General features: G+C 34.7%; 2 protein-coding genes across 2 annotated transcripts; one reads left to right on the top strand and one right to left on the bottom strand.

Moving 5' to 3' along the window:
* Nucleotides 1-13138: 13138 nt before the first annotated feature.
* Nucleotides 13139-39493, bottom strand: LOC145329523 (SET and MYND domain-containing protein DDB_G0273589-like). The gene is made up of 21 exons (XM_080173744.1): nt 39416-39493; nt 37268-37320; nt 37131-37182; nt 36631-36700; nt 35802-35878; nt 34465-34577; nt 33065-33182; nt 32669-32742; nt 31211-31283; nt 30322-30378; nt 29423-29486; nt 28955-29030; nt 27869-27931; nt 19422-19468; nt 19178-19237; nt 16991-17058; nt 16588-16659; nt 14403-14486; nt 14011-14112; nt 13823-13904; nt 13139-13283 (listed from the first exon to the last, which is right to left on the bottom strand). The coding sequence occupies exons 1-21, from the start codon at nt 39478-39480 to the stop codon at nt 13158-13160; spliced, it is 1596 nt and encodes a 531-aa protein (XP_080029870.1). The 5' UTR covers nt 39481-39493; the 3' UTR covers nt 13139-13157.
* A 23424-nt stretch (nt 39494-62917) lies between these two features.
* On the top strand, nt 62918-65980 carry LOC145329521 (uncharacterized). The gene is made up of 5 exons (XM_080173729.1): nt 62918-63074; nt 63547-63684; nt 64595-64888; nt 65193-65387; nt 65543-65980. The coding sequence occupies exons 1-5, from the start codon at nt 63072-63074 to the stop codon at nt 65930-65932; spliced, it is 1020 nt and encodes a 339-aa protein (XP_080029855.1). The 5' UTR covers nt 62918-63071; the 3' UTR covers nt 65933-65980.
* Nucleotides 65981-72089: the final 6109 nt, after the last annotated feature.

Below are 72089 nucleotides of genomic sequence, written 5' to 3'. Positions count from 1 at the left end.
GGACGGATTTACCCCGTCCCCTCACGCGCTTCCCCCCTCCTACCCACACTTGACTAAGTCCGCCCATGGTGTGGAGCTAGTGACCGGGATCACAGAGCGCCATTTACGGGTAGCGCAACGGAGTGCGAAATATCATAAAATTCAACGGACAAAGCGGACCAACGAGAGAGCGAGTTGAGGGATAAGTGCGCGTTTTACCTGTGTGCGCGGATTGACGGTGCGTAAGCGCGCTGCACGGAAAGGAGATTTCACGCACACACACACACACACACACACAGGAGAGGGGCCACTCTATAGCATACAACAGAGATATTTTTTTAGGAGAAAAACTTGCAAGCTCCTCCCTCCCTATCTACAGTGTGATAAGGAAAATTAAACCAGTTCCTTAAACCCGCTCAGACCCTCAACATCTTCCTAGCCCTGCCAACCCTACTTCAAAGCTGAGTGGTTAGTGAAACAAATATATGTATATATAAACACCCAAGTGATAAATAGTGTTGTTTTTTTTTTGTATCATGGGTGCAAGTAAGTGAATACTAACCTCACCAAACAACACTGGAAACTGATATGGTAACTGAACGAAAGTACGCCCACCCTGTGGACATAGCCTGACTTGATGCCCCACACTGGGCAGTGGTGGTGTGTACCTGGACCATCGACCCTCATAGTTGTGAACTATATACAGAGGAAGCGTGATTTTTTGGAGCAAGGAGGAAAGCTAGCTAGCTCTGGGGATATTCCTATACACGTATATATATATATATGGGCGTGTAGCCATATATATATATAGATAGCCTACCTATCCATATATCTACTAGCGGATACGCTCCTAGAGACATCTGTGGATACCTACCATATTACCTTTACCTTTAAGCTAAGATCCGCTGGTTATCACAGAAATCAAGAGCTATACTGGAAAGGAGAACAACTCAGGCTCAACAGTTAAACAAGACGCTGGCCCCAACAGACCAACCCCCTGCTACTTATCATGGGGACGCGCCAGCCACAGAAACTCTTGAGCCAGGAGGACCGAGCCTACAGCTACGTGGACTACCACCCTAATCACACAGCTATAGTATTTATACTAGGGGTGAGCCGGCTCGAACCTCCTTGCGGCGCGGCTACTCTACTCTGCTCCTATATCTACAAGATAAGAACTTGTCAGCCCCTGGCCCGACGTGCGGCAATAGAAGACATTCCTGATTGGGCATTAACTGTGTGCCTAGGCCTGCTGCTGGCACTGTGGTGGACAGAAGTCTTCATTTGGACCAGAACCACCAACATCTGTACCCCACCACTCTCTGCTTCTTCATACAAGATACTGCTTCTGTTATTACTTTGGCCTACTGTGTTGAGTACAGTGAACATCAAACACATGCCAGGTCACAGACCCCTGGTCCCTGAGATGCCCTTGTCTGGAAGGGTGACTGAATGTCCGCTGCACAGCTCCTGTTCAGTTGGTGCTCAACGCACGAGAAATAGCAATACTGGACTGGGGATTGCTGAACCTGTAGGTGTCCTCCTGGGGGTGTTGAACGATGCAACTGAGCCTAATGAGAAGGTGACAAGCTTCAGAGACTTAGTGGCCAGCCCCAAGATGGACACTACCACCAGAACTGAGACTCCAAAGGGGCCCAGCCCTAGGGCCAGTACCACCTGTTTCTGGGGTGGAAAGGTCCTACCTGGCGCTGGCCTCACCAAGCTGGAGGATGGGGAGCTGTCCCAGGGGAATAGGCTCTTCACCCAGATGCCCGACGCGTACCTGGGGGTGGGGGAGCCGCCACCCAAGCCTCCCTGGGAGCCCCCAGGCATGGAACGACTGGGGACCGGCCTAAGGATGGGAACTGGTGACCTGCTGCAGTGGAAGGCTTTACCCAGCACGGAGGGAGCAGGGTTGACCAGCAGCAGTGAGGCTGTTCCCCCACACTCCAAGACCAGATGCCTCTACTCTGTTGAACCACTGCACATGTCCCAGCCAAGTTCCCCCATGCTGCTGAAGATGGAGGCCCACCAGGATGCAGAGCTCCAACTAGGGAAGTCAACAAGAAGGCCACCCCCTGCCAAAACCAGAACCACCGCAGGGGCTCCCCACCAGCAGCTGACGGAGCCTGGCCGGGACGCAATACCAGCTGGCAACTCTGGCCCAACTCAGGTGGCTACCAACAGCCTGCTGGCAGTCCAGAATACAGTTCAGGCTACCATCAGTATGGCATCTTCTGGGCCTTGCTGGTTCAACTGTGGGTACCTGCCCACACACTGGCCACAGGTACCCCCCAGAGATCATAGCCCCCTTTCCGACTGGCACCATCAACGGCCTTTGCTACCAACTATCTGGCGTACCCAGAGGCAGGATCCCTCATGTGGAGAAGCACCTGCAGAAGCTAAGGCCGCGGCTGGCCTCGCCACCCAGGAGAGGAGAGCCGCTGTTGGATGGAAGGGACCTGTGTGTATGGGGAGGAGGCTGAATGTAACCAAGGAGCCACCACAAGCAGCCCAGCACCGCCTGACCCCTAGTAGGGGAGACCCTGTTTGTCAGCTGGTGCCCCAACTGGAGGAGGAGAGACCTGGCAGGTTGATACACCCTGGGGAAGCCGGCCTGATGGGACCCAGCTGGACGAAGGGGCGCTGCCGCTTCAACGGCCACACAGCCGCCAAGTGTAGAACCGGTTGGGACCAGGCAATGAAGAAACACCAGGCCGCCCAACAACCTGCATGCAACCAGTCTGACACCCAGGTCCACCTGGAGGGAGATGCCCAGCCGTCACCCCAACCAGCTGCCGCCGCTGGGGCCGCGGCTACCCAGGAGTCTGTGTCTCAGATTGGGACCATAGTGGCCAGGATCAACGTGCTGGGAGAAGCGGCTGAACCCAACCGGGTTGGCCTGGACCTCAGCCTCAACCACAGGGGACCGGTGTCCGTAACCCCTGTCACCCCCAGCAAGAGCCGAGGGGCGCTACCCAGCGCCACCGGGACGGTGTACGGGGAGGCCCTGGCGGCCGCCAAGTGGGAGAGGCCAGAGGCGCTAGCCAGCGAGTCTGAGTCAATGTACGGGACGCCAACCGGCGTCGCCACCCGGAAGGAACGAGAGGTGCTTCCCTGCACCACCAAGCTGATGTCTGGGGCGACAACCGTCGCCGCCACCTGTGAAGACTGGGGGGTGCTATCCAGCGCCCCACGCTGGTGCCTGGGGCGACAACCGTCGCCGCCACCGAGAGACCTGGACCCCTGTGAAGACTGGGGGGTGCTATCCAGCGCCCCCACGCTGGTGCCTGGGGCGACAACCGTCGCCGCCACCGAGATACCTGGACCCCGGAATGAGCCCGCAGCCCCAGAGGAAGGGGTGACACCCGTCACCCCCAGCCAGCCAGAGCCCCCAGCCAGCAGGGAGAGTCCAGCTGTCCCTCACCCCCAACTGCATCCAGCTGTCTACCTCCCTCAACCAAGCCAGGGTAATTGTATTGCACTGGTGTACCAGGAAGTTTGGGCTGGGCCAAACTTGCCTGCGCCCCCTGCATCTGCCCCAGGAACCAGGATATCAGCCATTACCAGCCAAACTGAAGAAGTTTTGACCGCTGCCTGGGGAGTAACTCAACTGGACGCGCCAAGTGCCGAGCCTAACCATAGAAGTAGAGGATCCCCAACAATTATGTCTACCCAAGATGGAGACGATGTGCCTGGACCCCTTCAGGCTAGGGGAGGAAATCCGGAGCCTTGTGCCTCCAGTCCACCAGCAGCAGTGGCCGTGGATGGGCCTGTCTCCCAGCCAACCAGAGCGGAGCCACCCTTGCAGATCCAAGACAGCCTCCGGCATAAGGGATGGACTGTTACCTTCCCCTACCCCGCAGGTCTGACTGCCAGGCACCACCCTGCCAATGTCCAGGATGAGCCTGAGGGAGGCAACGCTCTTACAGTATGGCAACCACCACCTGCCCGCGTTGACAGAGACCCTGGAAGCCGAATGAACCTGACCAGCCCCGAGGGCGAAGAAGCTGCGCCTGCATCCAGTAGCCAGCCTGCCAGCAGCAAGGTGACCAACACGATGGAGACCACCAGCCCAGTGGAGAAACCTGAAGAGGTGTATACCAGGCGGCTGTTGGTCCAAGCCCCCTCATGTGCTGTGCCACCCCTGGAGGTTGCCAGGGTGGCCTCAGAGGTACACATCCAACGGCCAGAACATCCAACAGGACCAGCTACTCCAGCAGATATAGCAGATTCCGTTCGACCTGGGGAGGGCTGGAGTCCACCACCGTTCAGCAGCTGGTATCCTGGCGGACCCATTCCACAAGGACAACAAACTGAAGGCCGCAACCACTGTCGGAAGTCTGGCGGTGCAGACAACCCCTCCCAGCCTTCCGAGGGGAGAGTTGTGGTATGCGGCACCTCTGGACCATGCAGAAACCAAGACATTATAGTTCCAAGATTTACCCATGGTGTTTGTAGATTTTGTGGGGGTGCAGTAGTGCATGATATCATATGACACGCTAACCATTCTAACTGGGTGGAGTTGTCTCTGGTAAAGGAAAGGTGGGGGTGGTGATGGATATGGGGGTAGGGAGAACAAATAATTCCCCTATCTTCTTTAAAGGATTTGGAAAACATATACAATATACACAAAAAAAATTGTATATAAATTAAAGCTAGCTTTCACTGAAAGGTTTTAATATGTGGAAATTTCATCTTGATGGTATTGATTGTTTTCACTACTCGTTCAATGGGTTCTTACACTCTCTTAAAAAATTCAGAAAAAATTAGCCAATGAGAGTCCACTATAAATTTTACCATTGGCCAATAACGGCCTCTCATTGGCTAATTTTTTTTGTTACGTCATATTTTTTGCACCAATACTCACAGCATCAAAAAATTTTACACAACTAACTATGGTAAACGGACATACAATTACACAACGCAAAGAATATGAAGAGTTATTAAATAATTATTGAAAATGCCATGGAATATTCGGGTTTAGATAAAAAATTATAATTCAAAGTTTTTATTAAATTAGGCTGCTGTAGAATCATCACACAACTTTTATAGAATTTCTTTGGTTAAAAAAAAAGAATTGAAATTCAATATCAATATCCTCTCCCCACTTCCCAATTATTATTGCTGAAAATTTGCAGCAAAATCAGGGATATAGAGATGGAACAATGCATCTCAAATACATTTTCATTCTTATATTTGATTCTTTAAATTAGATAAAAATTTCAGTTGATTCCATTTTTGCTTATCCTTTAATTCCAGATCAAATTTTAAATAGATGATCATTTTCCCCCCAACGATATTTGCCAAAAGGAAGTGTAACAGATAGTTTCAAAATACAAGTTTTAAGAATATTTTTTTTAAATTTTAAAACAAAAAAAAGGTCAATTGTTCGCTTTGAATGTGTTTGGGATTTGCCCCCAATAATAAGAACAGCAAAGAAAGTCGCGTTGAATTCTTTTTATGTTTGTGTCTGTCTGTCTGTGCTAGCTTAGCAACTTGCTAACCGCTGAACTGTTATGGTTCTCCTTTGCAGAAGGATTTATAACTACTATCGTCCTCCCGAGATAAATAGCCAAAAAAATCACACTCCCCAAAAATGTTTTGCTTCTTTTTCTTTTTAAAACTAAAATCAGTCTAATAGCCATTTTAAATAACTAAGGGTTTGCTGACTTCTTTTAAAGTTAAAACAATAACGTATTAGCCTAATAATGAACCAACGAATTTTCCCAACATATCAGCAGTTGATATAAATTGTATCGTCTTTAATATAACGCAATGTGGTCAGGACTTGAACTTGCACAAAATTTTCTACTGAACTATTTTAAAAAAGCATTTAAGTACAGATAACTTAGAAGAAAGGTCAACATTTAAATAAACATAAAGTATACTACCAACTTAATGTATGTTATTTGTTTTATCCTAAACATTTTAGTTTAACTAATAATTTTCAAGTGATTGATTATAGATTGACAAAATTAAATCAAGAACGGGAAAAAGTGAAGTATGGTATCAGGGCTCACTAGGGTATTTTGTGTGGAAGCCCAGGAATTCTTCAATACTTATCCTATTATTATTTTGGAATGGTGATATAAAGAATGACATCCTAACTAAATGATAGTATTAAAGCTTTGTCAAACCTACCAACTCATACAAAATTGATTGTTTTCATTACCAACATAAATTGTGAGCAATGCTAACTTTTATAGAATAAACATTTGGTATTCATAAAAGGTAAATAAAATTATGTCTTTATATGTATTTAAAGTACAGTGCAGTATACGGAGGCGATATTGTGAAGAACACGCTTTTAGTGTCGAAAAAATCCATGAAAAATGAAAATATGTGTTTGAATGTTTAATTACTAATTCCATGCATAAAATATGAAGTGGAATAGCTAGAAAACCAATAAACCAATTATCATTCATTAATACTCAATTTTATTTAGGATAATCGGATTAGTAAATAGAGCATACATTTTTTTTAAAATATCCACTCTTTTCTTTGTAGACGTACTAAATATGAGTTTTGATTTGGGCTGAAAATCATCGTTTTATTCATAACCTAACCCTAAATCCATGTTTTTTAGTTCTTTAGTTTTAGAAAATAAAAGTTTTACATAAAAGTGTGCAATCCTGACGTAATAGCAAAGGCCTTACTTTATAATCTTACGTATGTTATATTCTAAGTTAGGACTTCATAGTCGTTTTTAGTTAATATTGAAATATGATAAATATATAAGGAGGCAATTAGATCAGAGTTTTAGAGTAGCTGACATAACTAAAACTATTTTTCAAATATTTCGTCTAATATAAAATAAATTGTATTTCTATAATTTGAAATGGTTTTATTGACAGTGTCTTTTATTTTCAGTTTTTCCGCATTATAATTACCAAAACAATAGGTTTCAATGTTTTACAATATAATATTTAATACCACGAGGCATATAAGTCTTTTTTTACATTTCCACCAATTTAAAGTTTTAGTAATATTTTACAGCTTGTTTGTGTGTATTTAAAAAAATAACTTATATATTTAGATATATAATTGGTAAACTCACAAACAAAGTATGAATTTTAAATATTTATTCAGACATATACAATATAATAGGTATGTATATATGGATTAACTTTAAATGTTAAATGAAATGTGTTAATAATATGCATATAAACTTAATAATGTTTTCTTTGTATCATATAAACTTCTTAGCAAGAAACTGTTCGTTCTGCTTTAGCTTTTGTATAATTATATATTTGTTAAAATATTAAATTGTTTAGAACATATTACAAACAAGGATGACAACATCCATAAAAGCGAAGCACTGAAACGGTAGGACAAACGGACATTAACACTTGTATAGTGTCTAAACTGAATCATCATAATATAAAAGTATAAGAGTCGAAGCAAAATTGTAAGTAAATTTGTTGAAAAACTGCTTGATACAGGATAATGTTTATGGACATACTTACATTTTTAGGACTTGATTATAGAGTTGCTTCGCTTATAATATTGATCTTTGTTTTCCCAGGAATCAATATACCAAAAATCAGATCAAACGGACAATTAGATCACATAAAAATTTGTTGTTAAAAAAGTAGAAAAATCAACATGTTTAAAATGGACATACGGACATTCTGGTTATGATTATAGAGTTGCTACGCTTTCTAAATCGTACCTAACTACAACAGGAATCATCATGCAAAGTTTGAAATCGTTAGGACAATTCTAACATGCCTAAATTAACGAATAAAAGCTATCTATCTCGGACGGACGGACGGACGGACGGACGGACAGACGGACGGACGGACGGACAGACGGACCGACCCTAATTATAGAAAAGCTTCGCTTTTAAAAAGGCTGAAGTCCGAAAATATTTTTGTTCTCAATGAATTTAAAATGATTGGGAATAGTCCCTTTTGTAACATCGCCTCATAAGGGGCGAATTTTCGTATTTTTAAAATGGCTTTTTATAGGTTATTTTAGGTTAGGTTAGGTAATATTGGGTTAGGTGATTGCCCCACAGGGTTAGGTTATTGGCCCCGCAGGGTTAGAGCCCCCCGCATGGGCTAGAAATAGGAGAAAAATTACTGTGAAAAATACGAAGAATCGCCCCATAAGGTGCGATGTTACTAAAGGGACTATACTCAAATGATTTAGTTATAATTTCAATTTGGTACGTACAAATGTATTGAACCATAAAATATTATCAAAATGCTTTTATGAATATTTTTCAAAACAAGGAAGTACTTATTGGAGATCTTGTTAAAGTTTTACATTGTTATTTCAAATAGTTCCTGGTCAGCACTGACAACCCCCTTGTTTTACATTGTTATTTCAAATAGTTCCTGGTCAGCACTGACAACCCCCTTGTTTTACATTGTTATTTTAAATAGTTCCTGGTCAGCACTGACAACCCCCTTGTTTTACATTGTTATTTCAAATAGTTCCTGGTCAGCACTGACAACCCCCTTGTTTTACATTGTTATTTCAAATAGTTCCTGGTCAGCACTGACAACCCCCTTGTTTTACATTGTTATTTCAAATAGTTCCTGGTCAGCACTGACAACCCCCTTGTTTTACATTGTTATTTCAAATAGTTCCTGGTCAGCACTGACAACCCTCTTGTTTTACATTGTTATTTCAAATAGTTCCTGGTCAGCACTGACAACCCCCTTGTTTTACATTGTTATTTCAAATAGTTCCTGGTCAGCACTGACAACCCTCTTGTTTTACATTGTTATTTCAAATAGTTCCTGGTCAGCACTGACAACCCCCTTGTTTTACATTGTTATTTCAAATAGTTCCTGGTCAGCACTGACAACCCCCTTGTTTTACATTGTTATTTCAAATAGTTCCTGGTCAGCACTGACAACCCCCTTGTTTTAGAAACTAATTGAAATTAATGGGAGGTATTTTTATATGCCTCGGCCCTGCTGGGGGCATTAAACATGCAGGGCCTTTACATCCTTCCCTACCACAGTTTATTACTAAAAATTAAAAAAATTTAGTTTGAATTTCCTAATCTTAACCAGGCCACTGCCATCTAGCCATACAAGATGCGTAGATTTCATTTCTTGCAACCAGAAAATCAAATGAAATCTAATTTTTGAGAAAATTAGATTTAAAAAGTTCAATTTTCATCCCCTAGGAGTTACTGCACAATCATGACAAGAAAAGCAAACATTATCAATTCAGAATTTTGAACAAGTTTGCTTTTATAAAGTTCTTCATAAAACTACTCCTGAAGGGAGTTAATCAATGGCCATTTTTATCAGTTGATTTGCTAATGTCACGGAAATTAAGCCTGAAATAAATCATAAATAGAGTGGTTTTATTAAAGACTTTTTACAAGCAAAGTTGTAAAGAAATGAAAAATATGAATATTTTTTTATCATGGATGAGTGTAAGCTCCTAAGGGATGTAATTTGAACTTGAAATTTTCAAACTTAAATTTTTCAAAAATTGGATTTCGTTGGATTTTCTATTTGCCAGATATGAAATCTACGCATCTTGTATGGATAGATGGTAGTGATCTAGTTGATATTGGGAATTTCAAACTAAATTTTTATAGTAATGAACTGTGCTACCTAGTACCCGTATAATTTTAAAATTCCAAGTGCAGTTTAAAAATAGATTGCTGGCGGCTGCACACATAGCATCAAGGGACTTGAAGCTATGATTTGTGAAGTTTCTCTGGAATGGATACATCGGTTTAATAGTGAATATATTCCAAGAGACAAACTAGAAAACCTTTATATACCTTTATATATTATACTTTATCATATCTATAATACAAAGTAGGACGGTGTCTGTCTGTCCGTCTGTCCGTCTGACCGTCTGTCCGTCCGTCTGTCTGTCTGTCCCTTAAGATCTCGGTAACCACTGAACCGATCGGATTCTACTCTTCAGGGTATATACCTATTGGTCCTGTGGTGGTTTTAAGCTATTTTCTTGGGGGGTGGGACACCCCCAACCCCCCCAAAAACAAAAAAATCCCCCCCCATTTTTTTTTTTTTTTTTTTTTTTTTTTATTTGCTGAAGATTTCCTAGGTCCTTTGTTAAAAAATATTTTTTATTCCAGCATTTATTTTGAATGAAAGAATAGCAACATTCTCTCACTAAAAACAATAAATATTAATTTTTTTTTATCACCTCTTGGGGCAAAGCCCCTAGAGGCTAGGGGCGAAGCCGCTAGTACATCATAAAGTAAACAGCATCATTTAAGAATGCATATTTAATATGAAATCCAAACAAAACTTTTAATTTATTAGGTATGTCATAAGTATAATATTACCTTCATATAAAATTAATAGTATCTTTACTTCTAGAATATGTTTACAAAATCTTTTTTCTTTCCAATATTATTAGCATAAAAACCATATGAGAAATGTTACAACAGTTTCCTACATAAATTTTTATTATATTTGTTCTACATTCAGGATTCAATCATGAATAGATATGTTTTTGCAATTTTTAGGAGGTTTCAAAGAAGTTTTAAAATGACAGAAAATTTCAACCGCCACGCTGTATGGTATACTAGTCCGCTTTAACTATTAAAGGTTTGCTTTGTTGTGGAATTTGTTTTTCTGTCCACCCTAGATGATATGTATGCTGTATAAGAAGTAGAATATTTTGCGGATACACTACAAATAGAATAAAATTTTCATTTGTTCTTGTGTTGGTCTACTGGTGGTTGCCTCTGGTTGGTCCACAGCGCTCCCATATTGTTGCATAACAGCTAACATACATTTATAAAGGCTTAGATAATCTACAGTATTGAAAATATAAATTTGAAAGATAGAAAGATAAAATTATTCATGGTATAGTTAATACAAAATACATAATTTTAGCTTCTTGGAACGTTTATAGATTATCTCGCTGGTATGGTTTACTTAACCACTCCCCACTTCCCTTGAAATAACTTTAAACCTGCTCGGAGCATTAGAACATAGAAATAGAATATTAAATAAAATAAACAATTAAAATTTGCTGGTTTAAACGTACGCTTTGGTCTACCACGTCCCTGGAAAAACAATAAATTTTCCATCAAAATATTGTCTCAAGAAAGAAAATGAATTTAAAATTTATTTCTATTTTCTATTGGAGACATGAAGTATATACATTGAGCCTTTTTTCATACTTTAAAATTTATTTCAGAGAAAAATGCAATATTTTCATTTTCAATCTAATTTAAAGTAATATTTATTATTAATTAATCGTATTAAAATATTACACAAAAATAGTGTATTTGTCTTTCCTACCTGTAAAATATTTTTTTTTTAAGTTAAACTGTATTCAATTTTTATCATTGGATATAAAGATAGAGACAATATTTGTTGACTTTTAGCATCTAGGGGCACTACATTCAATACCTAAAACCGGCATAAGACTTAGTTAGTTCAGTAGTTATCTAAATCTTAAATCACAGACAAAAAAACCTTACTACTTTATATAATTGGACTTGGGCACTTTATGCCTTTGCCTCTAGGACCAATTTATGGGGGTGGAAAGTCGACGCTCCATCCACTTTAAATTTTAGTTCTAAAAAGAAAAAGTAAACAAAAATTGGTAAGGATCATTTTTCTTGGGAGGGTGGTAATACTCTTTCCAGGATCTATGAGAAGCTTCACTGTAAAGGAGAACCATATCGGTTGAGTGGTTAGCGAGATCCTTCGGTACAGACAGACACACTGACACAAAACCTGTTACTTTTTTCGAAGGATAATCTATGCTCTTAAGATATGTAAGATGGTCAATAGAAATAAGTAAATCAAAGTTTCTTTTAGGAAAATGTAATAAAATATAAAATAGGTAATGTTTACAATTTACATATTTACTTCAAATTTTATTCATATTCTGCTGCTTCCCTTTTTTTTACAGCGAAGCTACTTTGCATTAAAATATTTGTCAGTCTGTCTGTCCAATGACCATAAACTCTCATGACTTACTTTGACCACTTTACTAACTGGCAAATTAGTTGAATTAAGATATGGCGGGAAATATTGTTTTTTTTTCCAGCTGTATAGAGAAGCCTTCTGGGATAATATAGCTTCTAATCAATAATTTACTATAGCCGTTTGGCAGACAAAGTGAGTTGTAATATAGATTCAATACTAAAGAGAAATAAAATAAAACAATAATAATTAACTTTTTTACTTTTAGAAATAATTCAGGCACTTCCTACAAGTTATAGGAGAACAATAAACCTTCCCCACTCTCGTTGATGCTGCACTACTCATGTAGTATATCATACTTGATTTTATATATTTCCTCCAGTATTAAGACAGGGGAGGGTACAAATCTCAGCTTTCCTAAACTTTGGTCCATTAAAACTAGATAAATCATTTTAATGATGAAAGTAAAGTTTTTTTCTCTAAAGTTTCCTTGGTCAATTAGGCTCCAGCCATAGAAAACTATAGATGAAAAGTTCGGTAGCTTATTAAGCAATTACAATCAATGACCGCCCAAAATTTATTATTTTTGGTAGGGTAATTATGTCACATGTAACATATATTGTATAAATCATTTGATCTCAGCTCTGTTGTTGTATAGCACTTTGTTATTTTCTATATCATGCGATAAATGTAACACTATGACGTTGTCAATTTTACATTATATCACAATCTCAAAGGGAATGAAATTATAATATAACCAATAAAAAAAATGTATAAGAAATTAGGTAACTTTAAAACATCTAGTCGTTAAATTTAATGGCTTTTAATAATATAAGTAACTAGTAAGCTTGAATCCTTGTTATATTATATTATAACGAGGAAAGTGTGCGTTGAGATTTTGTTTTAGATTTTAATAGTTTCTATGTATAAACTTTGTTAGGAAGAGCACGTAAAGTAAAAAATAAGTAGTTTACTTAAATTTAAGTAACCTGCGCAGTTATGATCAAATTCTGCATTTTTAAAGTTTTAAAGCTATCATATGATTTTAAAGAGTTTCTTCGTAGATATTGAGAAAGGAAAAAATATGCATATTTTTGTTTAACAGCCCAATATTGGGACATTACGCAGTCAAATTGTAAAAGCACAAACTGCAACCTAGATTCACCTGTAAACCAACATTTTTGGAGAGACAACTTTTCTTACATCTTAGTTTTTCTATTTACAGGTGTCATTCTTGTTATTAGTATTAAAATTAAGTAAAACAATTTCATTTTATATTTTTATTTAATATTGTACATTATTTTGTTTAGCCCATGCCATAAAACGGATTGACTTGTTGTTGGTTTGTATAAGGTTAGCCAGGGTCAGATACATCTCTGGAACAACTAGCACCTCGTGTGGACTTGACACCTGTAAATATAATACTTAGGTAAATTAAGATGATGTTTGTCTGGCTGTGTCATGCAAAGGATCACGCTTACCAAGGTTATCTTTTATAGTGATTTTTTTAGGAACAGAGATTGTTTATTGCTTTTTAGAGAAAGTATACCCTATTTTTTTTTTAATAAAAAAAAATAACGAAATTCAATTGAAGCCTTTAACACTACGCAATGTATTAGTCGTAATTAGTAGTCATAGAAACTTATTTTGTGTATTTTGTAATATTTAAAATTCTATTAATCGGGGAGGAAATGGACAATGACGGTATAATCATTTCACAACTAATTCCATCCTACAATATTTATCTCATATTAGCTAAAGGCAAAGTTAAAACTATAGAATTGGGTGGAATATTGACTATATCCCTTAGTATTATATGAACTCGTAAATGAAGAAAAATCTTGTATTTATCCTAGGTTAGCAAAAAAAATATATATTTACGATCAAAAAACCGAATTTAATCAATTCTTAAGACTTAAAAATCCAATCCGTGAATATTAATATTTTACCTGAACACAATCACCCATTTGTAGGCAAGTATTTTCAACATTATTAATTTCTAGGTTGGATGCCTGCTTTTCTAATTCAATCCTATATACAATATTATTTACATGTTTATCTTTAAAATTTCTTTTTTGTGTTATAAAAAGACAATTAGATATGGATAAAATAAGTTTTTTTTAAAAAAATAGTTTACCTATGTACCGCCCAACGAGTGTTTGATTCATAATCTTTTTCTGAGAAATCTGGTAGATCGTCGCGAAGTGGATAATTTTCTAAACAAGCTTTACAGCAACAGCTAAAAAATAAAATATTAGTAAGTAAATCATGAAAAGATAACTTTTTATATTTAAAAAAATTGTTTATCACATCAAACAGAAATTTGACACATATTATTCCAAATTTTATTTGGATTATTTCAAAAGGTTCAGCATAATAAACACCTAATTTTTGGCGTTACAAAATATCATCAAAGAAAAGCAAACAGGCAGTAAATCAATTTAGATTTTTTAAAGCAACTCACGAAGCAAAATCATCAATTGACCTTTTGTTTGTGTAGTATAGTTACCAAGGTCGAAGGTATCTTACCTAAATCCTAGATTTTTCCTTCTTGTAAATTTGTCAGTTAAGAAATAATGTTCTCCATAGAAATCAGAGATCTCCTCACCGGCTCTAAAATTGTTGAGTTTTTTTTTAAAATCTATCTCTGTTTTTTAATACAGGGGGGGTATTCTTTTTCTAGTGGCGATTAGGATGGTAGAGATACCCTCCCACTAAAATAATTATAAACCTTCCCTGGACCAAAAAGAAACTTGACTGTACCCTTTCGGTTCGCTATACACAAACACAGACAGGCGCACATAAGACAGACATACATCATGTTACTTTGATATAATGATTAGTAGCAATCAACTATCGTGTCCTTACTTTTGTCAATTATGTTAAGGTGGCCCGATTTCTATTACAATAAATAAGTGTTTTGTTTACAAAAAATAATAACAAAAAATAGGGAGAATTATTTTTTGGGGGTAGGGGTTTCTCAACCCCACGGAATAAGGGTTAAAATCACTGCAGTAAAAGCAGGCATATTCACTGAAAAATAGAGTCCAATCGGTTATTACTTTTGTTTACAAAAAAGGGATAAAATTTTTTCTCTTTTGGATGGTTGGGGGTGTCCCATCTCCTAAGAAAATAGTTTAAAACAACCACAGGACCAGTAGGTATACTCCTAGAAGAGTAGAGCCCATTTGGTTAAGCGGTTACCAGGATCTTAAGCTTTAGACGGACAGAAAGACAGACATCGTTCTACTTTGCATTTTAGATAGAGCAGCGACGCTTATAGCAAGGACAGCCATATCCCTATATTAACAGCAAGGGTGTACTGCCAGACCCTGATTATAGAGTAGATATACAAAACTAAAAAGTGCACTGAGTAAAGGGAATTGTTTTAGTAAACATATCTTCTTCCTCAAATATCTCAATACAAACAGTTTATACAACTCTACAAAAATGGGAACAAAACATAAAACCTTGAAATTTTTAATATAAAGTTAAAGCCTATATGTCCTTTTAAACCCATTATTTCAATGTAACATTGCCTGTTTCAGAAAAGAATTCAATATGTAGTTAATATTAAATTCCTAACCTTAATGAATTATCTAAACTTTTGTTATGTTGTATGAAAACTGATTTCAATACACACAACAATGTAAATAGAGCGTTACACTCGATATAATGTTTACTTAAAACAGAAATCTATCCTATATTTAAAAGTGGTAGGATGTCTACTAAATCTTGAATATAGTACTTAGTTTCTTTTTTGGTTTGTCTGTTAAGATCTCGCTAAACACTAAACTAATAAATTTCTATATTTTAGATAGTCCTAGAATGATTTTTTTCTATGCTTCACTCCCCCTTTCAAAAATAAGCCCTGAACAAATTACCCCTTTTTCTCCTTCCAAATGTTTTTAACAATTCATGAAAAAAAAAAGATTGTCATAAAACTTTTTCAAATATATAGAAAAGATTAGCAACATACTTTATAATTACTTTACTTATTAAAACTTATTTAGCTGTTGTAGGGAAACAGCTTTACACAGCAAATTCTACATATACTTAGTACACAAAATACATTTAGTAGTTTTGAGCAAAAGGAAAATAAAGTTAAGAGTTCAATTTCAAAGGAATCAATAGAAAGTTGGTTGGATAAAAGATACATTCAACTGACAAATAGATGAACAAGGATGAAAACAATCTTAAGTAGCGAAGCACAAACAATTTTGAATGGACCAACGCATTAAGTTATAGAGCAGATTTTTAGTGTTATAAAAATAAACATTAAACATATATCTAGATGGTACGAAATCACAAAACCTTTGCTAAGAAAATATACATAGGTCTTTTGTAGTATGACCGACAGATTGGCGGACCAAGTAAATATACTGTATGCTCAACTCATTATAGTATAAGGAATCTTCACTAAAAATTTTCATGCCGAGAAATTGACGTTTCTCCAAATATAACTGCGTCTTACATGCGGACAGGCAGACGGATATTTCGACTTAATTTGAATTAATATTATTTAATAAAATATGTGTGTTGGTTTTGATTGACTGTGTTCTATAAAATATCTTAAACGGTTCATCCATTAAAATATTTTAGAATAGCTATAGTTTTAAAAAGTTACAGCGTTAAAGAGTTGAAATAAGAAACAAGGATTTCAATATTAAATGAGATTTGTTTTCCAAAATAAATTATATAACACAGCACTTACTTTATTTTTCTTTTTGCTGTGATAATTTCTGTTGTTCCCCTCTTGTGAGCTTTCATTGTATTTACATCACAACTAAAACAATTAAATGATATTTTGTTCATATATTTTATTTTATTTTCAATAATTTAAAAGAACAATTTTTAATTATAGGCAGTCTGACTTTATGATAATGTAATGTTTAAAAAGAAAACAGGGATCGTAAGGGAAAAGACAATGGACGACAAACTATTGTAACTCTCCGCTCCCAACTATTTCGGCCGGCTCTAGCCGGTAAGAGGCTGGTACTAATAATTGGGGAAAAATGGTTATTGGTTATGGTATATTAATAGACAGATAAAATTTCAAACAATCGTACAGACAAAAAATAATCTGACAGACATCTTGCTTCTTGAAAACCAATTACCTGTTGTTAAAAAGAGATATATTTGGGTATATTCCTGCTCCAATCACCTTTACTATATCTACAGATCCCTAAAAACAAGTAAGCATTTATCACAAGTAAGTTATGTAAATTTAGAATACAAAATAAGGTATCTTATAATGAATTTCTGAACCAAATTTAAATTTCATAGATATTATAAATTTTTAGGGAAAAAACCTAATTTTATTGGGAGTGGATACAAAACGGCGAAAAACATAACGGCGAATGTTACAAAACTGCGAAATTACAAAAAGTCGAATGTTACAAAACGGCGAAATTACAAAACAGCGAATGTTACAAAAAGGCGAAATTACAAAACAGCTAATGTTACAACTTTTTCACTTTGTATTTTTGTTTTAGTACCTTAAAACCGACTTAATTATTTTTTTTTTAAACTTAAATTACTTTAAAAATAAGAGGTCTACAAAAAAAACCGATTGCATATCTGAATTCTATGAAAAATGTTACATCTACTACTTACTAAAAGAACCGGCTAGCTATCTTAAATAAAAAGTGAAAAAGTTGATACGCCTTCTTTTAAAAGAAAAACTTCCAATTTTTGTAATTTTATATATAAAGAATAACGAACCACTTTATCTACTCAGTGATCCGTGGGTTGATGAATAAGGAGGATGCCCTGGCTCGCTCCAAGTTTCCAGAGCTATAAGCCAGAAAACATAAGGAGTTCCTATTTGGAAACCGTGACACTGTTTAAAATTCACTTGGTTTTTTTTGTTTTTGGATACATAATTTGTTCATTGATTTAATGTATAATTTGTTTTCTCTTTGTTTGAATAATAAATTAAAGAAATACCTACTTAGTTATATTTTTGTAACAGTCGCTGTTTTGTAATTTCGCCGTTTTGTAACATTCGCTGTTTTGTAATTTTGCTGTTTTGTAATTTCGCTGTTTTGTAACATTCGCTGTTTTGTAACATTCGCTGTTTTGTAATTTCGCTGTTTTGTAACATTCGCTGTTTTGTAATTTCGCCGTTTTGTAACATTTGCCTTTTAGTAATTTCGCTGTTCTGTTTTTCGCCGTTTTGTATCAACTCCTTTTATTGGCCTATGATTACAAGCAGTTGCCCCGAGCTGCTGACTCAGCCATGCATCGCTAATTAATTATTATCATACAAAATATTTAAGACGGTCGTCTGCCTTTTTGAGCCACAGCTGCTTTTCGGAACATAAAGTCCCAAAATTTGTAATTCATCAGACAGAGATTAGAGCACTTTTTAAAACTAATCTGCAGCCGCAGTCAAGACAAAATAAACATACGTGACATTCAAGCTCTAAAGATTTCCATACGCTTATTCAACTCTAATAGTTTTATGTACTTTAGAACTGTTTAAGTCTCTTTATACAATATAGGTTTAAGTTTAATGTCAAGAGACACTTGAAGATTATCCCATATTGAATTACATAGAACTATGTATTTCACTTCAAGTTTAATTTTAAAATAAAAGAATTGTTAAAAAAAGTCTTATGTTGTGTCCTTTTACAAGAAATCATGTTCGGTCATTTTTGTCTTTGTTGGTCTACCATTCTTTTGTGCTAAATATAAGCTTAAACAATAAAAATTCGAAGTAAGTTGTTGAGCACTGATAAAATATTACCCCCCCCCCCCAAGCACAAATTACCCCTTCCCCCCTTAAAAAATTTTACCCCCCCCCCCCAAAAAAAAAAGCGGACACCCCTGGGTGGGGGGATAGTTTTTCCATTTATTTTTAAAATTAGGTTAAATGAGGTACCGGGTAACCCCTCAGGGTTAGGCCTAGGAAAATAATTACACTTTTCGTCTCATTTTCAATTTATTTAAAAATAAAGGGACTTAATATACTTAACAGGCACTTTGTGAAAAGTCATCAAAAATCCAAAATTGTGTTTTTAAAAGCAACCTTTTTTCAAAAAAAATATGAGAGTATAAATATTAACTAGTCTGTTAATTTGTTTATGCATGTATTGGTTGATATTTCTGGAATTTTCGTTGCAGTTATTATTTTTTAGCTTATTTCTAGCCGCCAAACTAAGTAATCAGCCACAGCCACAAAACAATTTTAATGATCAGCTGTGAGAAAATTAAAGACCAGCCTCAAAATTAGCAACTGCTAATATCTGCAACCAAAGCTTAGAATGAGAAGTACAAAAAAGAATGATGAATAACCTAACCTGACAAATATCTTGTAAGTAAAACATCAGATCTTTATCAGGCACGTCTAATTCACAAATCTAAAATAAAACAAGGATCACAACAACTCTACAAGTGAAGATATAAACTAGACAGATAACGAACATACTTGTGAAGAAGAAGCATGTAACCCAAACATCAGAGCTTGATCTTTAAATCACCACTAAAATGATTTAAAGATCAAGCTCAGATTGTAGAGTATCATTACAACTTAAAAAATTTTACCTCATGACAATTATCATCTGCTATTCTCAGGAGTCTGTCAGCCAGTTCTGTACAAAATTATAATAAATTACTTTTAGTATATTTCTGGTAAGCCGAGCGTTCTCGGCCCACGGGGTAACGAGTTCGGATTCAACGAGCCCTAGCCTTTAAGTATTCTACCAAACAAACAAGCAGGATTCAATCATACAGAAATTATATATTTAAACTGAATAATATTTACAAGTTATGTTTACTATATATATACAACAGATTATAACAATGGTCAGGTTTGAAGGGGGTGTGGGGCGCTAGGGCTTAGCTCCCGACGGTAGACAGGCTGTGGGGGCAGCGGTGGTAAAAGGGGAGGCAACGCCTCCCGGTTATATAAGCGCGTGAGGGACTCGTGATAGTTGCATGTTTGAGTCCCCTCCCCACATTTAGGCAGGCTAGTTTGACCGCTAAGTGCGGGGTCAACAGCGGTCATGAGATAGATGGTGATATAATAGGATTAGTGCAGGGGGTTTGTTATCATAAGTCACAGCGAAGCAACTCTGTAAACGGCCTGTCCGTCTGGGTGTCGTATTACCACAACCTCCCCTTCAAGGGTTGCGTGGCTCCTGAGCCACCAGGCCTTGAACCTGGGGATACGACAGCCTATGCCTGCGCAGGACAGGCAGTTCTTGGGGCACAGCTCGATGGAGGACAGCTCGGGCTACACAGGCTCCCTGGGACACTCGTTGCTCGGTCTGACTGTGGTTGGTGATCAGCATTGTCAGCTCCTGGTTGGCTTCTAGGCGAGGGTTGGCGACGGCCAAGCCCCGCCGCTGGAAATTTTGCCTCGTCTGCAGGATTAGTTCTGTCTCGGCTGGTAGCTGGACACGGAGGCCTAGGCAGACTCTGATGGTTCCTAAGGGTGGAATGGCGATGGCAAGGGGTGCATAGAACTCCATGGGGGCGCCTGCTTGATTCAGGTTGCTTGGTCTCCTAGCTCCTACCCGGATGGGGATGGCTGTCATCAGCAGGGGGCACATGGGTTCTTCTTCTTCTTCTGGGGCGGCCTCTTCCATCGCAGTGGCTGGCTCTTCTCCTACAGGCTCGCTGCTGGCTGGCAGGTTCTCCATGTCCGCGTCAGGGTTCCAGATGGCATCTCTGAGTGGCTCTGGAGCGGGCGGCGGCGGCGGTGGTTCGTTGGGTCCTGCAGGTTCTCCTCTACTGGGTCACGATCTTGGCCGCTAAGCTGTGGGGCGGCTGCGGCTGGCTGGTGCACTGGGAGCTGTCCTGGGTTGCTAGCTGCGGGCGCCGCCGCTCCAACTGGCAGCTCAGTGGCATCCTCGTCGCCGTCCATGTCAACTTGGATGTCTGCTGGGATCTGGTGGGCAGTCACATCTCCAGTGTATTTGCGCAGTCGGCCTACATGCGCGGTAACTTCTGAGATCCTGGCTACTGGAGAGGCAGGTTTAATGACATAATGGACTTCTGTAGCTTTCCTCACTACTTTCCAGGGGCCAGTCCATCTCTTGGTAATCTTGGCTGCCTTCCCTGGCACCAGGCGGGGGGCCAGGTACCAGACCAAGTCTCCAACCTCATACTTGGCCGTGCCTTCGTAAGCTGCCGCGCTCCTCCTGATGGCTCCCTCCTCCTTCTGCTGGATGGCATCATACACTGCATAGTAGCGCTGCAAGAGAGCTTGGACGTTGGCTGGAACTGAAGCATATTCGGTCTCTGGCAGCCGTAGTACCATGTCCACCGGAAGTTTGGCCTCTCTCCCAAAGAAGGCCAAGAACGGGGTCACGCCAGTAGATCTGCAGGCCTTGGTGTTGTATGCGAAGGCGATGGCAGGCAGGTGTGGCTCCCAGTTGTTATCGTCTCTGTCTAGGAACAGGCGCATGCCTGTGTTGAGCGTCCTATGAAACCTCTCCACTCGGTTGGACTGCGGGTTGTAGGGTGGTGGATGTGTCAGGCCAATCTCAAGCCTGGAGGCCAGTTCCTGGAATACCTGGCCGGTAAATTCCATTCCATTGTCGGAATGGATCTTCAGGGGGCATCCGAACGTGGCCAGGTGGCGGTGCAACAGGGCTTCAGCCACCGTGAGGGTGCGCTTGTTGGGGATGGCGTAGAGGCTGACAAACCGGCTGAATCCATCTTGGCAGGTGAGGATGTAGCGGTTCCCAGCTGGGGTCTCTGGCAGTGGCCCCACCAGGTCGATGAATAGGACTTGCTGTGGATACCCCTGGCGGGAGGGCACGTGGATCCCCTGCTTCAGCCTCTCCTTGGTAACTTTCTGGACACACTCAGGGCAGGTTTGTACCATCAGGCGGACGTCACGGGCCAGGTTGGGCCACCAGAAGTGCATGGCAACGCGGGCGATAGTTGCGTCCATCCCAAAGTGCCCAGCCATGGGGGTCCCATGGGCTAGGAAGAACGCGTCCTGCTGGAGGGCCGAAGGCAGCAGGTATCTTGTCCTCTCTCCTGTCAGAGTCTGGTCAGTGGTGGTGAGGCAGCCATGCTCGTCAAGCCCCAGGGCTGGGAAGCGGCTGGCGTACTGCTGCTCGTCTCGTTCCTTGCCACGCAGCTCAGCCTTGGTTGGGGCTTTGCCATCAGCCACCCATTGGCGGACACGGAGCAGGAGGGGGTCCTGTGTCTGGGCCTCCAATACTCTAGCTGGATCCAGTCGGGCGGCAGGAGGCCGGCTAGCTGCGGACTCCCCTAGCTGGCAAAGGTTGTGGATATACTCAGCCTGCTCTGCTAATTCTTCGGCGCTAGCCGTTTGCATGTTGGCATCTTCCCGGCGGCTGAGGGCGTCGGCGTTGGTATTCTGGGTGCCAGGCCTGTGGCAGACGGTAAAGTCTAAGGCCGCTAGCTCCTCCTGCCAGCGGGCCACCATCCCTGTGGATGTGTTCAGTGATTTCATCTGTAGCAAGGCAGAGGAATCAGTGTTGATCTGGAAGCTGCGGTAGGACAAGATGCTGTGGAATTTTCGGATCCCATACATAATGGCGGCCATCTCTCCCTTCCAGGACGGGTAGCGCGTCTCAGGGTCGGTTGTCTTGCGCCCCACGGCGGCAATCAGCCTCTCCTTGCCATCCTGACATTGACTCAGTATGGCAGAGATGGCGCGGCTGCTGAAATCTGTGGTGAGCTGGAACACCGCTGGCAAATCAAACCTGGGCGGCGCTCGGATGGGGGTCTTGCGGAACTTGTCCTTGAGTTGCAGCAGCTGGGCTTCCATCTCAGGCGTCCAGGTTAGGGCCTTGGCCGTCTTCTGTCGATTCATCTCGTAGGTGAGGTCTGCATACTCTGGGATGAACAGGCGGTAGTATCCAAAGAACCCCAGCAGCGCCAGCAAATCCTTGGGGGTGCTAGGGGCTGGCCAGTCCAAGATACGGTCAATATAGTCCTCTTGCATGGCTATCCCCTCACGGCTGAGGGTGTGGCCCAGATAATCCACCTTGGATCGGAACAGCTTGGTCTTGGCTGGCTTGAGGCGGATCCCTCCCCTGCGGTGGGCTTCCAAGACCTCTCGGAGCCTGGCCAGGTGGGCCCAGGTATCCTGGTGGAAGGTCAGGACGTCGTCAAGGTATGACTGGAGGTTGGCTGTGCCTAGTGGGTTTAGGACCCCTGCAATAAACCTGGAATAGACAGACGGTGCCGTAGCCAGGCCAAAGGGCATCCTTTTCCATTGATACAAGCCCCTGGGGGTGGTGAAGGCGGTGCAGGGCCGGCTGTCCTCGGACACACGGATGGTGTAGTATGCGGCCACCGCGTCTAAAGCACTGTAGACACGGTGCCCGCCAGCTCGTTCCACCAACTGCTGGATCCTAGGCAGGGGGTAGCTGTCCAGTTCCAGACACTTGTTGAGGGCTCTGTAGTCGACGGCCCAGCGGGTGCTCCCGTCCTTCTTCTTGATGGGCACCAGGGGGCTGCTCCAGGCGGAGTCTGACGGCTCTATAACTCCCTCCTGTAGCCAGGTGTCCAGTTGTTTCTCCAGTTCAGCCTCTTGCCGCGGGTTCAGATCCCTAAATCTCTGGCGGATCGGCTGGGTCCCTGGCTTGAGGCGCAGCTGCAACTCAACCACATCTGTGCAGCCGGGGGTAGAATTGGAGAAGACGTCCCTGTATTCTGACAACATAGTCCAGACCTCCTTCTTGAGCAAGGGGTCCTTGCGTAGGAACTCATTGTCTTCCATCTCCAGGGCCTCCCACAACTCCTGCATGTCTATAGGCTCAGCAGGTTCTTGGAACGAGTGGAGACGCGGGGGAGGCGTATCAGAGACCTCTAGAATGTCAGGTTTGACCAGCTCCCCTGCCACTGGGAGGCCAGCATCCAGCAAGAGGGGCACCTCCCCTTCATTGACCACCAGTACTCTAAACACAGTGGCAGAGCCAGGCCTGTGGGCATACAGGCCCTCTGGAATAACAAGATCCTCCCCAAACCTCTGTTCTGGGGCAGCTAGTTGGATGGCATCCTTGGTGCGATGGCCTACTAGCTCAACAGGGACCGCCATAACCCCGCGGCCAGGCAGGACCACCCGCTTGGCTGTGCGGAGCTGGGGTGGCTGGCCATCAGTTGGAGTGACAGCGCTTAGCCTATACGTGGCTGGTGCGGGGTCAGCTTTGGCTCCGGGACCCACCGGCCGCGACTTGACGGGCTCGGCTTCTGGAGGGGCTGACGTGTCGGAGCCAGGTGTGGCTCCGAGGGCGTCCGGCCACGATTTGACGGGCTCGGCGCTGGGAGAGGCCAAAGTGCTGGGTCCAGCTTTGGCTCCGTGGACGTCCGGCCGCGACTTGACGGGCACGGCGCCGGGAGAGGCTGGGGCCTGAGAGTTGAGTGTGGCTCCGGGTACATCAGACCGCGACTTGACGGGTCTGGACTCGGGCTTGGCTGGTGGACTGGCTGGAGGTCCCAGGTAGAGGGGGCCAGGTGGACACGGCTGGCCGTTGATAAAGGTGTCGGCGGAGAAGATTGGTTCTGGAGGGTTGGCAATCTCAGGAAACGTTGTTGGCAGGCTCTCCCTCGGCACCTTGGGCACTGGGGGCAACCCCATGGCTAGCAGGTTAGCTCCCTTGTGTGCGTTGAGCTCAGCGTCCACCCAGTGTGTGCCTTTCTCAACCACACGCGGCTGCTCAGGCAGGGGGCCTGGCAGGGGCCCCTCATAACTTAGCTCTCTCTCGGCTGTCTCCCGGTCAATGGGGACGCCACGGAGTGGGATAAACTCCCCACGCACCCACAAGCAAGGTGGTTGCATGTCGAAACAGAGCCTAGTTCCGAACTCCTTGAGAAAATACCCTCCTAGGTTCAGAGGGTGTGAGAGGTTCCGGACCACAGTCACGTGGTATAGATGGAGTATAAGAGTGTGTGAGACTGCCATATATAACTCTTTTAACTTTCCTATTACCTGGAGGGGCTGGCCTTCCTCATTAGCAGTCAGGATCTGGGTGTTGTCCGGAATCAACATGCGTTGCACGCCCATTGCGTGCATGAGGTGCTCAGAAATTACAGCAGACCCTGGTACACGGTTGCCAGAATCAATCATGGCATCAACCTGTACATGCTGGGCAGGGTCAGGGGTAGGAAACCTCACCCTGACATGGCAGGGGAAGTGGAGGTCCTGCCCTTGGGACAAGGGGGCCTCTCGTTCGGCTGGGGTTGGCAGAAACTTTGGTGGTGGCCGAACCGCAGCTATGGTGGTATCGCTTACCATGGTGGCTTAGACTGTAGCTTCGAATCACTAGAGCTTATTAATTATCACTTGGTCAACAATTTTATATTTATTTTTATCACTTGGTTGACATTTATACACACTTATGTGTTGTTATCACTAGGAGCTCTAGGTGTGATTCTGGAAGCACTGGCAGCAGGGAATGTCCGTCCTGCAAGGTTCAGAGGGGTGACGGCGGTAGGGAATGACCCGTCCTACAGCGCCGCTGGTTCGAATCCCGAAAATGGCGGCAGGGAATGGCCCGTCCTGCAGCGCCTCCGGTTCGAATCCTGGGAGGCAGCGGCAGGGAATGTCCCGTCCTGCCGTGCCTGTGGCTCAAAATCTGCTATCCGTCGCAGTGGTAGGGCTTACTTGTGTGCTGAAGCTTCGCAGCCACACATTGCCTTCTTAGGGAGACCAGCACCCAGCTGTCTGTCTCGTAGATTTGGCCTGGGTGTCCTGGGGCTTGTCCCAGCTACACTTGCCAATTTAGACTCAGTTCTGTAGCCGTCTGAGCTAAATTATCCGATTGCCGTGGCTGCGCACCTAGCGCTACTCCTACACGACACGGAAAAAGCGTCTTAACTGGCGCTTTTAGCAGGCTAAATCTGCTTGCCGTAGGCCAGAGGCCCACATATTGCGTTCAAAATGATGGAAATTCGACCTAAAAAGGCCGTCTCACGGGTCAGTTGGCGGCTGATTGTCCCCTTACTTGCCAAAGGGTCCAATCAGAGGTAGAATAGGCTAGTTTCTGTAAGGCTCGATTGAAACACGCTGACACCAAGTTCTGGTAAGCCGAGCGTTCTCGGCCCACGGGGTAACGAGTTCGGATTCAACGAGCCCTAGCCTTTAAGTATTCTACCAAACAAACAAGCAGGATTCAATCATACAGAAATTATATATTTAAACTGAATAATATTTACAAGTTATGTTTACTATATATATACAACAGATTATAACAATGGTTAGGTTTGAAGGGGGTGTGGGGCGCTAGGGCTTAGCTCCCGACGGTAGACAGGCTGTGGGGGCAGCGGTGGTAAAAGGGGAGGCAACGCCTCCCGGTTATATAAGCGCGTGAGGGACTCGTGATAGTTGCATGTTTGAGTCCCCTCCCCACATTTAGGCAGGCTAGTTTGACCGCTAAGTGCGGGGTCAACAGCGGTCATGAGATAGATGGTGATATAATAGGATTAGTGCAGGGGGTTTGTTATCATAAGTCACAGCGAAGCAACTCTGTAAACGGCCTGTCCGTCTGGGTGTCGTATTACCACATATTATCTACTATAGAGAGAATAAGATATCTATAATACAAAGTAGCTTGATGTCTGTCCGTCTGACCGTCTGTCCCTTAAGATCTCGATAACCACTGAACCGATCGGATTCTACTCTTCAGGGAATAAACCTACTGGTCCTGTGGTGGTTTTAGGCTATTTTCTTGGGGGGTGGGACACCCCCAACCCCCCCAAAAATAAAAAAAATCCAAACCCCAAAATTTTTTTTTTTTACATTTTTTGTAAAATCTCAGTAACTGCTGATCAAATTGGGCTCTACCCTTCTAGGAATATACCTACTGGTCCTCTGGTGGTTTTAAGATATTTTCTTGGGGGGTGGGACACCCAAACCCCCCCAAAAATAAAAAATCCCCACTTCCAAAATTTTTTTTTTTAAATTTTTTTTTAACAAAAACCAGTAATTGGGGTGGGGGAACCCCACTGCAACATGGGGCGAAGCCCCAATGAATCCCACCCCCCCGAAAAAAAAAATAAAAATATTTTTTTTTAAATTTTAATTTTTGTGTATGCGAACAACCTAGGTCTAATTTTTACGAATTGAAATTTTTGTGTATACGGCAAACAACCTGGGTTTAATTTGTACAAATTAAAATTTTTGTGCATAAAGCGCACAACCTGGGTTTAATTTTACCACAGAGTAATTGAACAAAGAATATTTTTTTGAATATTTCTATTAAGGAGGGTTGACTTCCCAAAACTATATAGGGCGAAGCCCCTAGAGGCTAGGGGCGAAGCCGCTAGTAATTAATAAAATATACATATATATGTATATATCCTAAAAGTAACAAGATTTCGCTAATCTCTAAACGGAAATGATTCTGTTTTGTAGTGTATCTGGTTATTGGTCCAGGTAAGGTAAATCCTCATTTGGAGAAAGGTACTTCTACCTTACTAAGAGGAATCGTTGCTAGAAAGAAAAAAACAAAAATGAGCCGATAGACGCCTTTTTAAATAAATAAAAAGTTACACAAAAAATTTTGATTTTTTTATACATTTTCTTAAAAACACAAAACTTAATCTATCTTAAGAAATTTATCAATTAAGATATGATTTAAAATTGTTCACTGTGCTTTTTTGCAGAGAAATACTTGGAAATTTTTCATGGGTCAAATGCAAAAATATTTGACAGAAAAGACACATTTTGAGCAAGATTAGTTTCTAAGTTTATTTTTTAGTTCGAATTTAAATTTGTTTAAATATATTGTATTTATACTGTTGACCAATGTTAACCCACTGCCCTAAAGTACACCATGACTCAACAAATAAAATAATTTTATGAAAGTAACAGAGGCCTCTTAGGGCGTAGCTGCTAGTAAACTATAAATTAATATATAAATCTTTTAAATATTGACTCATACTTCTAGAACAAGTAAAGGAGAGCAGAAAACATGGAGGAACAAGTTATAAGATATTGAATCCATAAATATTAGAAACATTATTTGCCCTAATTTTTGAGTACAATAAAAGTTTGTTATTACCTGCGATAAAAATTTGTTCTTTTCCAAAGTTGTGAATATCTTTGTTTGGAAAGTAACCCATCTATATGTGTACTTTCTGTTTACCTATTCCAACTATTATCTATAGATAGTAAAACCAAACCCTGACGAGTCCTTCCAACATGAATCTTTAAGAAGGGTAACTCAACATTCAAATTTTTGCCTTAAGAATGAATTGATAGTAGTAGAGTTTCGATCCCACCACCTTTCCCTCAAGAGCCGTGTAGTACAATACACGACAAAATATTTTTTTTCAGTAATTAAAATAATCCAAAATTGATATTAGAATTGTTCCATATTTTTTATAAATGCTATATAGGCAAGATATATAAACATACTTTATCCGGTATATATATTATGGAACCTTAAAAATGGGTCATGTCCGATTACATAAACAAGGTGTTAAAATCTGAATAATAATGCTTAACTGATGTCTTGAAATGGAATATCGTGCCTTCATCAAAGCATCTTTAACTGTAAAATCAAGACAAATTATAAGGAAACTTTGAATAAACTATCCTATTTTTTTACGGTTTTTGTACTGCATTAAAACCAATTCTCTAGGTCCATTTATATTGTATGAACCTTGACTTGAGCAAAGTATGTGAGTACACAACAATCTTATTTCTCAGTGTCAGGTTTAGGTATCTTTCTTTTAAAATTATTTAATAATAAATACTCCATTTAGCTCTTTTTATATTTAAAAAAAATGGTTCAATCGTTTTTTTTGCGCCTTTTGGAGGAAAAAATACACAATTGGACCATTTTTGAAATATTTATTTTTAACATTTAATATGCGTTTTAAAATTTAACCTACAAAAGGACAAACAAACATAAAGATAAGTCATTTTTTAAAATTCCCCTCTGCTTTCGCATCTCTAAAAATTCAATATACTGTTTAAATTAACTCTATTTAAGGAAAAGAAAAGAAACAAGAAATGCGCAAAATTTCAGACAATTTAAGGCCACAACAGTATCAAAAAAATAAGAAAGAAAAACACTAGATTTCTGGAAGATTTGGTGTGTAGACAAGTTGCGTATTCTGTGGGCATATGGTAAACAGTTCCTGATTTAGAGCAAACACAATATAGTAGGACCAACTAAACTTGGTCAGGTTGTACAAAGAATCATTACGATTTCCAGCCTAGATGAGAAAAAAAATTTGTATACAGATTTTAATAAATAAGCATTTTTTTTCAATTGTAGTTAAGAGTTTGTGATAATTGCAAAAGCTATTATACCTATTTATAGTAATGTTAAGTATACATTTAGAGAAAATAGGTACCATAAGGAAAAAGAATTATTTTCTATATGATAGGTACCAAATGTATATACATGAAATAATTAAGAACAGTTTGACTTAATAAGTGCGTTTGACTAAACGCTAACACACAACGGAAAATACACGATTAAAATGACTCTCTTATTTAAATTAAAGAAACATAAGTTTTGTTTACTCTTAGAAACGTAATATGTAAACATTGTGCACTTGTAGAAATTTGATGCTTTTTTTAAAAATGAATAAAACAATATAACCTGAAGGTGAAAAATAGAGTTGATATTCTTATTTTCATTCAAATCAGCTTGTCCCATTACCTCTTTAATTGCATTTTATGTTTTTTATCATGCAATACGTTTTATATAAAGATTTGTGTACCTTGATTGATACGTGTGTATAAGTTGACCAACTTTTATTATGGTTGCCCTTGTTTTATGTCTCTTACAATGAAAAATTTATTTTTAAGCAAAAGTATTTTAATCTTAATCAACATAAAAACATTAAATCCAGAAAATTGATAATTATACAATAGTTTTTCTGACGTAATATCAAATTTATTGAACATCCGGTGGTAAATAAAATAGATAGAACGAGAAATAAATTTATTTTTACTGAAGGCACAGTGCTACAAATTGAGATTTTTGAATGAAAAGTATATACTATTGATAATACATTGCTATGACTATTATCCCTTTTAAATCATACCTCTTATTTCATTTTTAATAAAATTTAAATAACCTATTTTTATTGGTAAACTTCTTTCTCATGTAAAGAAAATTTGCCATGGGACAACTTGATATTTTACTTCTGAAAGTATTAAACATCTGTGTACTGACTAGAAGAAAAGTAAGTACGTATATTTGTAAGTCTAGGAATTAGAAAAATTTAGATTTATTTAATTTTATTTAATTGGCAAAATTTCAATGGGTTATGTCTACTAAATATAATAAGATAAAATTGGTCGTCATGGATGACATAATGATAACATTATGACTATATACTTTATATTGATTGAAAATTGTGTAAATAATTTTTATAAATTTTTTAAACGTCAAAAGTAAGAGAAACTTTAGAGAATAATGAAAAGTTACTATTTTTAAAATATAAACCATATTACAACTGTGATTGTTAAACAAAAAAATGCAATATTATTCCTGATACAATTCTAGATTTATTTTCTATGAAATACTCAAGGCTGCCAGAGGTAAACAATCTAAACAATAAAAACAAAATTATCATGGATAAAAGGGATTGAAGAAAGAATTATATCAAACTAAGAGTAATCTATAATACTAAGTGGAACGATGTCTATATGTCTGACTGTCTCTCTTTTTGTTTATATAAAGCTATTCAGGGAATATATTATACATACTGGTCATACGAAAGTTTTCACTTACTTTTTAGGGGTTTCAAAATAGACAAGGGATTAGACACACCTTCACCCCAGGGGGAAAAACCAACCCCAAAAAAGAATAACCCTCCCCGTGAGTTTTTGCTTTTCATTTCAAATAAAGAAAAATATGATTCTTAAACCCATTAGGTAATAATTACATAAAAGCTGTTATAATTAGAAAATCCTAACATCCCTGAAAATTTTAAGGTTAAACTTTTATTCAATTATAATAGAAATAATTCTCGCCAATTATAAGGAATAAAACACTGTTTCACAAAAATGCATCCGGTGCAAGAAAATTGAAAAATTAGGGCCATGGACCATTATTATTATATTTGCTTGTTTCAGTATTATCTTGATTCATTTTTTGATAGACTTTAATTTTCATTATCATAATTTACGATATCATAGCAAAAGAAATTTTAAATAAGATCATGTTTGACGTCTAAGTATTTTCTTTTCTAAGTGGGAACATAGCCAAAAACCTGAACATACAATGACACTACTGAAAATCTAAACCCTCTCTTTAAACTCAATCACTAGCGTCTGTGCATACATCATTCAGCGCCTCAGATTGGAGGGAAGATTTCTACTCCTTTCACCTTTCCCTGTCTCCCGTAATAAAATGATTTTTAAATTCTTTAAAATTAACCTGATAACAAGAGCAACTTTGCCCTGAGCAGGTATATAATCTGTAAAACCACATTCCCAGTTGTGAAATACACCTACAGTTACAAATAATTATTATTGTTTAATATAAGGGCTCGGCACCAGTCAATAATCCTAAAATGTAAATTGATAGCTAAAAAATGTTATTGAGTAGATAAAGCACAATGATTATAAACATAATCCGACAAATTACTTCAATGATAAAGCATTGATTTTCGAAAGCTTTGGCTGCTAATAGATGCAATTTTATTGAATATTTTTTAAATATTTTTTTTCTGGTTAAAAGATTTATTGTAGAATAATCTAACAATATTTTTATTTGACATTTCAGCTGTATATAAATATTAAAGAACAATGCAAAGATGAAAAAAATTGTCGGTCAGTGATTCCGCCTTACAAAGTATTACTTGTAAAAATATCATTTCATTTGTTTGGTCTTAACATGCTTTATATGTAGAACTTTAAATATAGTTTTATATTATTTTCGGTTTCAAGCATTGGCGTATACTCTTTTCCAGGGGTAAAAAAGAGAATTTAATGACTGATGACACCCTTCCATCACCCCCCTACCACACGCTACTAGTTTCAAGTAAAATAAGTTTAGATCAAAGAATTTAAGATTCATTTTTAATCTATTTGTTTTACAAAATATCAAAAAATCAAATAAAAATTACAAAAATAATAAGGTTATTTTACAAAAAGCAAAGCATAAAAATGTTATTATAAGAAGAGGCAGCGTAAAGCAATTATTAAAAATCTAAAAACTATTCTAAAAATATGACTAACATGTTTTAATAGAAAAGACTCTAAAAGCCTTAACTTTTTTATTTAAACAAATTAAATAAAGCAAAGGGCTCAAAAACTCACTTTATTTTTCTACTCCCACGGTTTATCTTAATTAATAAATTGTTAGACATATTTAGATTCTTTATTTACCATTTCACATTTCTTTACTTGGATTTTTATGTCTTATTTAAATCAATACTAACTTCAAATTATAACAATCAAAAGCAAGGATTTCTTAATCCTAATTTTTTGTAGTCGAAAAATTAACATCATATGTGCAACTAAATGGAAATAGGGCAATATAAAAAAAACGAAATAATAACTAATTTGCTATCCATTCTTCTGATTTTGGTCACAATTGTAAAAACTTTGAAATTGCTGCTCCAATCCTTATTAAATTAGATTTTAAATGAATAGCAAAAAAAGGATGATCGTTTATTATAAAATTGCCAGTTATTCAAGTAAAAAATGACAATAGACAATACACAAATAGACAATACATACAAATAAGGTTTTTAATAAAGTTACCTAAATCTAAAAGCAAATTGATTATTTTTCTTTTTAAAAAAGGTTTTTGAAAAAAAAACTATTAATCTTCTGAATAAAAAATGAGACAATTTGATATTCAATGTTTTTATTTTATTTTTATGTTTACCTTCTTCTTTGCAATCTTGTGAGCAGAATATAATTTGATTACACTTGTTACATGTAACTGCTTGAAACACTGGCCTGTAACATTATTCATATCCTTATATCAAAGCAGCAGATTGTCTATTTGTCTTTCTGTAGAGAAGGATATCGCTCACCGTGAACGGATATGATTTTCCTACATAGTGAAGATTCTTAACATTTACCCTCCAAAGGAAATTGCTAAAACAGAAAAATACCCCCAAAAATATTTAAGTTTCACTCAATGCTATTTGTGGCGCAGGAAAACAGGATAGCAGCTTCCTCCCTCAGCACATTTCCTCCGTTATAATGCCCCTAAAGGCCTGAATATTTTTATTCCAGAAGAATACTAACTATAACAACAATTAAAAAAAAAACATACCTGAGACACACTGAGCAATTAGAGTACATATGACTATTATGAAGGAAGGTTAGGAAAGGTTGTTCAGCTATGACAGCCTCTCCAGCTTCTATATCCTCTGTTGCGATAACAAACCTTCCTGAAATACATCTTAATCATGATTATTATTGAAAGATTTTCTAAGAGCCTGTCTCGCTAGTTTTAGGCTATTTTAGTCAGCAAAAAAGACTATTTAAATGGCGGGACAAACTCTTTGATAAACAAAAGCTTTATTGTGTACATGAGAATTTGAATATGTTTGGTATATGAATGATATATACATGTAAGTTAACAAGGATGACAACATCCATAAAAGCGAAGCTCTGAAATGGAAGGACAAACGAACATTAACACTTGTAGATTGTCAAAACTGAATTAGAGAATATTAATGCATCAGTAAAAACAATATTGTTAGTAAATTTGTTGCAAAACTGCATAAATAGATGATACTGTTTAAGGACATACTTACATTTTTGGAACTTGTTTATAGAGATGCTTTGCTTATAACATTGTATCTTGTTGTAATAGGAATCAGTTTTCAAAAAATCAGAAGAATCGGATAATTTTAACATACAAAAATTTGTGGTCAAAAAATTAAAAATCGACATGTTTCAATTGGACGTACGGACATTCTGGTATTGATTATAGAGTTGCTACGCTTTTTAAATTGTACCTAACTACTACAGGAATCATCATGCAAAGTTTGGAATCGATAGGACAATTCTAACCTGTTTAAATTAACGAAATGAGCTAACTCTCTGTGACTGACGGACGGACGGACGGACCGACCCTAATTAGAGAAAAGCTTCGCTTTTAACAATATCAGATCGGAAAATCTTCATTTCCTAAACCTCTAGCAAGGGTTATGTTTTTTTTTTGGGGGGGGGGGGGTTGATATATAAATGGCGTTTTGAAAGTTTTGACCATTTTCACGCTTGCTGTAGCGTAAAAGAGCCTCATTTTAATTTCGTGTAGATAACCTATTATGAAAGTAACATGATCTGTGTCTGTCTGTGTGTACCGAAGGATCTCACTGACCGCTGAACAGATATGGATTTCCTTTACTGCGTAGCTTCTCAAAGGTCTTAGGAAGGTTTCTAATTATTTTTGGGAGGTTACCTCCACTCTATCAAAAATAACAACCCCCCACTTAAAAAAAAGTGCCACTAGCATATATTATAAGAAAATATAAAGTCATAATATCTATAAAATGTAAAATAGTCAACATAATTAATGTCAAGTAATTCATGACCACTTTTAATTTAACACTCTAATGTCGACAAAGGAAATTAAATTGTATGTCGACAGAATACTTCAAGCTTTTATTATAAACTGTTTATGGATGTCTTAATAATTTTATAATTTGAAAATAATTCTTTTACCTTTTTTGGCTGAATTTTCCAATTTAAGTTTTGAAGACAGAAATTTGTAACTTTCTTCTTTCGTTGATTTGTTGTACCTTTCCATATCAATACCAAGACTGCTTACATATTTTCTATAGAAACAAGGATGAAAACAACACAAAAATCAAGCTCTTAAATCAGAAGAAAGGACAAACAAACATTAACTCTTGTAGAGTGTCAGAACTTAATGAGCAAAATATTTAAGTCTAAACAAAACTGTACTTAAATTTTTGCAAAATTGTCTAGTAAAAGGCATATTTTTGATTTTCGTATTATATTTTAAAGATGCCTCGCTTATAATAGTGTACCTTGTTGTTCTAGGAATCTCATGAATAGAATAATTCTACAATACAAAAAGCTGTTTTCAAAAAGTTTTGAAATCAGCATGTTTTAAATGTACGTACGGACTTTATTGTAATGAAATAGAGTTGCTATACTTCATAAATCCTACTAACTGTTATTTGAATCAACTAGTAAAGTTTAAAATCGATAGGACAATTCTAACATGTGTAAATTAACTAAAAGAGCTATTAATTCGCTTTTTAAAAAAGGTATTAATTTTGATCTGCTTTTAAGCAAACTATTAGCTCATCTAATTTTTCTGGAAGGGTTAACTGTGCATTGTAATAAGTTGTGCCTTTTCACAGACCAGAGATTTCCTATCCTCTTCATCTTATCTATGTTTTATGAATGTATAACAATAATTAATATCTTGTCCTAATATTATATCACATTCATATTTTTTATTCAAAAAGTAGGGTAATTACTAGTAATTTGTAATATTCTCCACATTTTCGTATATCATAAATGACATATAATAATTACAAAGCTAATTACAAAAAAAAATCCTCAAAACTAATTTGCAAAGTCAAATGATATTTATTTTATTCTTTTTTTGCATTAGATGTTTTAGAATAAATCAAAGATTAAGTAGCTTGTCTTTTATTATTTCCATTGTCCCTTTGTCTTTGTTGAACACTGGCGATCTTAGTCGATTGACATAGATAGAGTTGAATGTATGTCTAACGTACTAATTTTTCAATTATACTCAAAGTTCAAGTTATAACCACTTATATAAATATAAAATTATCGGTTATAGTCCTTAAGAGTAGTTTTTTTCCTATTTCTAGCCCCTGCGGGGGGCTCTAATCCTGCGGGACCAATTGCCTAACCCTGTGGTGCAATCACCTCACCGAATATAACCTAACCTAACCTAAAATAACATATAAAAGGCATGGGGCGTTGCCACGAAAGGAACTATGGGGGCATAAAACATAAACTACATGTCTATAATAAAAATCTATTGTATTTCTTACCTAATTATGTTGTAAATATTTTGTGTAATAGATTTAGAATTAGTGTTGGCCAGTATTGCATTTAACTTCTCAATGTCCTAAATTGCAAAATTTTGTAGTTAAGCCAATGAAAGACTTATTGTCACAAAATGATATTTTCATTTCCATATTGTATTTTGGTACTTTTTTTCATACTTATGAATGGAACACCAACATAAGGCTTATATCTAAAGTTTAGAGGGTCCTAACTCTGCTTGCTAAGGTTATGAAAAAATACAGAATTGTGCAGAATTTAACCTATTACAGAACTGGTTTTTACGTTTCTGAGCCTAGGATATTGGTATTAAGTATTTTTATATCCTGACTATTACAGTTTTGAAGAAATTGGTATATTGCTTCCTCAGATAGTAACATCAACTCCGAGAAGGAGGTAAGATACCATATACACAAATAGGAGCACAAAGATCCCCCCTGCCCCCCCCCCTCCCCTCCTCGATCCCTTAAATAAGATCATAATTTTCCGGTATTGTCCAAACCCTTGAGGTTGCAGAAAACCAGTTAGGTTTATTAATCAAAACTAGCATTAACAAATTATCCCAAGGATGATTTCTTTTAAATCAAATGTAGCTGTGAAGGTAAGGGGAAATAGTGCTTTCAAAAATAAAGGAAACTTGCCTGAAGTGTAAAATGAAATAAAGCAAACTGTCAACAATATCTAGTTTTAAAGTTTCTTAGAATTTCTTAAAGAAAATTAAAGTATAAAATACAAATAAATGCTCAAAAATTATGGATAAATGCCTTTTTTAAAAATACATAAACTATTACAACTTAACTGAAAATAAACCTTTACTTGAATCTGTATATTTTCATCCGGAGCTGGACACTTCTTTGTTAGGGATTCATCCTTGTTTGTATTTGTCCTAAGAATGTGTGTATTTAAAACAAGGACAATTATATCCATAAATAGAGAAGAAGAATATTAATAGATTCGAAAAGACTGCTCTATATTTCAGTAGATGTAAGAATTAACGTTGGTTTACGGTTGGTTGTGAATAGTGAATGGTCAGACAAAAATAACAAAGAAGATCTACGCTTCTAAAAATATTTTTAATCAAAATATAAGCAAATGACTACAGTTTTCTAGGTGGAGCACTGGACTGTAAAAAAATCTAGCTCTCAAAATTTTAAAATATATCTAAGAACTCTCAAGACTCATATTAAATCTTAATTTGGTTCTACAAATTAGAGGAGTCTTTTCCCGACTGACGTTATTTTATTTATCGCAATTGGGAGGTGTAGATCAATATATAGCCCATTGTCTTATCCCTATAATCTCTGACAATTTTTAACCTTTTATTTATTCTTATTGCTGAATGATTGTGGATATACTCAAGCTTTTCCCCTAAAACAAAAGTTTTAATAATTATAGTAAGAATAAAAAATTGCCTAAATATTGATATTGAAGAGTTTCATAAGAAAATGTTTACCAAAAGTTTGAAGAAATCCTAGTTCACAAACTCCCTGTGTCCCTCCATTATATCTAAATTAAAATAAGAATGGCAACATTATAAGCTCAAAATACAAAAAAATATACCACAGGCATAAACACGCGGTCGATCAAGTAGATATTTATAGAGTAGATGCTCACAATCTTCGCAATATAATTCAGTCATCTGTATTACAGCAGAAATTCTCTTTAAGGTCCATTATTTTCTCCTTGTGCCATGAAGAAATATCATTTTCTAAAAAATATCTCATTCTATCCACCATATATTTTCCATCTAAACCTCGACGTAATTTACGTCCGAAAAAAAGGTGCCTCCCATTTAGCGAAGTTGAAGCACAGTTATGTGTAACTATAGAGTAAGTTCTTTGCCCTGCAGTTGGGATTTGGGCGACAATGAAGTTTAATTTCAGATATTGAATATTTGCTGTCAAATAATTATGATACAAATAAGTAAAATAAATTATGTCTTTTGTAATATAATATTTTAAATACTGGATGCTATTAGATATAGGGAATCTTCAAATAAAATTTCCCCGTCTATCTTAGATAGAACCCGAAAAAATCACAAAATGCCAAAATGTGTAAGATAGGCGTCCAGCCCCTCAGGCACACTTTCCAAATTATAGAGCAGCTTCGCCACTAATAAAAGAGTGTTTTTTTTTATTTGGCCACAAAAGCAATAAATGACTGAAACTTAAAAGTGTCCAACGTCAGAACAAAAATGAAAATACTTAAGACATTTTTGGATTGCAAAATTTATATTTTAAATTCTGGGTCTGAATTTGAAAAATATATCTCAGTCCTTCTAAAGTATCATTTAAGTAGCATATTAAATATAAAACCTTATTTAATCGTATATCTGTCTATTAATCAAAGTAAAATACTTAATACAAATAATAATTTCTCGTTTCTTAAACAATCTTTAAAATCAAATCATAAAAAGAAAAGAAAATATTAATATATTTCCAATCAAATCTTCGATTTAACTTTAAAAATTTTCATTAAAAGTTCGCTAGCTTTTGTGGAAATTGTTGCTGTGCAATTTGTAGAAATCATTGTCCTTGTAAAAAAATTCAATCAATCTTTACAACTAAATATGAATTCTTCTGTTCTGGCTCAAGTAGGACGAAAATCGAACTTTTAATTCATTGTTTTCAGGGTAAACTATTAATTTTGTCTTTTTAGACATCGAAATAATTATTTTGTGTCACATTTATCATTTATGACTATAAAAGAATGAACTCATTCAAAATAGAAACAATTCCTATTGAAATATTAAGAACAGCCGAATATAAGTACAGATGAAGTTTAAGTTACGTTGCAGATAATTCTTTTAATCAAAATTCAAAATAAGTAATTCAATTTCCACATAGCAATAGATGTACGGGTACGCTGGTTTATACAGTAGGTGCTCACTCATAATCAGTGGACTTTTTTCAAAAAATTCAGATGCAAATACTATAGAGTATAAAGTATTAGGTTACAATAAAAACTATTTTTATAATTCTTTTAAAAATATCGATGTTAAAAGAAACAAGAAATGTAAATATTGAATTGAACAAGACATTTAATGCTAATTAATCCTTGTAAAAATCTGCATTCCTAAACGATATGCCAGATTAACCTCGCCATTTATAGTCTTTTGTTTCAATAAAAAGAAAAAAAATTTGTTTGTTTGTTGATGAAATAAGCTTTAAACATTTATTCTTAAAATTTGTTTACATTTTTTTCATGATAAATTATTTTTTGTCTTTATTTAAGTGACTTTGCCCTAATTGTTTCAAATATTTATTTTCCTTGAAGGAAAGATTGGGAGCAAAACTAGGTTTCAAAATTTTTTGAAATGATTGGTCAATGCGTTTAAGAGATATAACGTGACAAACTGATTTTTACAAACCTAACTGCTTTATTACATAAGATTATATCGGCTGCAACCTTAGCATCTTGGGCTATGTATTCCAAAGTGGAGGGGGGACGAGCAGCAAAATAGCCTACAACTATCCGGAGAAATAAGTGAACCTTCCATGAAATGAAGAACTAAGGTTTAGTTGTTAGTTAGATCTTACCGGACAGACAATGAGATTTCAAATAGTCTTCGTAATTTGTGTTAATTATTATAATATTAAACCTAAATTCTGCATTTTCTCCAGGATCAACAATAAACTCAAAATATGCTTTGCCGTCATCTGACATTTTTGTCTAATCTGTAAAAACAAAATGAAAAAATAAATAGAAATAACATTAAATTTTAATGACAAAATTTAGCGTTTAATTCAATTAATACTTCTTCTTTTAAAAAGCGAAGCTTTTTTTATAATAAGGGTCGGTCCGTCCGTTCGTCCGTCTGGAACGGATAGCTTATTTTCGTTAATTTAGGCATGTTATTTATCCTATTGACTTCAAACTTTGCACGGTGATTCGTGTAGTAGTTATGTACGATTTGGAAAGCGTAACAACTCCATAATCGTTATTAGAATGCCCGTACGTCCATTTTAATTATGTTGATTTGTAACTTTTTTCACATAAAATTTTTATGTGATAAAATTATCTGATTGATCTGATTTTTGAAATACTGATTTCTAAGACAACAAAGTACAATGTTATGAGCGAAGCATCTCTATAATCAAGTCCTAAAAACGTAAGTATGTCCTTAATTTGTGACCTGTATTTAAGCAGTTTTTCATCAAATTTAATTAGAATTTTGATTCGACTTTTATATATTTATGTTCTGATTTTTCAGTTCTGACACTCTAGAAGTGCTAATTTTCGTTTGTCCCACCATTTCAGAGCTTCACTTTTATGGATGTTGTCATCCTTGTTGGAAGTAAATATGCAAAAAGGATAATATAAAGGGCTCAAAACTTGAACTTTGGATAACACGAATGAGGATATAATGTTTCAGGGAAAAAAGCTAAAACAAAGAAAAGATGTAAAAACAGATATTAAAAACATTTAAAACAACTTTTTTATTTCGTCTTGTATGTTAAGCCAATATCAAATGGTCCTTTTAATTTTAAAAGCGAAGCTTTTATATAATTAGGTTCGGTCCGTACGTACGTCTGTAACGGATAGCTCTTTTCGTTAATTTAGGCATGATAGAATTGTCCTTTCGATTTCAAACTTTGCGATGCTGTCTAAAATGGTTCAAAAAATAGGGACAAATTTCAAATTGTTTTGGCGTGTGACATCATACCCCCATCTCTTTTCTAGGGGGTTTCTTTCCTCCTTCCCTTTTCTTTCCCCTCACTTGTGACGTAAATATACAGCCCCGTCAAATCAATTTGAAATTTGTCCCCATTTTTTGCACCATTTTAGACAGCATCAAACTTTGCATGATGATTTCTGTAGGAGTTAGGTACGAGTTAGAAAGCGAAGCAACTCTATAATCGTTACCAGAAAGTCCGTACGTCCACTTAAACATGTTGCTTTTTAACTATTTTAACAACTAATTTTTATGTTATAAAATTATCCGTTTGGTTTGATTTTGGAATACTGATTCCTAGGACAACAATGTACATTGTTATAAGCGAAGCATCTCTATAATCAATTCCTTAAAATGCAAGTATATCCTTAAACAATATCCTGTATTTAAGCAGTTTTTCAAAAGATCTACTTACAATTTTGTTTCGTTAATCTTTAATAAATTTATATTCTGATTATTCAGTTCTGACACTTTACTCTAGTGTTAATGTTCATTTGTCCTACCGTTTAAGAGCTTCGCTTTTATGGATGTTTTCATCCTTGTTTAACCTTAACTCTAGTAAATAAACATTTCATTTAAAGGTCTGATAAAAAGTCATGTCATAAAATTTAGAGTTATAACATACAAAGATACTCGAAGCCTTATAGAAGAAAGAAATTTTGGTAATGATCATTTAATTATTTTGGTATTATTCTCTAAGAAATATTTTTTACAGAAGTATGAACTCTGGCTGCGGCTCTCGGACTCCTAGCCTATAACCCAACCTAATTGTACAAAAAATTGCTGTTCTCTGTCAGAGTCATAGTTCTGTTGGGGGGAAGGGAGGGGGGATTGAAAAAATATTTCTAAAAAGATTATTTTTTGTAAATTGAAGATATATCCATGTTAAACAGAACAAATGTTTGCATGCACTAGTGTCAACAGGAAAAAGAAAAAACATTGGTGTAAAATTTATGGGATGTATAGCTAATAAATATACATTATCATAACATAAACTATATGAAAAATACATAGATAGACAAAAAATGTTTCTATTGCTTTTTAAAAACTAACTTGCTTTTTTTTGGTCTAGAGGTGGCAGATTAGTTTAAAAAGTAACTTTTGCAATGATCGAAGCCGCCATTTCTTTGGCCGGCTTCGCTCTGGCTTCCACCTTCGTCTCAAAATCGATGTAAGAATCGTAAAAGCTACCAGATTGGAGCTGGAACCGCACCTTGAGCCCTACGAAGCTACAGATCTGTCACAACATCGCTAGATCAATGAATATTGGTCTAATCTGATAATTTTTGGTCTCAAGTAGGAGTAGGGAATTAAAATACGTGGATGTAAAGCAATCTAAAAAACTCTGTTAACATTATCATATAATTCTCCTTTGTCACTAACAAGGACAATTTTAATTAGAAGATTAATGATTATGTTCGTATTATTAACCCTATACTATAAAGTAGTAAATTTTTTTTTTGTTTCTGTACGTACCACTGAATCATATGCGTTATTTATTTCAGTGAAGCTTAATTGAGTTTATCTGTAAGTTTTAATGTACTTTCTTAAAAGATTTATATTGTTCCTAAAAATATAAATGATTTTAACTAAAAGTAATGAATACATATAAATATGTAGAAGGAAAAACAAATAAGATTTTAATATTAAAATCATTTCAAATTATTTTTAAAGACAAACCTACAAAATATAAGCTAAAACTACGCAAATATAAATAAATAGATATGTTCTGTTACATACAATTTGTAATTTTACCGTAATTTGATGCATTTCTGGATACACAAATTTGTATTAGGTTTTTACTATGTTTTTTAGTATCAAAGATACCTCACAATTAAAAATTTAACATTTAAAGAAGGTGTCTTAACTTTTATTTTTATAGCTAGTCGGTGTTTTTAGTAAGTAGTAGATGTAAAATTTTCCATAATTATATTTAGATATGCAATCGTTTTTTTTGTAGACCTCTTATTTTTTAAGTAATTTAAGTTTTTTTTAAAAAACTTTGAACTTGAATATATAATTACAAAGGCATAAGAAATAGGTGTTTATATGGGGGACTGCCATTTACACATCCAGCAAATTTACAGTGGATGTGTTTATGCCAGTACAATGGATGTATTTATGACAAACTGAATTTTTACTGTATAAATGATAAAAATATTACAAATCGATTCTAAGCAAAATTGAAATAAAAAGTTTACAAAATAGTAAATAAACTACAATAAAAGAAATTACACAAAAATATTATATTTATATTTTTTTTTATTTTTTTTACTTTTTTTCAATTTTGCTTACAATTGATTCATAATATTTTTCTGATTCTAAATTATGAACCCATATTTTTTATGCCTGTGTTAGAATATATTTACTTTTAAAGTTTTGATTAAACCGAGGTTTAAAAAAATCGATTTTTTCAATAATTACCTGACAGAATTCAAAAAGTAAGGTGTCAAACTAAAGATCTTACTATTTTTGTTCATAATGGCAATTTCTTCTTTTTTGTTGCGTTTTAGTACCTTAAAACCGACTTAATTTAAAAAAAATTTAATTACTTCAAAAATAAGAGGTCTACAAAAAAAACCCGATTGCATATCTAAATTCTATGGAAAATTTTACATCTACTACTTACTAAAAACACCGACTAGCTGTAAAAATAAAAGTTAAGACACCTTCTTTACTAAAATGTAATTAGGGGCTAAAACTGATAGTAAATTTATTTGATTTAAAACATGGAGAAATAAATCAAGACTTAAATTCTCAAAATCTAGTTAAGATAAAAAATAAATGCTAAGTGCTTTCACTCAAACCTATTTCTTGAACACCGAACACCGCCCCCTCCCCTTATTTTCAATTTGTTAAAATTGACGCCTACCCAAAGCACTTTCCCTTCGGGGTCTATCTTAACTTAACCTAACCTAAATTAAGCATCAAAAAACGTTTACGAAATAATCGATTGTTTTCTTGATGCAATATGAGATAATACTGTCAATGCTTTAATTAAAATCCTTTTTTATTAATTTTATGTGTATTTAAGGATTAATAAAAGTAACAAGATGACGTAATCAGTGTTATGTATGCTAATAAATCCTCACAAAAAAATTGTGCCGTCTATCTTGAATAACAGTCGACATTTTCCACATAGCGTTACAGGCTGACGGACGGTTTGACAGATAGACAGATAGACAAAGTGAATTACAAGGTAGCTTTGCTACAAAAAAAATGTTAAATGTTCTGCAAATCAACTTCGCTCAAAATTCCGTTTTCACTCTTGTGTGTATATCTAATATTAACTGTAGCATCATAAAACAATTTCCAATATTTAAAAATTGATGCACATAAATGTTTTCACATAAACTTTTACTAGAAATTAACAACATGCTATACTTTAGATTATTACAGGTTCCTCTTTAAAAAGCGTATCCCATCCTTTTTTTAGTCCTTGATAAATAATTATTATCATCCTATTCCAGTAAAGTAGTAAGGTTTTCTTTTGTTTTTTTTATAAGACCTCGTTAACTAGTAAACCGTTTGAGCAATGCGTTGTTTAGCTTCACAGAGTTTTATTCTATTTACATGTGTTCCTTTCTCTTAATTTGAATACAGTGCCCCTTGAGGCTAGGGATGTACCAACTAGCTTTACTTGAAGATCTGGCTTAACATTTTACAGAGTTAGAGGTTATTTTCCGTCCCGCCAATTTTTACTAAAATTTATACTTTTAATAATGGATCAAATTTCTAGACGGGAAACTATTAAATTTATGTATGCTTAGGTAAATAAGAAATAATGGTAGCAGGAACAGAAAAAAAATATTCAAAATGTTGAACGCTATGATAAACAAATTGATTGAATCATAAAAATCATTCAAATTTGTCCATTGGATATGAATTTCATGGTTTAACTATTAGAAAAATTATTTACTTCTGGTAATAGCAAAAGTTTGAGAAGAAAAAATTGTTTTTAGTTTTCCAAACATCTAAAATCAAAGCTTGTCACTTACAGTTTATTTATAAAAAAAAAAGCCTGCTTGTTCTAAAGAAAGGGAGAAACACCTATTTACGATGTTGTTTTTGAGCTTTATCTTGAATTCAATTAGAAACTTGTCTCGATTGAAATACTAAACAATTTTGTTTAGACTTTCGAAAAAATTAAATACACACAACTTTTGCAACTTACATCTCTGTGTTACTTCATGTGCTACTATACTAAAGATTTCCCCCTAGCCAATTGATGCTTCGCACAAAAATAGCCTAAAGCCTTTGTACAAAAAGGTACATTCCCTTAAAAACAGAGCCCAGTCGGTTACTTGGTAGTAAGATCTAAAAGTATACCCGTAGGGACAGACATCGTATTAATTTGGATATTGAAAATAACGAAATCACTCTGCAAATCTTGTTGAGTCCCTAGAATCTAGGGAAAGAAGGATAGTAAAATAGCCTGAAACCCTCAGAAAACTTAAAAATTAAAAAGAAAAAAACCAAATCTTTAAAATAACCTTACCAAGTGAAAAAAATCAACCTTTTAATACCACTAGCTTCTGTATTTTAAATTTTGTTAACAAATTTAATTGTCACTTTTTGGAGTAAATATTTATCCACTGAAAATGTTTTACTTGAAATGAATTGATATATTTTTTCCAGAGATGCATAAAATTTTGAAATTGATCTCGTCAGAACAATTATTTGTTATGTGTGCAACTCCGTGTATGTGTGTGTGTCCCTGGGGAGATCAGGGAGATCAACTGATAGATTGCTTTCCAGTTATATACCCCTGTGCACTAGCAAATATATGGTGGATTTTTATTTAAAATTCGTAAATTTCAGTTTTATTTTTATCAAAGTTATAAGTTTTTTTAAAAACGTTTTTAAATATTTCATTCGTATTGTAATACTAATTAGCTATGCCGTCTCTAAAAAGCTTTGCTACTATTGAAAATGCTGGTCTCAAAGTAACTCATACTTTCGTGTTCTATTTTGTTTGTCTTTCTTTCCTTGTTTGTTCCTCTAGATTTTATCCTCATCCTACACTAAATATCTATAACTATTATACTATGGGATGTATTTGTTCATGCAGATTATAACAGACATAGTAATTATTAGAAACTTGACTTTCTTTTCCACAGTGTCAACTCCCCATGCCTTGCCAGTTATCATAGAAAAGACTTTCTTCCTTTTTAACTTTCCCTTCCCCATATTATTACAATTAATTTTAAAACTCACCCCCCCCCCTCCATTGTTTTCAGAAATATTTTCTCGCTGTGCCGATCAGAATGAATTTGCTTTTAAAATCGCATAGAAAGTTTTTCCCGCATTTTCCGTTAACCCAATATAAGCGTATTTTTTTTCATTTTTACCGTAGCATTAATTTCCTTCTACAAATTAACTGAGAAAGGCTGATAATATAGAAAATTTCATATGATATCAATCATTTTAAAAATAAACTAATTTTTTTTTTAAATCTACTCAATTATTTCTAAGAATTATTATTCTAAATCGACATTTTTGTTAATTAGCCATAGTTTCTTAGTGTTTGGACCTAAGTTATGATGGAGTAGGTTGAGACACTTTTGTATAGCCACTAGTGCTATCTCAAGCTCCATGTTATTGTTCAAGCTTTTTTTTATCATTAACCTTCTATTTCATGAGAGGTTAGGATCATTATTACCTAACCCTCGCTGAGTTTGACAGGTGTTCCTGGGTGTTCCAAATTCAGTTAATTTCAGGGATAATCTCCCTTCTTACACAACCAGGGGGAGTTGAGTGAATATATGGCGACTAAGAAACAAGTTTTATAAAAGAAAAATGTTACAAATTAAAATAAGGGACCCTTTACTTTGTTGAAGTCCGTTGTTAAATAACTCTTCACGGTTTAAAAGTAAAGAAATCAATACCTACTGATAAAAGTGTCTTGATTTTGTTTTAAAGCATTGTGTAGCATATTATATTTTTTACCTACATTATCTGAGTAATTATGAAATAACAAGGATGACAACATCCATAAAAGCGAAGCACTGAAACGGTAGGACAAACGGACGTAAACAATTGTATAGTGTCTGAACTGAATAATCAGAATATAAAAGTATAAGAGTCGACGCAAAATTGTAAGTAAATTTGTTGAAAAACTGCTTGAAACAGGATAATGTTTATGGACATACTTACATTTCTAGGACTTGATTTTAGAGTTGCTTTGCTTATAATATTGTTCTTTGTTGCCCCAGGAATCAATATACCAAAAATCAGATCAAACGGATAATTAGATCACATAAAAATTTGTTGTTAAAAAAGTAGAAAAATCAACATGTTTAAAATGGACGTACGGACATTCTGGTAATGATTATAGAGTTGCAACGCTTTCTAAATCGTACTTAACTACTACAGGAATCATCATGCAAAGTTTGAAATCGATAGGACAATTCTAACATGCCTAAATTAACGAATAAAAGCTATCTATCTCGGACGGACGTACGGACGGACGTACGGACGGACGGACCGATCCTAATTATAGAAAAGCTTCGCTTTTAAAAATGAGAAAAATTATGAACATTATATACTTACATGTATGTAATTGGCAGAGAATTTTTGGGTGCAATTTCTTTAACCGTACTATTTTAATACAATAGTACACTGCAAATGTTTTCATGATTTTTAAATTTTAGTTATTTTTTTATATATCATCAATAAGCTACTTATCTGCTTTTGATTTAAAAAAAAATAGATAGATTTTGACGTCACGCAGTGTAAAGATCCAATTTAAAAAGTTTTAAAACTTTGCTGTGTGCTAGCTTTGTATTTCTTTAAAAACTGTTTCGAAGGTTGTTCAGTGTTTAAATTTACTTACACTTAAACAAGTAGAGTTACGTCCAACACGTCTTTGGTTAGTTAAAATCATTCCAAAATTTCAACGAATTACAGAATAAGTTTATGAACTTGCCCTGGCCTATGCCCCCTCTATCCCTCAGAAGAAAACCGTAAATTATAATCAAATACTAAAAAGTATATAAAAGAGAGAAAAAATATTTTGAATATAAGGAAAAACATCACATGGATGAGTTTATTAACCCAAACAGGATACCGCTATTTTTACTTATCAATGCGCTTCGCTAAAAAAAAGAGGAAAATGTAACTATATTTCTATACAAACATACATAAATCCCATGTACTGTCTTTCTTTAGTTCATTCAAGGACTTAACAAACAATTCAATCCTTAGATTTAGGCAAATTCTTTATATTTATTTCTGCATTTTTTATTTTATTTACAAAATATAGTCTGTATTTATATATTAAGAATAAGATGGATAAAATCAATATAATTCAATAAAACACACAAATATATTCTCATAAAAATGTATAAATCTTTCCTCGAAATATGCTTAAATAATACATTTGTTAATGAGGAGATTTTTTATTAACAAACAGACAGACAGACACACATACTTCATAGTACTTAAGATGACATGACCTACTGTCTACACATCTTTGTTTTAGTTCATTAACAGATATGCAGTAACATTCAAGCTAATGTCCCATGTAAACAAGACACTAATCTTAAAGAAAAACAATAATCTGTATTTAAGAACTTTTGGATCAGGTGCAGTTCAGGGAAAAGTTTTTCTGGGATCGATAATATCCAAAAATCTATGAACTTTAAAACCTGATAGCTGACTAAACGTATATACATTTTTGTACAAAATTTGAACCAACAAAAGAAGGCCTACAAATAATATGGAATAGCCATTACTATTCCAGATTATTTATCGACCTTCTTATGCTGTATGGAAAAATGTGCCTGCATAACACGTACGTTAAGCAGTTTGGCAGCTAGCAGCCTTTCAACTTCATGTTTTTTTTTTACTTTTTGTATTTCTATTATACCAATTAAACTCACCCAAATTTATAACATTGAAAGAAAAAAATTTCTCTCAAGGTTTTAGTTTGATTTAGTATAACGATGACATAAAGGAATGTCATAAAACAATTAATAAAACTAAGTTTTTAAAGCTTATCGATTTTGGAAATGATTTATCTAAGGATCATTTTACCTACTTTAATACAGAATTTGAAAAAACTATGATTTAATGTTATAATCTTCAAAGGGATAGGGAAAACCAAAAAAGACTAAAATCATCCAGTAACCTATATAAAGCTTTCATAAAATGGAGAACTTAATTAGTTTAGTAGTTTTCGAAATCTTAAGCTACACACAAAAAAAAACCTTACTATTTAATTTATATATTAAGGCCTGTACATACAATTTAAACATGCTTTATTTTATTTTTTTTATTTCTGTAACATAGTTTATACGAAATGAATAACTTTTTACCAATTAACTTGATTTAACTTGATTTTAAAGGCAATCCTTGGATTATTTGGGGGATAATATTATTATTTAATTGTATCATTCGAAGGAAAATTAATATTACAATAAATAAACTTGCTTATTTGTTTTAGTTAGGCTTCTATCAACTTTGTCTTACTTGTTTTCTTTAAAATCTTTACAAATACGCAAAATGTGAGCTAAATATTTAATTCATTGTTTTTTAATCCTAGGAAAACGGGGCAATAAATATAGGTGGGTAAGGCCAAGAAAAGTGCAAGTTGTTCTTTTTAATACATACTAAATTATTTTCAGGATTAAATTACTTTTAACTAGTGGACATACTATTTAGCACAAATTATACGCTTGAAAAATTGACAACAGATTATAAAAGTCTTATAGATTTAATTAGAATAAAAAAGGCGAAGTTCGAATTAGAAGATTTCTACCTACTTGTGATAGAAATGAATATTTTTCTTAGGAAATATTTTTAGTTGTTACTTGATTATAATTAAAATATTAACACTAGGAAAGTAAACAACAATAAATATTTTAGCTGTTTTAATATAAAGTTTTTTAACTAGAAGATAAGAGCATGATTTTTAATTTGCAAGAATACTTTTTCTTATTTTCATCATGAGATTTACTATTTTAGGGATTCATCAAGTTTACATAACATCTTGTATGCAATCACCTTACACTAAGAGGAGCGTTAATTAGAATTAATGCTTGTGTTTAATTACTTTTAAACAAGGATGATAACACCCATAAAAGCAAAGCTATAAAATCGGGTGGAAGGACATACAAACATTAATACTGGTAAAGTCTAATTTAAATTCTATAGGTATTTGTTGCATCATTTTTGAATTTAGGATATTTATTGTCTTCTTGACCTAGTAATCATTATTTCAAATAAGTTGAATAGTATAACCATCACAAATAAAAATTGTTGTCAAATTTTTTTCAAAATCAATAAGTTTTAAATGGATTTTCTTACCACATGGTCATAATGTTATTGTTTAATAATCCACTTTGTCCTAAAAAATTTGCACATTGATTTTTTTTCTGCGTTGGATCCTGCTTCAAGACAACAATTATAGAAACTTCGGGTATAGTCCCTTTCGTGGCACCTTAAGGTGCGATTCTTCGTTTTTTTCACAGTAGCTTTTCTCCTATTTCTAGTCCATGCGGGGGGCTCTAACCCTGCGGGACCCATTGCTTGACCCAATATAACCTAACCTAATCTAAAATATCCTATAAAAAGCCATTTTAAGAATACGACGAATCGCCCCTAAAAGGACTATTCCTGAAACTTCTTTTGTATTAAGATATATAAGACTAGCGGCTACGCCCCCCAGAGGCCTCTAGTGGCATTTAAATGTTTTTTTTATTTTAAATATCTAATTTGAGAAATAATTTGTCTATGGTTAATCAGCTGTTAAATTCATATCTCTACGCAGCGCTACTACGCTACGAAGAGACATTCATACGTTAGCGACACTATGCGGCAGGAATATTTCAATTTTTTCGATTTTATTGTGATTTCTCTTGGGAGGGTGGTGGTACCCTCCCCCAAAATAGTTATAAACATTCCCAGGACCTATGAGAATCTACCCTGTTAAGGAGTACCCGATCGGTTCAGCGGTTAGCGAGATACACAGACACACAAACAAACATCCTGTTACTTTAGTATAAGGATAAAATAAAAACTGGGTCATCATAAAAAAACGCCTATCTCAAAAAACGCCCATCTCAGAAAACGCCCATCTCAGAAAACGCCTATCTCAAAAAACGCCTTTTTCATAAAATGCCTACTACATTTTTAAAAATTATCTTGAAGTGAAACATGTAAGTCTAAGATGGTATTGTGAATATTGTGCGATATGTACATTATAAATCTTCTTATTGAAATATCTTATCCCTGAAGTATAATGTCACTCTTGTACATTTCTTAGGCACTTTCTATTCTTTTTATCATTTTGAGCAATAACATACTAAAGGTTTGCTCTTTGAAAAATGATCACAATTGAATAACAAAAACTTTTACCTAGTGAATTCATGTTTTAAGTTTCTTTATTTCATATATCTACTACAAACAACCCAGTTTACTTTTCAGTTTTTACAATAAGATGAATAACTATGAGCTCTATTAAAACATTCTTCTTATTTATTTTCTTTCTTGTTTGACCTAATATCTTTAATTAACAGAATATCAGGTTTAAATGTTGTAAATATGACTAAACCTGGTAAATTTGTTAAGAGATATGAACCCAGTAAAAGTGTCGGACTGATTTTGACGTAAAAAAAATAATTAGCCAATGAGAGGCCACTATAAATTTTACCATTGGTCAATAATGGCCTCTCATTGGCTAATTATTTTTTTTACGTCATAATCAGTCCGACACTTTTACTGAGTTCAGAGATATTCATAAAGATGTTGTGAAATTTGGGTTGGGTGAATTACAAATTAGGGCTGTGAAATTTGGGTAGGGTGTAAGGAAGGTATAAATTTTGTTCTAGTTTTTATTATGCTTAAAAGAAATTTTATACTCATGTTATATAATTATTAACATACACAGATTAGAAAATTATGTACTTTTGAATAAGCTTCAACAGTTAGGGAGTTGAATCCATTTTTATAGAAGCAGAAATATAATCTATGATTATGGTTTGGACCCTCTAAAACTGTAATCTACCTTTCCACTTTCCCCTCTCTTGGTGAAGATATCTTCAACGCCGATACGATTTTCGAAATTTAAGATTCTACTTTCCCTTCTCTTGGTGAAGATATCTTCAACGCCGATACGATTTTTGAAATGTAAGATTCCACTTTCCCCTCTCTTGGTGAAGATATCTTCAACGCCGATACGATTTGTGAAATTTAAGATTCCACTTTTGCCTCTCTTGGTGAAGATATCTTCAACAAGAGAGACAAAAGTGGAATCTTATATTTCAAAAATCGTATCGGCGTTGAAGATATCTTCACCAAGAGAGGGGAAAGTGGAAGGGTAGATTACAGTTTTAGAGGGTCCAAACCATAATCATAGATTATATTTCTGCTTCTATAAAAATGGATTCAACTCCCTAACTGTTCAATAGTTAAACCCTTTCCTCTAATGAGTTCTCCCTCCAATAATTTTCTCCAATCCCCCATTTTCCATTTATTTGAAGATGACAGTAGTTCGAAATCTCGGATTTTTTAAAACTTGTTTTGCTCCCCCCCCCCTTATTTTTGTGCATTAACTGGTGTTTATACAAATGCGCCAATTTCAAATCCCCTACCTAAAATTTTTTTATAATATTTTTTATTAAAACTCAAATTAAAAAGTAGAAAGGCGGTTGACTTATCCCCCTCCCACTTTAATAATACCTAAAGGCTTCTAGGGGGCGTTGCCCCTCATCTATCTTAAAATAAAAGCTATATCTTGCATTATTTTTTTCAATTAGGTGTTTGAACACGAATTGCATATAGTAAAAATATTTTTCTTTTTTAATTGTTATCCTAATAAGATAAAAGGGGTATAGTCCTTTCCACGACATCCCTCCATAAGGAGCGATTCTTCGTATTTTTAAAATGACTTTTTATAGGTTATTTTAGGTTAGGTTAGGTTATATTGTGTTAGGTGATTGCCCCACAGGTTTAGGTAATTGGCCCCGCAGGGTTAGAGCCCCCCGCAGGGGCTAGAAATAGGAGAAAAGCTACTGTGAAAAATACGAAGAATCGCTCCTTATGGGGGGATGTCGTGGAAAGGACTATAGCCGATAAAAGTTATACTTAAAAATTGTTTTAATAGTTATCATTATATTTAGCATTTTAAAAAAACACCAAAATTGACCAAAATATGCGTATATATTTTGTACTCACTTGCGTCATTTATATTTCAGATTTTATTTACCCGTCATCTATTTGAAGTATACCCATTCTCTTAATATAGAAACTACTCTTTAGTTTACCATTTTATCCATCTTTGTACATAGTTTAGTGACTGGTTAATTTGGTAACTGTTTATTTGTGTATCAGATAAGAGATCATGAATGACAAGTATTTTACTATTCTATTGAATACTAGTTATAAATTAGGCTTTATTTTTTAAAAATGTAGTAGGCATTTTATTAAAAAGGTGTTTTCTAAGATGGGCGTTTTTTGAGATAGGCGTTTTTTAGTACATTATATAAAGTTATATAGAGTTGCTAATTGTACTGAATCTTCCTTGTAAGTAAATTAAAAGCACAATTACTTGACAAACTTTCATTTTTAGTACTTGATTATAGAGATGCTTCGCTTATAACAGTGTACCTTGTTGTCAATGTAATAATTATTCAAAAAGTAGTTGAATAAGATGATCGAGTATATGTTGTCAATAAAGTTTAAGAACCAGCATATTTTTATGGACCTACAGACTTTCTTGTAATGATTAATTTCATTGGGTTGCTTCAATTTCTAAATCTTACCTAACTATTGCTGGAATTATCATGCTAAGGGTTAAATCTTAAAGATTAACTGGTTCTACTTACAGAAAACTTCGTTTTTAAAAACAAAATATTTTTATACCTTAATTATAATGAACAAATTTACAAAATGTTTGCAAAATGTGCAGTATTTTAACCAAAACAAATATCGAACTGCATTATGTAACCACTGAAAAGAAAATTTTTCACATTTTGTTTGTACGCTGTAAAATACATTTATTTTTGTAACTTGATACATTCATTAAATGTTTACCATTTGCTTTTTGGTGTAGGGATAACTGAATGACATTTGTATTTCTGCGGGTTCTATTGTATCATAGGGATCTTTACAAACTTTCAACTACCTTTAAGAAGCTTTTTGTAGTGCCTATTAAAAATGACGTCAAAAAACTGTTCTTGGTTTTTATTTTTAAATCCAATAAATTAATAAATCTAGGGATAAATTATTTATTTAACAATATAATGAGGCTATTTAACTGTTAAACAGACAGCAGCTTGGCAACATCAATTTGAAAGTATTCAGGTAAGTAAAGATGAAGACAATGAACGATAATATTTTCTATTTTTTGCGTTGATTTCTTATATTGATAAAGAATTAATTTTTCCTTATTTATTTCTGAGCGAAATTAAAATGACATTGTTGTGTGAATATGAAAACTAAACTGGCCTCTACCACCATCAAGAAGATTTCATCCTGGTTCCTGTGGTTTTTATGCATAATTATATTACTAAATAATAAATAAATTAGTAAGTTTATATAATGCATAAAAAGAATATAACATGTTCTTAGAGTAAAAACCTAATTAATAACTCTACATAAAAAGATGTCACCTGATCCTCTGTACCCCACCCAGCCCCACCCCCCTCTCCCGCTGCTAAGTATCCTACCCAGGTCTCCTACAGATGTCAACAACAATCTATCGTGTCAAATTTCATATTTATATTCATCTACTCAAGTGAAAAAGTGTAAACATTTGGGGTCCCAGAATCTCCCCAATTGCTCTTTCCTTTTTATGCTAACTCTCCATTTGTTTTATACATTTGGATTCTGAAGGCTTTGTAGCTGAGCCTTTTTCATGCAATTGTATGAAGCTTTATAAATCTGCTACAAGATTCATGCAGCTGACTGGCGGCTGCCTTTAAAAATGAAGTTTCATCATTTTGTAAGTCCTCAACAATCCACAGAGACCTTGGACTGTGGCCCTCCAACACCCAACATTCTCAATCCTCCCCCCTGCTTACTATCTACTTATCAATATCAACTCATTAAAGCTTGCTTATAATAATATCATACAGTGAAAAGTGAAAAAAATAAACCACCAAACAAGCTACCCAACTATCTAACAAATGAACGTGCTTATAACTAAATACCGATATAACTAGCTATGTAATACTATCTTTAACTATTAATAATGTATTAATTTAAAATGTACTAACATAACCTAAACACTAACATTTTAACAAACAATAATCATAACCTTTTTACTTTGTATATTGTTTCATTTAATGAAATAAATATTCTAAATGTCAAAAATTAAGTTTAAAAGTTATACTTCTTTCTAGAAACTACCAAGGAACAAAAGTTATAGTTAATTCACATTCTATCTGCATGGCTCTCTAGAACATATTGTGGCATATTTTGTTCTGTTAAAGAACAGCTTTGCTTCTAAAATTATTGTCTGTTAATAGCTGCGGATGCTCCTCCCTTGTTGTTAATGTCTGTCCAACTATTAACATTTATATACATGCATTAACAGTTATTTCTAATTTTTCTGGGATAAATAACTAAACAAGGATAACTGCATACGTTTTGGAGAGGCAGCACTAATGCAACTGCTCTTTTAACTGGTGCTGTAGAGGCCTCAATTTATTTTTTCTAATATTCTATACAATATTACAACCATGTTTAATTCTTTTAAAATTTCATAGAATATGTAGTGCAGGAAAATTAAACTTATATTGAACTTTATTACCTCAGAGACATTTTGAAACTAATTTTATGTTTTATTCCTAAACTTTATATTACTTAAGAAATCTTAACTTTTGAAGATAGATCATTTACAAAAAAAACTTTACTCATATAAATTTTAATTTTATTTAAGTAAAATTTCATGCAATTTTCTCAATTGCAGAGGCGTGCAGAAGGAGGGTATTGCCAGTGTGAGTGTATCCACCCCACTGGAAAAATTAAGAGGGGATGTATTCCCTTCCTCGACCCTCCACACTTACATCTATACCCCCCCCCCCCTACATCCCCTTTATACAGCTAAAGAGAGTGTCAAGATAAAAATCAAGCGCTTCGCGCGTACATTTACTAATTCATGGACGCTTTTGAGTGGCATGGGTCGGTAGACACGAACCCCCTAACACTAAAATTGTATCCCTCTTGTTGCCTTTAATACATTCCCCTGTAGCTCAAACCCCTTACACCTCCATATACCCTGTGCACGCCACTGTTTCAATGTCTACATTTTATTAGTGCAATTATACTAAGGGTACGTCTATACGTCACTTCGGAATGAAATTTTATATTTTTCTCTTTTATCCGATTCTTTTTCCTTTTCTGTCTTTTTTGAACTCTCCTGAGTTACATAGTCTCGCTCATAATTGTAATATAAATGGACAATGTGATTTCGCCATTCTTTATGTTCCTTCCTTTCTTGCTAAAGCTAAACCGTTCTCAGCCTTCTCAATCGTGCTTTGATATGAACATTACATAAAATATTTTTCCTTTATATTTAAAATCTGTTGTCCCAATGAAGGAAAAAGATCATTCTGTTTTATTTAGATATTCAACTTATAAAAGCTGTAATTGCTCTCTGAAAGTTTTTAAAAAGTATATATCTCTCAAAAACCAGCCGATTATCTCTAATACAAGACAAATAAAACTAATTTATCCCCTGTTACAAACGGAAAGGCAAGTTATATAACTTTATTAGAAAAAAAGCTCTAATTAAACTGTCATTTTAATTAATAAAGATTGTGAATAATACCTGGATTAATAAAGGAGGAAAATGTTAAGCATATAACAGGTATATTAAGGGATACGGCAATGGAGGATGATTGAATTAACATCTATTATGATGATAAACAAAATAAATGAAATTCTGTAGATTCACATTTTTGGTTCAAAACTTAGTTCATCAATAGTTTTAGCCAATCAATCAATAGATAATAAAAAGTGTCTATCTTCTTAGAAATTAAATAAGAGAACGGGTTTATGATATATAGTTACTAGTGTATTTGTAGTCCCCTTCCTCCCTGGCCTGTATACAGATTAACTCTGTGGCTTGAGGTGTGACAATAGAGTTCCACATTCATTCAGATTAGAGCTCAGCTACTCAATAATCAGGGTGTCTATGTAGGTCCGTCTACAAGTTAAATATAATTAAAAAAAAAACACTTACAAACTTATATGTCTTATTATTTTCTTTACAGTTAATTAAGTATTCTGACATACCCAGAAGAAATACAGATAAAAAAAAACAATAATGTCAACATTAAAAATGTTCATAAATCAATAATACAAAGTAGAACAATGTCTGTCTGTTTGTTTGTCTGTCTGTCTATTTGTTTGTAGCGAAGGATCTCGCTAACCGCTGAACCGATTGGGTTCTCCTTTACAGGGTAGCTTCTCATAGGTCCCGGGAAGGTTTATAACTATTTTCTTGGAGGGGTGGGACACCCCCAACCTACCTAAAAAATGTAAAATACCCCCCCCCCAAAGAAATTTTTTTTTACATTCTTATTTTAAATCTAAAATCTGTCTGTTTGTTTGTCTCTCTGTCTATTTGTTTGTAGCGAAGGATCTCGCTAACCGCTGAACCGATTGGGTTCTCCTTTACAGGGTAGCTTCTCATAGGTCCCGGGAAGGTTTATAACTATTTTCTTGGGGGGGGGGGGGGACACCCCCAACCTACCTAAAAAATGTAAAATACCCCCCCCCCAAAGAATTTTTTTTTACATTCTTATTTTAAATCTAAAATACGAAAATTTGGTTTTATCAAACCTCTTGGGGTCAAAGCCCCTAGAGGCTAGGGGCGAAGCTAGTACAAAAAAAAGAAGAACAGGCAAGCAAATAGAAAAATTTTTATCATCTGTCAATCCTGTAATCCTTGCAGTTATATTTTGTGAAGTTTAATCCTTATAATAAAGTAACAGAATGTCTGTTTGTCTCTCTGTTTGTATGTCTGTTTGAGACTCCTACGTAATATTGCAAGGTATTGTAGAAACTTGATAGAGACTCCTACGCTACATTGCAAGGTATCGCAGAAACTTGATAGAGACTCCTACGCTACATTGCAAGGTATCGTAGAAACTTGATAGAGACTCCTACGCTACATTGCAAGGTATCGTAGAAACTTGATAGAGACTCCTACGCTACATTGCAAGGTATTGTAGAAACTTGATAGAGACTCCTACGCTACATTGCAAGGTATCGTAGAAACTTGATAGAGACTCCTACGCTACATTGCAAGGTATCGTAGAAACTTGATAGAGACTCCTACGCTACATTGCAAGGTATCGTAGAAACTTGATAGAGACTCCTACGCTACATTGCAAGGTATCGTAGAAACTTGATAGAGACTCCTACGCTACATTGCAAGGTATCGTAGAAACTTGATAGAGACTCCTACGCTACATTGCAAGGTATCATAGAAACTTGATAGAGACTTGATAGTTTCTACATTGCAAGGTATTGTAGAAACTTGAAAGCACCATAGATAGGGAGCGTATTATTTTAGTTACATATATTTTATTATGTCTAAAGAGTTATGATTGTTTTTAAGTTAAAGTGTTTTTTTATACAAGAGAATAAATGTGGATTTGTACAAGGATTTTGTTTTTTGTATTATTTCATGTTGTGTTATAAAATCATTCACTAATATGTGTAATTTTGGGGAAAGCACCTAATGACTCTTCAGCTTTAAACCAATAAAAATTCCTCAGTAACTAATAAATCTGATGTCTTTAGTTATAGTCATACGAATGCAGGGATTATACTTAATGGGATTTATTCTCACCTGGACCTATTCATTTATTTATTTATTACTAACAGGTACTCTCCTTAGAGGCCTCTAGGTAGGGGCACATGAGGAGTGGGGGGGGGGGGTTTAACTACCCATTTTTAAATTTTAGATTTTAAAAGAAAAATTTTCATTGAGAGGGCTACTTTTTTTTTTTTTTGGGGGGGGGGGAGTCTCGACCACTTCCCCCTTTTTAAAAAAGAAGCTTTTCTAAAATTAGGGACGTAACGGATAGCTCTTTTCTTTGAATTTAGGCATGTTAAAATTGTTCTGTCAATTTCAAACTTTGCATGATGATTCCTATAGGAGTTAGGTACAAGTTAGAAAGCGAAGCAACTCTATAATCGTCATAGAGAAAAAAATAAAAGAGAGGACTAAAATAGGCAGTGGGCATAGAGGCCTATATTGCGCTATTGCCGTGCTGAATTTTGATATACAAATTTATATAAACACTTGATTGCAAATCATAATAATCAGTTTTTCAGTGCCATCTAGCTTTCGATATAGAACTAGAACATCATAGCGGTCATTTATCTTTATTTTGTGTGTATTTTTCTTGTTTTGGATTTTGGACCTGAGGGCTAAATAACATGACTAGAAATGTTAAAAATATTGTAAAAACGAGTATTATCTTGGAAAAAACATAGAAGCATTACAGTTTATTCACTAATTTAGATAATTCAGTTTTGAAAATTTTTATTTAATATTTAGCTTTATTTTTCTAGCGCCTCTAGTGGCCATATAGCTAACTATTAAATTTTTATTGATAAACATTTAAAAGTTTTATTATGTTAATTAGATTTAAATATTACATTTAAGCTAATTTGAAGAAAAAAAAGTTTTTTAAGAATTCACCTCAGGTGTAATATACTTTTATGCCAAACCAAAACTGCCCATTGCTGTTTGCTTTTTAAGATTATAAATCAAATTGTATTTTAAATATTTTCCTTAAATTTTTTTGAACCTTATAAATTATAGAATAACTAGCGGCTACGCCCCTAGAGGCCTCTAGGGGCACTTGAGAAGGGGGAGTTTAATTTGATAATGATTTTTTTTATTTTAGATTTAAAAAGAAAATTTTTTTTTAAAATTTTGTAGGGGGTGTATTTTTTTGAGAGGCGATTTCTCTTGGGGGGTTGGTGGTATTCTCCCCCAAAATAGTTATAAACCTTCCTAGGACCTATGAGAAGCTATCCTGTAAAGGAGAACCCGATCAGTTCAGCGGTTAGCGAGATCCTTTGGTACAAACATACAAAAACAGAGATAACAGACAACCTGTTTTTTTATTATAAGGATAATAATAATAAGATATATTTTTTTTTTACATATATAGAATAGGTTATGATTAAAATGCAAAAAAGCACAAATTATTTTGTGTGGGGGGAAGTAATATTTTACAATGAAAAAGGAGTGAGTATTCTTCCTCTTATCCTTTTTCCTTATGATAATCGTTGACCAGGAAGTCTGTGCGTCCATTTTAAACATGTTGCTTTTTAACTTTTTTAACAACAAATCTTTTATGTGATAAGATTATCCAATTGGTCTGATTTTTAGAATATTGATTCCTAGGACAACAAATTACAATGTTATCAGCGAAGCATCTCTATAATCAAGTCCTAAAATTGTACATATGTCCAAAAAAATTATCCTGTATTTAAGTAGTTTTTCAACAAATTTACTTAAAAATTTGTTTCGAAATCATAATTTATAATTCTGATTATTCAGTTCTGACATTCTACAAGTGTTAATGTTTATTTGTCTTAACGTTTCATAGCTTTGCTTTTATGGATGTTGTCATCCTTGTTAATTTTAATTTTAGAAAAAAAAATAAAAAATGTTTTTTGAGAGGTGATTTTTTTCTTGGGGCGATTTCTCTTGTGAGGTTGGTGGTACCCTCCCCCAAAATAGTTTTAAACCTTCCTTGGACCTATGAGGAGCTATCCTGTAAAGGAGAATCATATCGGTTCATCGTTCAGCGAGATACTTTGGTACAAACAGATGTATATATACCCGAGGATATTTTTTAAGTGTCGGAGGAATGCCTTGGTCCAGATAACTTGTTTCCCAGTTGAAATTGTGCAATAAAAATTGATGGTGCTAACCCACAAAGGTAATTGGAATACAAAACAATTACAACACCAAAACAGTAGAAAATAAATTAGCTGCATTAATGAGAAAAAGTATTAATCTTTCTCGTATTCATTGGAATCCGGTGGAAAGGAACCGGTTCTCATCCATACGAAAAAAAATATGTCTAGCATCGAATTATATCCAGCTTTCTACGAATAAAAAAATGTACAATAATAAGATTAAAACCAGTTTTTTAATCTTATAATTGTACATTCTATATCCGCGGAAAGCTGTTTATAATACGATGCGACAAATAACTATTATTTAATCTTAATTTTCCAGACAAAATAAGCTTTTTGGACTTTTGAGAATGTTTCTAAACCGCTTACTAAAAAATAACACCCGTCTTATTGGGTAGCAAAGGGGGTGTCAAAAATGTAAGGAGGGTGTTAAATTTTTTAATGCGAAGCTTTTCTATAATTAGGGTCGGTCCGTCCGTCCGTCCGTAACGGATAGCTTTTTTCGTTAATTTAGGCATGTTGGAATTGTCCTATCGATTTCAAATTTTGCATGGTGATTTCTTTAGTAGTTAGGTACGATTTAGAAAGCGTAGCAACTCTATAATCATTACCAAAATGTCCGTACGTCCATTTTAAACATGTTGATTTTTTACATTTTTAACAACAAATTTTTATGTGATCTAATCATCCGATTGATCTGATTTTTGGTATATTGATTCCTGGGACAACAAAGTATAATGTTATAAGCGAAGCAACTCAATAATCAAGTCCTAAATATGTAAGTATGTCCATAAACATTATCCTGTATAAAGCAATTTTTCAACTTTACTTACAATTTTGCTTCAACTCTTTTACATTTATATTCTGATTATTCAGTTCTGACACTATATAAGTGTTCATGTCCGTTTGTCCTACCGTTTCAGTGCTTCGCTTTTATGGATGTTGTCATCCTTGTTCTACTGCACTTTGCCTACTCCATTGGAAAAAGCCTGTTGGCGCACTGCTTTTAACGTTAGATGTACACAAATTTTACAAGCAGTTAATGAACTATTTTTAAAATTACGTCAAGCTTCTGTTTGTTTGATGATTATGTATTTAATCTATCGTCTTCACAGAGCAGTTGTTTTTAGATAGTAATAATACTTTTATATAATTTGTTTTTGTAAAAAAAAATGAGTCTAAACTTTTTTCAGCGTTTTACTGATGCAGTTCATGGAAAAAGTTCCTTATTTATCTCAATTTAAGGCTACCAGCGGCCTAACGGCTGAACGTATATATACTCTTATCCCAAAATTCTAACCGACTAAAGAAGGTCCACAAATAATCAGGAGTAGCCATTACACAATTATCTCTCAGTGCACATAAAAAGACTTATCTCATGCGTGTTTTCTTCAGTCCAGCTTTTCCTTTGTATCAATGGATCTCGGCTATTCTAGATTATTTATGTTTTTTATATTCTTTTAAATTTTTATTTTTTTTTTAACCTTTTTTAAAAAAATTTGTCTCTGGCCTTGTGGGGCTTCGTCTCTATAGGGTAATGGATTTTTTTAGTAGCGAAGCTACTCTATAATTCGAAATGTCCGTCTGTCCGTCCGTCTGTTAGAGACAAATATGATTTTCTCGGCTCCTATTAAAGATAGACAGCTGGAATTTTAAGTGAAGATTCCTATGACATATGCACATCTAATCTATACATTGTTTTATCATCTGTCTGTTAATTGCGGTGCTAGATCGAATCCTAGATTTTTTTGTTTTTGTAATTTTCTAGACTCCTTTTCAAGACAGACGACTGAAATTTTCAGGGATTAAGTAAATTTGCATCCTACATATTTTTATTAAGTTTCATTAAGATTTGTATATTGATTGGGGTGCTAGATCAATTCCTAGTTTTTCAAGTTTTCATGATTATCTCAACTCCTGTTCAAGAAAAACGGTTGGAACTTTTAGGGATTAATTAAGTCAACATTCTATATATTTTCACCAAGTTTAATAAAGACTTGCTATTGGTTGGGGTGCTAGATCGATTCTTAGATTTTACGTATTTCTTTTTAGCTTAATGCTTCAAAAGACATTATAAATTTTTATTCCATTTATGTCTTTTTAACACACTCGAAAGATTATTTTTTCCATATATGTAAGCTAATTTTGAGCTTCGCTACTTATGGATGTTGTTGTCATCCTTGTTTTAAATGAAAAATACTTTTAAGGAAAGGATAAAAATAAAATTTAAATTTAAAAAATATAAAAAAATGTAAACATATAAAAAAATATGCCTTAAAAAATAAAAATAAAAATACAAAAAAAAAAAAAAAAATGTACTGACTCACGGTCAAACAAAGTTTAGTTATAGAGTAGCTTCGCTACTAAAACTTTTTGTACAGCAGTTTAAGTATATTCTTACAAAATAGCTAAAAGTTATTATTATCATTAATTACACAGCTATAAATTTTGTTGAGCGCATGAAAAGTTTTTTACAGAATCTTCATTGTTAGGTAATTTTCAAACATTAACAGGTTAAACTAAAACTTTGAAATTTAAGACAAATATTATAAAAGTTTAGCTATTATTTTCCTAAAATAAAGTTTTAGCCTATTTTTAAAAACACTTTACTTGAATTCCATTGAATTTGGTATATAAAGAGACAGCGAATCTATCTTTACTTTAGTACATCTACAGTCTCACCATGGTAAGAAATATTTGTTGTCATATGTGTATTTAATTATTTATTAATACTCGTGTTTAATTCTTTTTTACATTATAGATTGCGCTTACAGATTCTAAGGGTCTTGTTTTTTTTTTATGGTGGAATTTGGTGTTAGAAAATAGCCTGAAATCATTTTGAGCAGTATGTTAAGTTTTTAGCTATAAAACATATTTTTGTGAAAAGTTTTTTCAAATTTGTTATTCTATAGCTTCATTAGTTATTTTAACTTGTATTTGTTTTTTGTTAAAATATTCAATTCTAGAATTGCACTTTACTTATTAATCTTATCTTTTTCAATTCTTAGAATAGTATAATACCTTCTTACAACCAAATTTTAGGCCTTATGTTTTCTCCCACTATAATGGTCTTGTAACCTCCCCCCCCCTCCCCCTATGAGAATCGCTATTTACGCCACTATTTTAGATATTACTAAACTGAAATTTCTCTTTTATAGATTATTTTTCTGTTATGCCTTTTGCCACTTGTCCAGTGTGGTCTTGTACCCGGTGAAAAGGCCGCTCCAATCCCTCTGGATGGAACAGGATACCAACCAATCAACCAAGACTACTATGTTCCTAATGAAATTCTTAAGGTTGGTACATATTTACTAATCTTTAAAGTAGTATTCGTCATATTATGTGAGTAGACAGATTACTAAAGAGACATAATGTCTGATTCCACCAATAGCAGGAGGGTGGAAGAACATTGGTCATTGGTTGAATTAAACTGAAATTTTCTACTTTTAACATTAGAGTTATTATAGATCTGTCCTTTCAACTTTTACTCGGATCAAGTCTTCCACAAGAAGTTTGCAGGAGTTTTGTATTTACTTAATGTTTAATTCTACATATGATAAAATGTGCACCTGTCCTTCATGGTTAAAGATTATAAATAGCAATAATTTTAAAAAGTACGTTCGTTATGTTTTCAACAGGACCTAGTGTTGTACTGTGTGTACACATATGAGTAAGAAATGGCATATTTTTTCATTTCGTCCACATAAAGAGTCTGCTGTAAATAATCGCATTTCTTAAGATAAAGTTTTTCTCATTAAAATTATATATAATAAAAATTTATTTCCTAGTATAGTTTAAGGAAAATGGCCTATCTTGAAATGAGTTAGCTAGGAATAGTTGAATTCCTTGGAAAAAGTTAGCTTTCTAAAAACTATATACTCTAAAAATTTTAATCTGTTTTGTCTGCTGAAGGAATTCCTTTTTTAAGATTTACTATTTTTGGGGTCCGATTATGCTTCTTGTCTAGTAACTCTATTATGTATTCGTAGTTTTATAGAATTGGCATTTTTTTTTGTTAATTTTAAATCTAGATTAAATTAATATAAAGCTAACTTGTTTTTTTTACCTATGCTATACTTTTAATTTTTTAAATTGGAATAATTATTTTTTTCAGACTTTACAAAAAGTAAAGTCTTTTATCCAAGCCAACGTAACTCTCTCTTCTAATAATGAACTCTTCAAGAAGCTTTGATTTATTATTACTAGGTTGGAGACAAGGAAGACTGTCACCCAGTAGAGCGCACTGTGTACAAGGACGAATGTGTTCCATATGTAGAGAAGACTTGCTTCACCCAACAGAAGGAGTTGTGCAAGGATGTGTTTGACAAGAACTGCACAGCTGTCATTGATGAGTTTGAGGATAGGGAGTGCTTTGATGTGACTGAGTTGATGTGTCAGCTGGTGGAGAATATTCAGTATGAGATGGTGGAGGAAACCTATACTGTTCAGAGGTGTACCAGAGTCACTGATAGGGTCTGTGATACTGTGTATGATCTTTCTGTAAGTATCAATTTTATTCATCAAACATTTGCTTAGTAATTATCTAGTTTAAACTCTTCCTCCTTTCTGAAATCAACAAGACTAGTTCCTTCACCCATATCCTCTAGGGGAGACCGTGGTGATAAGGACAAAACAACTATAAGACCTTTCTAAGCTTTCCTCAGAATTACAACCTATTCGAACCTTATTTAGATCTATGGAATTAAGTGATTGATCCAGTAATTCACATGAATTATTTTTAACACTTTTGTTTCTGCTAACCTTTTTGTGTTTTTAATGATATTTTGAATGTTAATATGTTCAGGTATCTACTAAGGATGACTTCCAGTGTGTTGACTTGGAGCACCAGTACTGCTGGGACGAGGACAAAGTAGTAAAGGACAGAACCTGCATCTTCTCTGTAGACTTTGACTGTGGTAAACACAAGGACCAGGATGGTAAGGGAGCTGTCAAATGTGAAAAGGTTCCAACCAAGAAGTGCTACGACACTCCCAGAAAGGTAAAGCTACTTTGATTAAAAAAAAATTTAAACCTAAATTTTTTTTTGTTCCAGGAAAAATCTACGCTTATATTCTGTTCAATAAATTTATCCTTCTCCAATTTTTCAGACTTTCTTTCTCTTCTTTTCTCCAAATAAAATGCTTCGTTTTTCAGGTCCATGAGGAATACTGCAAGCCCCGTAGCTCCAGGTACTGCGAAAAGTTCACCAACGAGTTCCCCTTCCCTGTTGAGAAGCAGAACTGCCACACCGAGCCCATGAAGAGGTGTGAGCTTGAGACCAGATCCAGACCGAAGAAGGCCAAGCAGTACACCTACTTCAAGGACTGCAAGCCTGTGACAAGGAAGGTGTGCGACAATGTTGAGAAGAAATTGTTAAAGCCTGTGTGTGATAAGGTCCAGAGGAAGGTGTGCAGCTATGTGCCAGAGGAAAAGTGCAAGGAAGAGAAGAAGCAATACTGCTTCAAGTCTGAGAAGATCATCATTGACAAGGTCTGTGTTGGTGAGAAGAAAGATGTACATGAAGATTCATTCTCTTATGTTTAACAATTTTATTTTCTAATTTATTTTAATAAAATTATCTTTAAATGAAAATATGTTTATGTTAATGGATTTTACGTATTTCTCATATCTAGAGTGCATTGATTTTACTGGTGCTTAATGACTTATAATTATTTACCTTATTATTTGTTTTCAATCATAAGTGTCTGGAAATTTGCTCATTGTCATTGGAAGTTTATAATAATTTATCACATTTAATGTGAGAATGTTGCTATTATAATATTCAAAATAAATGCTGTAATAAGCTTTAAAATATTTAAACACTAGTCTCTTATTGGACACAAAATGACGTCCAATAAGAAAAAGGAATAAAAATATTGGAAAGAAAATTATTTTATTTCAAAATTAATTCTTGGCATTTTGGAATAAAAAATATAGGGGAAAGAAAATTATTTATTTCAAATTTATTTCTGGTCTTGAAATAATATTCTTTATTTTATTTTAATTCGAGTGTCAACCAATAAGAAATAGGCATGCTGTTTTAAAAGTTTGGAATAAAAATTATTATTTTTTGTCAATTCCTTTTTCAGAGTATAAAATGAGAATAAATTTTCCAACATCATTATTGATTTCTAATTTAACATTTCATACAGTGCAGTGGGTAATATTTATTTCAACATTTTTTGTCATTCAAAATCAAGTGTCACAAAAATAATGATATTTAAACTGTTTTTAACCTATTTTTGAATGGGGGGTCAAATATATACTAGGACACCTATGGAATCAGACTGCAGAGCCCAAATTTGAATTAAGTCCCCAGTAAACTTTTATTGGGGGATTTAAAAATTAATTTTTAGTGTTGCTGTAATCATTTTGACCGAAGCAAAAGCTTTTTTTTACTTCGGGTAATATTGTGGCTTACAGAACATTTTTATATAATTCACTTTATATTGATACAATAAAAAAACATTACTCTGTTCATTGGAAATAATTTTTTTTCCCAAAACAATTAATTTCATTGAAAAATCTAACATTTACAATAAAACAAATAATTCTGAAATCTAACCAATAAGCAGTCTTGTTTTATATAATTCTTTACAATTCAAAAAAAGAGTGTTTTCACAAAGTGACTTATTTCCAATGTAGTTAAATATTTTTTATTTAATTAAAATGAAAAGAATGAAAACCGTACATATAAAAGATACATACTTTTTAAAATTATTTTAAAAGATAAATTTGAATAATCTTATTTTATAACACATTTGTATATGTGACAAAAATAAATTTGTTGTATTGCATAAACATTTGTTGTCATTTAACCCTTTACAGCCATTTTTTATGTTTTTAAAATAAGTAAGAGAACACAAACATGTTAATGTTAATTCGTTGATATATTATAAAGAATTAACTTTTTAGTGAATTTTTATAGTAAAATCATAAGGCCTAATTTTACTCTATACCAGAATACAATATTTATGAAGCAAAACACTCTAAAAGCTACGAATTTTACCCAAATAAAAAAAGACCTTTTGCTCGGATCAAAATGATCACGGCAACAGTAAAAATTAATATTTAAATCCCCCCAAAAAAGTTTATTGGGGACTTAATTCAAATTTAGGCTCTGCAGTCTCATTCTACTGGTGTCATAGTATATTTTTTATATACGTTTTAAAAATAGGTTAAAAACAGTTTAACATAAAAAAGAAATTTTTAAAATAATTTTGTTTTCTTTATTTGTTGAAGATTTAAGCCCAAGCTTTTTCTGAGGGGGGAGACCCCCCTCAACCCCCCCTCTCCTGAGGGGGGAAACCCCCCTCGACCCCCCCCCCTGACGCTCTCTTCTTTAAATCTTTCATTATTTCTGTAATTTATTCTAACTATCTTATAAATTTCAAAACATGAGATAAAAAGGAAATAATTTGCTGTACATTATTAAAGAATTTAAAAATTGTAAAAAAAATTCCAACATGATTTTTAATTTTAAATACAAGAATATTTTTTCCTATATGATATGTTAAATTTAAATACAGGAATAATTTTGTACTGTGGAATTGAAGAAATAAATGCTGTACATTAGAGTGGCTTGATTTTCAATGATTTTCTAATTCTAAATGTGCTACATACACTTTCTGTCTGAACATCATATAAGAGACCAAAAAATGAAAAGAAAATATTTTGAATAATGGGGAGGCTCGCTGATGCATGTAAACTTTTAGAAAGACACTTGTGGGGAGAATTTTTTTTTTTTTTTTGGGGGGGGGGGGCAATTATTTTTCTTTCAAAGTATAGCTTTATGCACCTTCCCAATTTTGTCTTGAAGAGTAGAATAAGAATAAAAAATCTGTTTTTAAAACTATTGATCCTAGCAAGAAAAATCCATAAATAAATTTAAAAACCAAGAGATTTTACATTTAATTTAAGATTTTTCATGCTTGGATGAATATTTTTTAAAACCAATTTGATATTTATATTAATCAACAAGACAAATTCAAAAAGATGCATAAAGCAATACTTTGAAAGAAAAAAAGTTGCACCTCCAGAATAAACTTTTAAAATTTTTAATGCATAGAAACACCTTCCCCCCATTTCCCCTCAAGGACAAAATAAATTTTTTATATTTAGGTTTCTTATATGACGTTGAAACTGTAGATGTTGATTACAAATTCAATGTCCAAAATTGATCCACTCTACTGTACATTGTTATAATTTAATATTTGATGTGGGTATAAACATTAGACATAGATGGTCAATCTGACCCCATTTTTTTCTTAAAAAGAAACCTTTGTTCACTTTTTGTTGTATATGAAATACAGCCCTATAGGCAACATTATTTGCAACTAAATTTTGCAATGATATAATTTTTAGAAAGATAACTTTATTATAAGAATTATTTATAACTAACTTATTATATGTTGTGTCATACACTTCACATTATATGATGGAAGAAATATTTTTTTCAAATATTTCACCCAAGGAAAGCTTTAACCTAAGATATTCAACAATTTATAGCTGATACATAATGTAAACAAAATTCCCTTGTGCTGTCTCTAGGTTATCTCTATTGTATAAATGAACGTACAAAAGAGGAGGAGAGAGAGAAGGAAATAGACAGAAAAGTGAGGGAGGGGGGAGGGGGAAGAAATATAGAGAAAAAAAGACAGAGATATTTATTGTTCACCCTTAGATGATGTAAATTTTTTGATAGACTTTTTTGAATTTAAGAAAAAGATAGAGAATGAGACAAAACCAAGTATCATATTTTATTAATATTGCTTATACAAGAAAGGTCATTCAAAATTATTTCACCAATATTAAGGTCAAGTGACAAAAATTTAAATTTCCACCTACTTCGCCCCCAGAGGGGGCAATAGTAGAAGGAAAATTCAAATTTTGATCACATGACCAAAATTGTTGAAATAATTTTAATATCCTTTCTAGCATTCACAATATTACGAAAATATGATAAATAACTATTCTCGTATTCATTCGATTCCGGTGGATAGAAACCGGTTCTCATCCATACGAAAAAACTATGTCTAGCATCTTATTATATCCAGCTTTCTACGAATATAAAATGTATAATTATAAGATTAAAACCAGTTGTTTTGCCCTGTGGTATATAATTGTACATTCTATATCTGCGGAAAGCTGTTTATCTATAATACAAAGTAGAACGATGTCTGTCTGTCCGTCTGTCCGTCTGACCGTCTGTCCGTCCGTCTGTCTGTCTGTCCCTTAAGATCTCGGTAACCACTGAACCGATCGGATTCTACTCTTCAGGGTATCCACCTATTGGTCCTGTGGTGGTTTTAAGCTATTTTCTCGGGGGGTGGGACACCCCCAACCCCCCCAAAAACCAAAAAATCCCCCCCATTTTTTTTTTTTTTTTTTTTTTTTTTTTTTGAAGGGGATTTCCATGGTCCTTTATGGTCTCTCGCAATAATTTTTTTTTATCACCTCTTGGGCAAAGCCCCTAGAGGCTAGGGGCGAAGCCGCTAGTAATACTTATAATATGCTTCTAATTTGATCATAAGATTGTTACCTTCATAAATACAAGATTTTCACATAAATAGCAAAACTGACTAATTGTTTCTAACTTGTATTTTTCTTAGGGAAGCTATATACAATCTAATTCCAGTCGACATAACATTGCACATAAGGAATGTAGGGGATTTAATTCACCCTTCCAAATCAAGTTTTAATAATTCTAAGAATATTATCATACCCAGATTACATCAGATTTCTAAGGAATCGTGAAATACGCTTTTTAAGTAAGCTTTCTTATGCCTGAAAGTCAAGAAATGCAAAAATTTCCTCACAGGAAAGAGCATATTTTTTGTGTTTCACCAACAATTTTAAAAGTTTTATAAAATCTCTCAGATTTAACGTAATTAGACAAAATAACTTCTGATTGGTTATGCATTACATTAATTTTGACAATATAAAAGAAAAAAGGGATCAAGTCAAATAGTGTCAAAACCCTGTTTTGGCACACTGCTTGACTGAGGAAATCTTGGCACACTCTGCTTTACTAGGGGGAATATTGGCACACTCTGCTTTACTTGTGGGAATATTGGCATACTCTGCTTTACTTGTCAAAATATGCTTTTCCTAAAAATTTGAAATAATATACTTTACATTTAAGTTTTAAAAAAATTAACAAAATCAGGGTGTTTTTTAGAACCAATTAGAAGCTTCATTAAAAGGAGAACTATAACAGTCAGGCGATTAGTGAGATCCCTTATTTTGAAATTTTAAAGGTTTTAGGCTATTTTTCGTAAATTTTCTATCACTTGGAGTAGAGAGCCCCCTAGATGCTAGGGACGCAGGCTTATACATTTTGTGTACATTAAGCAGTAAATTTGTAGGTTGATTTAGATGGCATTAAAAAGTAATAAAACCTTAGTAAATAATAATAATAAATATTAGACTTAAATGAATATTCTTAAATCCTGAGTCATGATCATATAAGTAGCAAGCTACTCTATAGCTCACTTTCTGTCCGCCAGTCTGTTATTTTAAATTTTAATCTGCTCTTTAATTGACCATATTCGCAATTTACCACCCTAGATTTTTTTGTACTTCGCTACATATGAATTGTGTCATCCTTGTTGGTTTCTTTAGAGGTTGAGATAGATAGATAGATGGATAGACAGAAGGATCAATAGATGGATAGATAGATGGATAGATAGATGGATAGATAGATAGATGGATAGATAGATGGATAGATAGATGGATAGATAGATGGATAGATAGATGGATAGATAGATGGATAGATAGATGGATAGATAGATGGATAGATAGATGGATAGATAGATGGATAGATAGATGGATAGATAGATGGATAGATAGATGGATAGATAGATGGATAGATAGATGGATAGATAGATGGATAAATAAACAGATGGATGGATGGATATATGGATAAATTGATAGATCATAAGGAAAAAGGAAAATATTACTTCCCCCCACATAAAATAATTTGTCTGCTATTTATTTAAACTGCTTGCGGCTTTTTGCATCTTAATCATAACCTATTCTATATATGTAAAAATATTTTTAAAAATTATATCTTATTATTAGGTATTATTCTATAATTTATTAGGTTTTAAAAAAAATAAGGAAAATGTTTAAAATACAATTAATTTAGAATCTTAAAAAGCAAACAGCCAGGGGCAGTTTTGGTTTGGCATAAAAGTATATTACACCTGGTCAGGGGCGTTCAAGCTTTTTATTTTGGGGGGGGTAAAAATTTTTTAGGGGGGGGTAATTCGTGTTTGGGGGGGGTAAAATGGCGCGCGAAGCGCTCCGCAAATTTTTTTTACCCCCCCCCCAAAATTTTTACCCCGGGGGTAAAATTTGCTTGGCGGGGGTAATTACCCCCCCTAAAATCTGTTGGCAGGAGTAAATTTAGTTTACCCCCCCCAAAATTTACCCCCGGGGTAAAATTTTTGGGGGGGGTAATTTAAATTTTATTAAATATATAGTATTAAAAATGCGCGCGAAGCGCGCAAAAATTTTTTTATTAGAGATTTTTTATTTTGGGGGGGGGTATTTACCCCCCCCAAATTGTTTGGGGGGGGTAAATACCCCCTCCTAAATGGTTGGGGGTGCCTATGGCACCCCCAGGGTAGGGGTAAATTTTGAATGGGGGGGTAATCGCCCCATTACCCCCCCCCTTGGACGCCTATGCACCTGGTCA

This window comes from Acartia tonsa, chromosome 1, assembly GCF_053477335.1.
Source record: "Acartia tonsa isolate MP-2025a chromosome 1, ASM5347733v1, whole genome shotgun sequence".
Taxonomy (NCBI): Eukaryota; Metazoa; Arthropoda; class Copepoda; order Calanoida; family Acartiidae; genus Acartia; species Acartia tonsa.
This window is presented reverse-complemented; position numbering and strand designations above follow the sequence as displayed.

What these genes read in the sequence shown, in the direction of transcription:
- LOC145329521 (XM_080173729.1), top strand. An exon ending in ATACTGTGTATGATCTTTCT is followed by an intron (nt 64,889 to 65,192) that starts GTAAGTATCAAT and finishes TAATATGTTCAG; the next exon opens with GTATCTACTAAGGATGACTT. An exon ending in GCTACGACACTCCCAGAAAG is followed by an intron (nt 65,388 to 65,542) that starts GTAAAGCTACTT and finishes TTCGTTTTTCAG; the next exon opens with GTCCATGAGGAATACTGCAA.
- LOC145329523 (XM_080173744.1), bottom strand. Translation starts at nt 39,480, where the DNA reads ATGTCAGATGACGGCAAAGCATATTTTGAGTTTATTGTTGATCCTGGA. An exon ending in ACTTACAAGATATTTGTCAG is followed by an intron (nt 17,059 to 19,177) that starts GTTAGGTTATTC and finishes ACTTGTTTTTAG; the next exon opens with GGATCTGTAGATATAGTAAA. An exon ending in ACTCGTTGGGCGGTACATAG is followed by an intron (nt 13,905 to 14,010) that starts GTAAACTATTTT and finishes TATTGTATATAG; the next exon opens with GATTGAATTAGAAAAGCAGG.